This window comes from Cuculus canorus, chromosome 1 (assembly GCF_017976375.1).
Source record: "Cuculus canorus isolate bCucCan1 chromosome 1, bCucCan1.pri, whole genome shotgun sequence".
In the NCBI taxonomy this organism is placed as follows: domain Eukaryota; kingdom Metazoa; phylum Chordata; class Aves; order Cuculiformes; family Cuculidae; genus Cuculus; species Cuculus canorus.
The window spans coordinates 167,441,818-167,502,765 of NC_071401.1; the positions used below are offsets into that span (position 1 = coordinate 167,441,818).

General features: G+C 38.0%; 1 protein-coding gene across 2 annotated transcripts; it reads right to left on the reverse strand.

Moving 5' to 3' along the window:
* Window positions 1-37,914: 37,914 nt before the first annotated feature.
* On the reverse strand, window positions 37,915-60,180 carry EPYC (epiphycan). 2 transcript variants are annotated; one of them, XM_054082457.1, is made up of 8 exons: window positions 60,051-60,069; window positions 59,743-59,848; window positions 57,769-57,949; window positions 45,418-45,571; window positions 42,922-43,080; window positions 41,217-41,419; window positions 39,618-39,713; window positions 37,915-38,269 (listed from the first exon to the last, which is right to left on the reverse strand). In XM_054082457.1, exons 3-8 carry the CDS (start codon window positions 57,934-57,936, stop codon window positions 38,099-38,101), a joined length of 951 nt encoding a protein of 316 aa, XP_053938432.1. In that variant the 5' UTR covers window positions 57,937-57,949; window positions 59,743-59,848; window positions 60,051-60,069; the 3' UTR covers window positions 37,915-38,098. The 2 variants fall into 2 exon arrangements, with proteins under 2 accessions (XP_053938432.1, XP_009558227.1); XM_009559932.2 differs by lacking the exon at window positions 59,743-59,848 and having other exon boundaries at window positions 60,051-60,180.
* Window positions 60,181-60,948: the final 768 nt, after the last annotated feature.

The following is a 60,948-nucleotide window of genomic DNA, read 5'->3' on the forward strand; positions in this document are numbered from 1 at the left end:
GGCTATGCTTCTTTCGATGCAGCCCGAGCCACTTCTTTCAATGCAGCAAAGATTCTTTGGCCTTCTGGGCTGCAAGTGCACCTTGTCAGCTCATGTGGAACTTCTCATCAATCAACACCCTGAAGTCCTTCTCTGCAGGGCAGCTCTCAATCATGTCATCCTGCAACCTGCATTGAAACTGCAGATTGCCCTGACCCAGCTGTAGGACCTTGCACTTGGCCTTGTTGAATCTCATGAGGTTCACACAGGCCCAATTTTCCAGCTTGTCCAGGTCCCTGTAGATGACACTTTGTCCTTCCGGTGTGGCAACTGCACCACTCAGCTTGGTGTCGTCCGCAAACTTGCCGAGATTGCACTCGATCTCGCTGTCTATGTCTTTGATGAAGATATTAAACAGCACTGGTCCCAGTATGGATAGACCCCTGAGGGACACCACTTGTCACTGATCTCCATCTGGACATCGAGCCGTTGACCACTACTCTTTGAACCATCCAACCAATTTCTTATCCACCTAACAGTCCACCCACCAAATCCATATCCTTCCAATTTAGAGAGAAGGATGTTGTGGCGGACCATGTCAAAGGTTTTACAGAAGTCCAGATAGATAACATCTATTGGTTTTCTCATGTCTGCTGCTGTGGTTACCCCATCATAGAAAACCACCAAGTTGGTCAGACAGGACTTGCCCCTGGTGAAGCCATGCTGACTGCCACTAATCACCTCCCCGTCCTCTGTGTGCTTTAGCATAGCATCTAAGAGGATCTGTGCCATGATCTTCCCAAGCACAGAGGTGAGGCTGACAGGTTAGTAGTTCCCAGGGGAACTGTGGAAGCTAAATGAGTTACTGGATCCAGATGTCTGTCTATCCTTTTACTACTGCTTAGAGACTCCATATCACGTCATCTTAAATCAACAAGTTCATTTCATGTTGATCCACCAAACTATGATGTAGAGCAGCTGAGAGAGGATCTTCTTCCCTTTTGCTTCCAGGAAAAGCAGAACAGAAAGCTAGGGATCAGGGAGGAGTGACACTTTCAACTATGTATGAATCTATGGAGGTAGCGACTCAGTCCTCAAACTTTATCTAGTGGGCTTGTTAGTAGGGTTACATAGTGGCAACTTATAATGTTCAAATCCTGCTTCTTCCTTCTTTACATTTCTCTGCTTTACAACATATATTTCTGTTCTTAATACTCTCAGCATTAAAATAAATTTTCTGCAACGTTTCTAAATCTTCCTTAGCATTTTTCCACTTGCATCTCAGTGCTGTTTGTGACCTGAGTGGGCTTCTGAGCATATGATCAGACATGTCTATGATCTAAGAATGAAAGATAACCTTTGATGTCTCGACATTTGCAAACGTGTGCATGCCTATTTCAGACCGAATTTAATGCAGGGATAACATGAAAAATTTCTCCTCATTGAAATTAACTGGAGGGTTGACTATTGATTTCAGTGAACCAGTTTCACCCTGAACTTCTACGTGTAATTTCACTCAGAAATAAAAAAAAAAATCCACATTAATATGGTCTTTCTAACCCCTTATCTATTGCCACTAAGCCTGTTTCCTAAATCAGTTTAATCCAGCTAGCTAATACATAGTTACTTTCTCTAAGGGTTAAATGACTGATCCTTTTTAATGATGGTCAAAGTCTTAACAATGACTCAGTTCTGACGCTGCTTTCTGACCAATACTAGGCGTACTATTATTGCCTTTAAAAGAACTGGCTGAAGGAGGTGAGGTCCTCTGCATCAAAAGTTAGCTTTTCTATGTGCAGCATATAGTGATTTTGAACAACACACCTGATCAATAACAATGTCTTAAGGAACAAACAAGGTCTCTTTGGGCATGTCTATCAACTGGAAACTAGGAAACCACAGGGATCCATGAAACACACATGGAACTTGTGAGAGAGGGGAGGGGAGGGGAGGGGAGGGGAGGGGAGGGGAGGGGAGGGGAGGGGAGGGGAGGGGAGGGGAGGGGAGGGGAGGGGAGGGGAGGGGAGGGGAGGGGAGGGGAGGGGAGGGGAGGGGAGGGGAGGGGAGGGGAGGGGAGGGGAGGGGAGGGGAGGGGAGGGGAGGGGAGGGGAGGGGAGGGGAGGGGAGGGGAGGGGAGGGGAGGGGAGGGGAGGGGAGGGGAGGGGAGGGGAGGGGAGGGGAGGGGAGGGGAGGGGAGGGGAGGGGAGGGGAGGGGAGGGGAGGGGAGGGGAGGGGAGGGGAGGGGAGGGGAGGGGAGGGGAGGGGAGGGGAGGGGAGGGGAGGGGAGGGGAGGGGAGGGGAGGGGAGAGGAGAGGAGAGGAGAGGAGAGGAGAGGAGAGGAGAGGAGAGGAGAGGAGAGGAGAGGAGAGGAGAGGAGAGGAGAGGAGAGGAGAGGAGAGGAGAGGAGAGGAGAGGAGAGGAGAGGAGAGGAGAGGAGAGGAGAGGAGAGGAGAGGAGAGGAGAGGAGAGGAGAGGAGAGGAGAGGAGAGGAGAGGAGAGGAGAGGAGAGGAGAGGAGAGGAGAGGAGAGGAGAGGAGAGGAGAGGAGAGGAGAGGAGAGGAGAGGAGAGGAGAGGAGAGGAGAGGAGAGGAGAGGAGAGGAGAGGAGAGGAGAGGAGAGGAGAGGAGAGGAGAGGAGAGGAGAGGAGAGGAGAGGAGAGGAGAGGAGAGGAGAGGAGAGGAGAGGAGAGGAGAGGAGAGGAGAGGAGAGGAGAGGAGAGGAGAGGAGAGGAGAGGAGAGGAGAGGAGAGGAGAGGAGAGGAGAGGAGAAAACAAGCCAAAACTTGTGTTTATGAAGTTCATATCCAGCTGTGCTTTGGAAATCTATGAAGAGTGACAGTTAATAAACAATTTACTGGAAAATAACACAAAGAATGTCTCTTGTACTGGAAAAAATTCTTCAAAATGGTAAGTCATCTTCCAGCTCACAACAGTACTGAGTCAGCCCCTTGTTGTTCTTCAGATGCAGGTGGGAATACAGAGACTGAAGGTCTAATTGCATAGTTTCTCAAATTATGAATCTACCTTTCTTTTTGTTAAGCAGAAATGTAAATGTATGTCTAAGGAACATCAGACCTAGTTAAAATAAAAATATCTCTACTGTCAAAACTGCTATTTAGATAAGGTCTTCTCATATGTAAAACATTTGGTGTGAAATCTAAGCCTTGGCAAGCCTCTTATTGGTCTCATTTATTTCAGACACTTACACTAAGCAGAATACCAGTTTTCAGTAAGGAAGTGAACTGGAAATGTGACTTTATCAATAAAGCCTTAAATGTTCTTCCTACAAGATTTCCCCTTTGTATTTCAGTTTTTAGACTGAAAACTATATTGTTCCTTCTCCAAAGAGCTTTATTTATTTCATGTGGCACTTTCTTCAAAGCTAGCTTCTGATTTTGGAAAGAATCTTCCTGCAGACATTTTTAATTCACACCTGATTAACTCAGTCCTTTTGATTTCTTTTCTGATTGCCTACAGGTACATGACCCATTCCAATTAAGTACTATAGATGATAAAAATAATCATCTTATTAGCTAGCAGCCACAGCTACCATGGTACCCTCATTTAGTACACTGTAAGAAAGTCATGCAGAAATGAGAAACTTTAGAGAAGTTTTGAACATACACAAATTACTGGAAATAAGAGAGTAACTCCCAGCTTTACAGAAGTCTCTTTTATAGCTAATTTTTATAATTTCTGAGTACCATCATCTTCTAGAAAGGGTATAAGAGTATGGAGAGGAGATGTACTATTTTATGTAATTCATATTTATCAGCAAAAAAAGACTAGAACAAAAAAACCTATATCTAAAAGTAGATAGAGTCAGCCAAGTAATATTGTTTATGTCGAACCATATGTCATCTAGGTGTACTGAAATATACTTCTGTTATTTCTATTATTACTAGAAAAAAATAAAGAAACCTAACTTATTTGTAAATGATAAATTTCTACAAAGCACAACTTTTATTAAAAATTAAATATCTCACACATTAAAGCAATTTACATATTTCCATTCAATTTGTGGAATGATTTGGTAAAAGAGGTACATCCTCTTCCCCTTTTCTCAAGGGGGAAAAAATTCAAAGTCTATGGCAGGCAGAACTTTGCCCTTTCAGACAATGAATCTCAGACAGAACTATTTCAGGATCAGCTAAAAAAAGAAGTAGACTCTGGAAAACTTTGGAAATGCCACAGCCTTTTGTTGTTGTTATCTTTAGAATGAGTCAGTTCTGAGGATTTTTCATTTAGAAACTGCAAATGTGAGAGAAAAGGTGAAAAAAGGCTTAAAAGGTGTCAAGCACTTTGGAAACCAGGAGAAATCTTTTAGATTCACTACACAACATTTAAAAAAAACCAAACATTGTCACTAACTCAAAATATCAACTGTTCCCAAAGCTTTTTGTGCAGCAGAAAAAGGAATGGGTTCGAAAGTCAGGGTAATGCCTCCAAATTGGGAGATAGTGTCTGTCAAAGAGCTCTGCCACTGCTGCTGCAGAATTACTGCCTGTGCACTGGAAGCAGATGCCTGTCTGAAAATACAGGAAGTCATAAAGGAAATGCTTTTCGAAGTTCTTAAGTTATTGAAAGTTTTTTTCCCCTCTGTATCTAAGTTAAAAATGCCTCCTCTGGTTTGGCTGCTGGGAAGTATAAGTCTATGTATATATGCCTATATGTCTATATGCCTAAGTATAAGCAAACTATCAGTTCTGCTTTAACTTTTCTTCTGCTTTCTAATCATAGAATCATAGAATCACTAGGTTGGAAAGGACCCACTGGATCATCAAGTCCAACCATTCCTAACAATCCCTAAACCATGCCCCTCAGCACCTCAAACACCCGTCCCTTAAACATCTCCAGGGAAGGTGACTCAACCACCTCCCTGGGCAGCCTCTGCCAGTGTCCAATGACCTTATAAGGCCAATTCCCTCTTGTCCTCTCCCCTGTCACTTGGGAGAAGAGGCCAGCTCCCTCCTCTCCACAACCTCCTTTCGGGTAGTTGTAGAGAGTAATAAGGTCTCCCCTCAGCCTCCTTTTCTCCAGGCTAAACAACCCCAGCTCTCTCAGCTGTTCCTCATAAGACTTGTTCTCCAGCCCCCTCACCAGCTTTGTTGCTCTTCTCTGGATACGCTCCAGAGCCTCCAACATCCTTCTTGTGGTGAGGGGCCCAGAACTGAACACAGTACTCAAGGTGCGGTCTCACCAGTGCCGAGTACAGAGGGAGAATAACCTCCCTGGACCTGCTGGTCACTCCGTTTCTGATACAAGCCAAGATGCCATTGGCCTTCTTGGCCACCTGGGCACACTGCTGGCTCATGTTCAGTCGGCTGTCAACCAACACCCCCAGGTCCTTCTCCTCCAGGCCACTTTCCAGCCACTCTTCCCCCAGTCTGTAGCACTGCACAGGGTTGTTGTGCCCAAAGTGCAGGACCCGGCCTTTGGCCTTGTTAAACCTCACACCATTGGTCTCAGCCCAGCGGTCCAGCCTGTTCAGATCCCTTTGCAGAGCCTCCCTACCCTCCAGCAGATCCAAGCTTCCATCCAGCTTAGTGTCATCACTAAGAAGACAACAAGCATTCCCTAAAAATGCAGGGATAAAATCCGCTATTCTGTGAGGAAAACTGCTTGATATTTGCGGAATTTAAACTCCATTCTGAAATGTAGTCAAGGGATGTGGTGAGAAGTAATGGCTCTCAGTAAAAGAAAGTAAAAGGTCACAGAAACATTGTTATAAAGGACAGTGCAGGGGTGCTCAATATCTCACACAATGTGTCTTAAATTGCTGAACATCATATTTTTCACTGGTGAAAAAAGATAAAATATTATGCTTTTTTATTTCCTCTTAATCATTAATAGCACAGAACATGGTCACCTAAGGGTGTTCCTCTTTTGCATAAGCTAAGGTCAGTGCTGTTTTTAACTTTTCATAGGTCTTCTGAAGGAACCTGTAATGAAATAACTCAGAATCTGAATGTATACCTGTAGCTGCAGGACTGCAGATTCTACAGCCTTACTTTATACAAACAGTGTGATACTTAAGATAATTTGTTTTTCTAGCTGTTTTATGGAGAGCTAATCTTCCTAAGCTATATGAATACAACAGGAGTCTTTGACAGACATATTTTGTGTCTAAGCAGAGGTTTAGAGCAGTGAATTCTGACCTCTGTGCAAGGAGACAGTGAAGGAGGCAGTTCTGTGACTGAAGTTTGAGAGTGATTATGCTTCTCCTTTAATTATAAAAATGCTACATGGAAGCTTTCAAATCTCTTGGCCAAGAACACTTGCTATGACTGCTGAACGACCTTAGATAAATAGGTGTCTTGTTTGACAGGCTTAGAAGCTTGACTGATTGCTGTGAACTATAGGAGTATCGGAGAGTTATGTGGATCATGGAACAGATCCTCCTTGAAGCTTCACTAAGGCACATGAAGGACAGGGAAGTGATTCCAGACAGCCAGCATGGCTTGACCAAGGGTGAGTCTTGCCTGAACAGTCTAGTAGTCCTCTATGATTGACGGACTTCATGAATGGACAAGGGAAGAGGTATGGATGTCATACAATTGGACTTCTGTAAGGCCTTTGACATGGTACCCCACAACGTTCTTTGCTCTAAATTAGAGAGATATGGATCTGATGGATGGATTGTTTGGTGGGTTAGGAATTGATTGGATGATTGCATCCAGAGAGTAGCAGTCAATGACTCAGTGTCACAGTGGAGGTCAGTGACAAGTGGTTTCCCTCAAGGATCTGTATTGGTACCAGTACTGTTTAATATTTTCATCAACGACAGACAATGGGATTGAGTGAACCTTCAGCAAGTATGCAGATGACACCAAGATAAGTGGCGCAGTTGACACAGCCCAGAAGGCCAGAAGGTCTGGACTTCATCAAAAGAAATGTGACTAGCAGGTCAAGGGATTTTATTCTGCTCCTTTACCCCACACTGGTGAGACCCTCACCTGGAGTAGTGGGTCCAGCTCTGGAATCCTTAGTACAAGAAAGACATGGACGTTTAGGAGTGGGTCCAGAGGACAGCCATAAAAATGATCAGAGAGCAAGAACAATTCCCCTGTGAGGAAGGGCTGAGAAAGTTTGAGTTGTTCAGTATGGAGAAGAGAAGGCACTGGGGAGACCTTACTGGGCATTTTCAGTACTTAAAAGGGACTTACAAGAAAAATGAGGACAAAGTTTTTAGCAGGGTCTGTTGCAATAGGATGAGAGGTAACGGTTTTAACCTAAAAGAGGTGGTTTTAGATTGGACATAAGGAAGACATTTTTCACAACGTGGGTAGTGAAACACAGGAACAAGTTGCCCAGAGGTGGGGTGGATGCCTCATCCCTGGAAATATTCAAGGTCAGGTTGCACATAACTCTAAGCAACCTGATCTAGCTGAAGAAGTCTCTGCTCATTGCAGGAGGGTTGGACTAGGTCGACTTTAAAGGTCCATTCCAATACAAACTATTCTGTGATTCTATGTAGATGCTTTACCTAATTAATTGAATTGAAATACTGCTGATACTTGTCTTCTCTTCATCTGTCTCTTGTTGATGACCATCTTAAACTCCTTTCCTTGGCATTCCTGAAAAATATACTTGTATTTAGCCAGCTCTTCATATCAAAGTGGAGTGTATCTGGTTCTAAGGAAAAAGAATGACATTACAATAGCCCATTGTTCTGACTAAGTTTTATAACATCTGTATTATTTATCACTTTAAGCATTGTCAATAGTAATTCTTTTGATTTGGTAATAAAGGCAGTTTCCATAATATTCTGTGTTAACATTTATTCTTCAGTCTCAGCACTGGCAAACCATCAAGTTTGTATGTGGGGTACACCTCTTCTATAGTATTTTTTTTTATTCCAGCATTATCGAATAACTTTCTTTAATAAAACCATATAAATCTTAATGCTAAAAAAGAGCTATTTGGACAGATGCTTTTACAGTCATTTTGTTGTTAACTGTGCTTTCTAAGCAGACACATGCTTTACGTGGTGTTTGCCAGAATTTGAAAGCATCTTGCCAAAGTTAAAACCAGGTATTTCTCTGACATTATACATGCACAGCTGAAGTCACAATCCTGGCTGTTGTTTTGGTTGATGTTTCAAGCTGCACTAGGTCAAGTTCCAGTGGTAGCTGATATTTTATTCTTTACTGTAGACAGGTGCAGTAAGAAAAAGCTATGGCACGATACCAGAAGAGCTGTTATATCTGTAAACTTTCTTCAGATCTCTCTGAAGACATAGTGGAACTAATGAGCTACTAATATTCACTATTTTTCTAAGGCATGCATTTAAAACCATATCTATCTCATGGATCAATACTTTAGAGTAACAAGAAAAAGGAGGAAAGTATTTTAATGATGAGACCAAAAATCAATTGCTTTTCTGTCAGGCTTGAGCTATACCAAGAAGATCGATTAAGATGCTCCAAGATGCTGACAGAATATCTTTGAAGAGAAATCAAAGCCAAGATAAAATATTAAAGTAACTAGATTTTGAAAAGGGAAGATGACAAAGTCCTAACTGATTGCCGTATTAATGGAAATAAGAGGAAAGACCTTTATTTTTAGCTTTGTTTATGCTTGAGCTTTCATTCATAGATATACATTTTAGTAGCTACTCAGCTGGACTCATTTAGCTATGTTCTTCAGTAAATAAATATGACTATACCCCCATAGTATCAAAGGAAGAAAAACCCTTAAATTAGTTGTAGAACTTATTTTGGATTTGCAATGATACGGGAGAAAAGAGATTCAGTTTGTAAGATATTGCTCCTAGAATCCAGTCTTGTCTATAGCCCTAAACTGGTGAGAAATAGAAGATGCCTAAGATATGGATAACTTTGAACTGGATTTTTTGTTTCAAATACCCACTAATTACTGGATATAAACTTACAATACATTTCACATTGATTATTTTTCTACCCTCCTCATTTGATTATTTTGGATTTCTTTTAAGTCTTCTAATATTTTATTTCCCAAGTTGTACTTAGTTGGAAGGACAACATACTTACCAACGTCTATTTCTGTCCTCCCACACTGGAGCAATTAAAACTTGCTGCACTTTCAATTTGTGTGCAATTAGTAGACATCTGTCAACATTACCTGCCTGGATTTTCTTTTACTCTTGTGCATGTTTTAAGTGTATTGACTTTTTCTATTTACAGCTCTGCATGAATTTGAGCACTCTGAATGTCTGCGAGGGAGAATGGTTTTCACAGAATCAGGAGAACAGAATGGTTGAGGTTGGAAGGGACCTCTGGAGGTCATGTTGTCCACCAGGATCATGTCTAGATCGCTTTTTAATATCTCCAAAGTGGGAGGCTCCACAATCTCCTTGGGCAATCTGTGCCTCTGGTCTGTGATCCTCACAGTAAAAAAGTGTTTCCTGATCTTCAGAGGGAACCTCCTGTGTTTCACTTTGTGCCTACTACATCTGGTCCTGTCACTGGGCACCAATGAAAAAAAGACTGGCTACAACTTTTTGCACCTGCTCTTCAATTTTTATGCACATTGAAAAGATGCCCCCTGGGCCTTCATTTCTCTAGGCTGAACAGTCCCAGCTTTCTTAGTCTTTCCTCTTATATGAAGTGCTCCAGTCCCTTAGTTGTCCTTGTGGACATTCACACATCCAGTGTGCCCATGTCATTCTTGTACTGAGAAGACCAAAACTGGACACAGCAATCCAGGGGTGGCCTCACAAAACTGATTAAAGAGGACCTTGACCTGTTGGCAATACTTTGTCTAATGCCGCTGGGGATATCATTTGCCTTCTTTGCCACAAGCACACAAAGCTCTCTCACACTCAACCCCAGTATTTTTCTGCTAAGCTGCTCTCTTGCTGGGTGGCCCCTGGCACTTACTGGTGAATGAGGTGGTTCTTCTCCAGGTGCATGACTTAACACTTCCCTGTGTTAAACTTCATGACCTTCCTTGCAGCCCATTACTCCATCCTGTAGAGGTCCTTCCAGATGGTGGCATAACCCTTTAGCATATCAGACACCTCCTAATTTGGTAATGTCTGCAAAATTGCTGAAATTAGACTCTCCCCTGTCATCCAGTTCATTAATGATGATATTTAACAGGACTGGGTCCAGTACTCATCTCTAGGGTACACTGTTAGTCATTGGTCTCCAACTAGAATTTGCACCTCTTGCCTCAGACGTTCAGCTGAGTTTTCAATCCACCTCACTGCCTGCTCAGCCATCTGTTACTTCCATTTGGTAAAACCATGCTGAGTGCTTCTTATGATCTTCTTAGTCTTAATTAGCCTGGAAATAGTTTTCAGGATTACGTTCCCAGGGGCTGAGGTGAGGATGACCAACTGTAGTTCCCTAGGTTCTGCTTCTTGCACTTCTTGAAGATGGGTGTGACATTTGCCTTCCTCCAGTCTTCAGTTGCTTCTCTCAACCACCATGATAAATCACAGATCATTGAGAGTGGCCTCACAATCATCAGCCACTGACTAAGTACTTGTGGGTCCATCTCATCAGGGACCATGTATGGGCTTATGCATGCCCAATTTGTTTAAGTATTCCATGACCCATGAAAGGGTCATACCAAGGGTAAGTCTTTCTTGTTCCAGCCTTTTCCTCTGATCTCCAGAGCCTCAGATTCCCGAAACTCTTGCTGGTAAAGACTGAGTCAAAGAAATCATTCAGTACTCCCATCTTTTCCATGTCCTCTGTAACCAGGCACCCATCTCATCGAGCAATGAACCCACACTTCCCTTAGTCTTCTTTTTGTCTTCTGTGTTTTCTCAGTTTCTTAACTCCAAATACCGAAGGCTCCATCTATAAGATCCTGTGCACTACCAAAAATCTCATTTAAAGAAAAGATTACAATGCAGGAACATCACTGGGCATAATGTATTGACTGCTGCCTCTGAATAAGAAGTTAAAAGAGGGAGCAAGCTGCCACCTATAGCACAGCCCTGGAATCTTGTTTTTTTGTTTTGTGACTGCAAGTACCGGATACTGCTACATCAGGATCATTATATCCTGCACAAGAAGAGATTGTCCTGTTGCAAGTGGTTGCATGTCTTGCAATATGAGTGCCAGGGTAACCTGACAGATTTGTGGAAGTTGTGGGGTGATTACTGAAATGAAAAATGGCCTCACCTCAACATACACAGGTCCCACCGTGACTCTCCTGATATCGCTCTACCATGAGTCTTAGCACCATCACAGATAGTGCTAGGCTTAGCAAAGACCCAGACTAACTGGCTTGGGGGTGTTGGGTGACACGTCTTGGACATGTCTGTCACAGAGATGCCTTCTTACACATCTCTCTTATGTTAGGGAAAGCTTCTGGTCTTGGGGCCAGTCAAGACATATAATTGGGAGGGATTACCCATAACTTATTGCTTGTCTTAAATTTCTCCTCTCTTATAGTCCTCCTTTTTCAATGCAAGATGTAAAAGAAGAGCGAAAGAGAAGAAGAAAAAGGAATCTTTCGAAGCATTTTGCTTTGGCAGTATTGGCCTGCACTGAGGCTGGTGATGTCAATATACACGTTCTCATCAACTTGGTGTTGCTGAAAATTTATTTTATTTACGTTCATGACAGAAAAGCAAACAAAAAAATACAGCACAGTTGTGATAGTTCTGGTCAGTGCTGTTTGTTTTCGGTGTGCTTGGTTTGTTAGAGGAATAGTAGTCTGCTAAAACTCTAATAACTAATTAACAATAATAAAACAAAAAATTAACATTGGCAAAACAAAAATAACTAGTAACTATATTACTAATCGGTAACATTACTAATAACTTGAAAGGAGAAACCTCTATGGAATCCTGGTCTTTAGGTGAAGGAAACACTTCTGGCAACACTGCCTTGATTGAATATGTCTTTGTATGAGCTAAGAATATCCCTGATACACATGCTAGTAATGTATACAACAACACTTGGTAGAGTAAGGTGTTATTTTTCACATAATGCATGACACTTTTTTCTTTTTCATGTTATGAAAAGTGAATTAATTTAAACTGCACAGAGTGGAATGGAATGCAGGCTTTAAATTAACAGGAAAATCATTCTTAATAGCTTTATCGACTCTAACAGTAATTCCACTTCACGAAAAGTCCACCACACTAATGCTTCTCATTAATTTAGCCAATGTTTAAAAGGCAAAAAGTTAACATATGCCCCAATAGGGTCTTTTTTTTGTCATTAGATCAAAAAAAAAATAAAAAAATCTATGCATATGTTCCAACTCTTACAAGTAATGGTATTTATTAGGTGAAGATTGCTTCATTCATTTCAGTCCTCTGAGTGTCATTAAAATAGGGTTCATGCAGACTTTCAGTGACTATTACTTTAATTTATTTTAAAATAAATTCTTTATTTAACGATGTGATCTTAAAATTTATGGTCACATAGTTTTAATTTTTTTTTTACCTGGTTCAGCTGACATCTCCGGAAAAAAAACATTGATTTTTCATGAAATTACAAGGTTTTAGTGCTGGAACTTTTTTTTTTTTTTAAAGATTTATCTTGTTTTTAGGAGTATTGTGCACTGAGACAATTATTAGACTCGAGGACATGTTTTAGGAGTTTTGTATCAATAAATGATTTAATATTTTACCTCGTAAGCATCCTGTTCTTAGTTGTTAAAAATGTAGAATTTATATGCTGTTTTCTTTCTAAAGCAGTTGTGAAAAATCATCACAAAAAGGGCTGGAAGGATTGCAAAACTGTGTTAAATTATGGGTCTCTTAAGACTGAACTTCAAGTTACTTGTATTTGCGAGCTTAAAGAGTTTTATTATCGGATTTTAAAAAGTGAAGTTATATTGATACTAAAATTAACAGTTGAATTGCAGGTGATGTTAACTGCATTGTCTGAGAGCTATGAAGTTTCTTTACCTTGAAACATAAATATATATATATGACAATAAAAATGCCTAAGAATTATAATTGTCTTTACATTATGTGTAGTTGTTCCTTATTTCCGTGATGCAGTCTTCAGCCTTTCTGTCATAATACCCTAAAATCTGCATTTCACAATCATATCCTGCTCTGATACAACATTGTCACTGTGGAAAAAAAGGATGAATAAAACTGATCTAGGGAAAAAGTAACTTGTGACACTATTTTTTTAGAAATAGTAATTGTTTCAATGCTACACATCAGGCGACGATTTGATTTAGGTTTTAAAAAGAATGGAGCCAAGTTTGCCAATTAGTGTCTCAGCATTTTCTGAAATCTCTGAGATAGCGCCTCAGAATTCTTTCTAGAAGGTCCTTATTTTCCACATTAGTTACATCTTACCAGTTTTGTGAACAAAGGACAAATTACGTGCTAAGTTTTATCCATAATTGCAGAGAAATACAAGCCACAAATAAACTTTTCTGGGGTTTTTGGTTTGATTTTTTTGTTTTAAAAAGGCAATCAATCATTCTTGTTAACAGTAAATCCACATTTTAAGAATATCTGATGCTTTGGAACAGTTTCAACGTTTGCCTCTAGTGCAGAATGGTTTGTAAGACATACTCTTAGAAGAAGTACATGGAGGTGTGGTTATGAGAATACCTGGCACATCTACACAACAGTCTCAGCTTTACTGTACGTATGCCAGCATGTCCACAAGTGCAGTGCAGATGGGTGCCAGCATGAATTGGCCAGACCTCTAACCATCTGCCCTCAAAGTGATACACCCAGAGCAGTGTCCAACAGGAAATTTTCAGGGGTGAAAGTGGGTAACATTCTTCTTAGAATCTTTTCAAAAAACAGTTTGGATTGTTGAACAGCCTAACTTCAACTGCAAAGAACAATGAGATCAATATAGAAGTGAGGAGCTATGTTTGGGGATGTACCAGGTATTGGTCTGCCTCTTTTTATCTCAAGGATATTATACATACAGCCGTAACTTCTAGTAGTTCAGCATATCTGAGTATTATCCTGAAGGCAAATGTTGATTTCAGAACTTTTTTTATGGGTAGAGATATAGATGACAAACCAGCCGTATGTAGATTTGCATTTACTTTACAAAACATCCTGGTCTGTAGAAAATGCTATCCATCTATATAGTAAATACTCTTAAGACTTTTGACAAATATTTTGCTTTTTATTTTAAATGCACATTTGAATCGTGGCTTGCTGCCGTAACATATTAAGAACAAAATTTTTGTGGCATAGCACTCCATTAATCTTTCTCTACAACATAATGTGTTCTTTTTCACTTTCTCCACAAAAATCTCTCGAAATAGAAATTTCAGCAGTGTTCCAGAAAGCCATCTTTCATCCTAGAACAAGCATATACGAACACCTGCTCGTGCATGTTGGAAAAGTCTAGGAGGGAAGAAAAGAAGCTCTCATGTGAATCCAGGGATTAATCAGCAATGCCTGCTTCTGTCTTGAGCAAACACATTAGTCTGTTGCTTAAAACAGATGCAGGTCATGTTCGCTTGGCCAACAAGTGCAGACAAGACTGTTGAATTGCCATCTGTGCTTAATCTGTCACTGAAGAGCAAACAAGGGTGTTCCAGTCTTTCAAAGGAAATGCTGACTGGTAGGAACATGTACCGTGTTAGAAGGCCCTCCAGTCACAGGGCCGTCTTCAGTTGTGCCTTCTGTTTGATTGCTTTTTTAATTCCTTCTCCAAAGCACTTAGCTTTATTCTGACATGTTACAAAGCTGCTCAACTTATTTGGTATCTTTCTTTCTCTTTTTATTATTTTTAAAGACATTATTATTATTATTATTCCTCCTTCTCCTCCTCCTTATACTCCTCCCCCTCTTAAGGTAAAAAGGTGTCCATAACATAATCTTAATTTTAAAAAGAATTCTTCTTGTTAACGTAGTAATCCAAAGAGAAATATGCACTCCTCCAAAACTCTTATTCTAAGCACAGAATGAATGAATTTTAACTGTTTTTTAAAATAATTAAGAAATTTATATTCAATTAATCTAAAAATTGGATGCTTTTCTGGCTAAGACAGCTATTTTAATCAGTATAGGCATTTATTTAACACATTAAATGCTGAAAAAAGGAAAAATAATTTCCTCGTGAAATTTATTTTTCAGTATATTACAGCAGTTACATAATTTCTGGACATGCCTGTTCTACTTAGCTATCTTCTTCTAAAGAAATTCTGTTTTTTTAAAGCATGATTTAACTACGTACATACTTTGGAATGTAAAATTTCACAGGAAGTACTTTCAACTGTATTATTTTAATATATTATCTCAGAGATTTTTTTAGAGACAATTCACACCGCAGTATGTTTTCAAGAGAAATGTTCTGCCAAAACCATTAGTTTGCCAGTCGGTTTTTCAGTCCTCATTTCTGCATTAGAGATATTTCTGTTGATAAAAAGTAGACTTTACCCTGTTAAAATCCATCTCTTCTCTGAATCTCTCCTACATATACACTAATTGATGCAGCCCCCTCTATCTTATTGCCCATCACCAAAGAAAAGATGTAATTTCACAAACCATGTATTATGACTCAGCTACTGTAGCAACTAGAAAAACATATAAAATTACTTTCTCTCTAGAGGCAAGACATCTCTCTGATAATTAGGCAAGGCTGCAGAGAAAGTTAGTGAAACAAGCTCAAGAAAAATCTCCCTGGATTTTAAACTACGTGGATGAGATGTACGTCCTGTATGAAGTTATAGAGTTCCTCTGATTTAAATGACTTCCCTATAAATACAACCTGAGAATTAAACATGACATGCCTTGGGTTATTGTAATTTATCTAAGAAAATACTTGACTACCTGCTGTCCTGGGCGGTAGGGGCAGGGAGAAAAGATAGAACATAGTCAGGCAGTTTACTTCCCCAGGCACTTAGAGAGCCTCCCAGTGGAGTCACTAAAACAGTAGGAGGAGAACAATTTTGTTGCACCTTCCATTCTGCTGTTAATATGCAGCAAATTGGGCAATTTGCTAGCTTTTAAAAAGTCTGCATGAACTCGATTACCCACAAAAGAAGCAAAATTTTGAAAAAATATTTTTAAGGAGAACATTTACTCTGTCAGTGCATGAAGTCCTCGCAAATGTCCCATAACCTTGCAAGATTTCTGGCCAAGAATGCAGTTTTTCTGAAACTTATATTTCAATGTACCTCTGTCTCCTCAGACAACTGATCATAAGTAGGTTTTCTTCTACATTTAGGAGCAGGGACAACCCTAGCCTGTAGTTGGCTGAGCCTAAAAGAGAGAAGATTCAGTTCTAGAATGGTAACACTTCCTTTCTGTGCAGGTCTGCCAAATTCTGAGGTATATTGCATCAACTATAGACAGCTCTATAAACATACCTCTAACATTTTTTTTTTTTTATTCTATGGACATAAAATCCTGACTCTGCTTCCTATTCAGAATGGTTCTGTGCTCCCAAGCTGTATTCTGTAGGGGCAATGGCATTGACTAATCAATGTATGGAATTTTTGCAAAGTCTCTCAAATATTTCTAAGCAGTTTTTATGTACTCTGTGATATATCTAGAACACATGGCAGTGGAATATAATAGTCATCCTGAACAGTCATTTGAGATGTATGATGGAACTTGATCGTGTTCTTGCCATGTACATATAATTCAGTTTCCCCAAATTCACACTAACAGAAATGAAAGATTATCTGGAAACAAAACCAAAATTTGTTCCTTTTTGCTTGCAGGAGACTCTTCTCTCTGTCACCATTGTTGTCTTTTAAACAATGACAAATTGTGAGTGTGACCCTAAAGTATGTTTCAATTTTGATAAACTGATTTTCCTTTCAAGAAGGAAAATGCTCTGTTGGACTCTCTGATTAGCTTTGCTTGCTAGAGCTGAGCAGATGGAAAGCTTCTTCTACTACTCCCACCAGCAGTGAGATTCAGAGGGCTGATGCTTTTCACTCCCCAGGAATTTTTACTGGCTTAAAATTTTCCTCCTCCCACTCCCAACCCTCAATTCTCTTTGGGACTGAAACCAGCTTTTCTCCTCTTTTTCAGTTCTTACTTCTTAGTAACAGCTAAAAATAGTTCCCACACCAAATAACAGCTGGAGGGACCCCAAGATGCACAAACACTTGCATTTCTTTTGCAAGTGTGCATCCAGAGCTTTCTAAACAGTTCATGAATGGATTAAACCCACTGATATATATAGTAATACCAAGTAAAAGACCATTATTTTACCTGTAGAAAAATCAAAGCTCAAAATAATTTTGCGGCATGCTTACAATCATTCAGCAGTCCAGAACTGGAGTGGAGACAAACCCTCAGGTTTTATAGTGCTGTAGGCGTGTTATGCATGTTTTCCTACAAGAATACGTGACAATGAACTACGTTTGTCTCTTAAGTATCAAAAAACTAAGACTATGAACCTATTTAGGACTTGTCCTAAGAGATATTCCCCAGGTGCCAAAATAACTTAATGCTTTAGTGGCCAATTGTCATTTGCTAAGGAAACTAAAAAGGCATCTCCAAAGTTGTAATATGCTCCTTTAAGACTCCTGTCATTGGGTGCTGTAAGTGCTGCTGGACAGAGTTGGTTTTCAGGCAAGGAATCAAAGCTTGGGTTTGACAAAAAGCTACAATCAAAAATAAAACCTTTTCCTGCAGCAGAAAAATAACTTTCAGAAAAATATCTCTTAAACAAACAATGCTGAAATGCCTCTATTTCCACATTTTGCAGCTTTCTGAATATCTTCCAGTACCTGAAGGGGCTACAAGAATGCTGGGGAGGTACTGTTCACAAAGTCTTGTAGTGATGGGATGAAGGGCAATGGGTATAAACTGGAGAGGGGCAGATCTAGACTAGACATGAGGAAGAATTTCACAGAATCACAGAATCACAGAATCACACAAGGTTGGAAAGGACCCATTGGATCATCGAGTCCAACCGTTCCTAACACTCCCTAAACCATGTCCCTAAGTACTTCATCCACCCGTTCCTTAAACACCTCCAGGGAAGGCGACTCGACCACCTCCCTGGGCAGCCTGTTCCAGTACCCAATGACTCTTACTGTGAAGAATTTTTTTCTGATATCCAACCTGAACCTCCCCTGACGGAGCTTCAGGCCATTCCCTCTAGTCCTGTCCCCTGTCACTTGGGAGAAGAGGCCAGCTCCCTCCTCTCCACAACCTCCTTTCAGGTAGTTGTAGAGAGTAATAAGGTCTCCCCTCAGCCTCCTCTTCTCAAGGCTAAACAACCCCAGCTCTCTCAGCCGCTCCTCATAAGACTTGTTCTCCAGCCCCCTCACCAGCTTCGTTGCTCTTCTCTGGACACGCTCCAGAGCCTCAACATCCTTCTTGTGGTGAGGGGCCCAGAACTGAACACAGTATTCGAGGTGCGGTCTCACCAGTGCCGAGTACAGAGGGAGAATAACCTCCCTGGACCTGCTGGTGACCCCATTTCTGATACAAGCCAAGATGCCATTGGCCTTCTTGGCCACCTGGGCACACTGCTGGCTCATGTTCAGTCGGCTGTCAACCAGCACCCCCAGGTCCTTCTCTTCTGTGCAGCTCTCCAGCCATTCTTCCCCCAGTCTGTAGCGCTGCATAGGGTTGTTGTGCCCCAAGTGCAGGACCCGGCATTTGGTCTTGTTAAACCTCATCCCATTGGTCTCGGCCCAGCAGTCCAGCCTGTTCAGATCCCTTTGCAGAGCCTCCCTACCCTCCAGCAGGTCGACACTTCCTCCCAGCTTAGTGTCATCTGCAAACTTGCTGAGGGTGCACTCAATGCCTTCATCCAGGTCATTGATAAAGACATTGAACAGAGCTGGACCCAGTACTGAGCCCTGAGGAACTCCACTTGTGACTGGCCTCCAGCTGGAGTTAACTCCATTGACCACCACTCTCTGGGCCCGGCCATCCAACCAGTTTTCAACCCAGGAGAGTGTGCGCCTGTCCAGGCCAGAGGCTGACAGTTTCTGAAGCAGAATGCTGTGAGAAACTGTGTCAAAGGCTTTACTGAAGTCCAAGAAGACTACATCCACAGCCTTTCCCCCATCCAGTAGTTGAGTGATTTTGTCGTAGAAGGTGATCAGGTTAGTTTGGCAAGATCTGCCTTTTGTAAACCCATGTTGACTGGGCCTGATCACCCGGTTCTCTTGCGTGTGCTTCATGATAGCACTCAAGATTACCTGTTCCATGACTTTCCCTGGCACTGAGGTGAGACTGACAGGCCTGTAGTTCCCCGGATCCTCTCTGCAACCCTTCTTGTATATGGGCACAACATCAGCCAGCCTCCAGTCTAGTGGAACTTCCCCAGTCAGCCAGGACCTCTGGAAGATGATGGATAGGGGTTTGGAAAGGACATCCGCCAGTTCCTTCAATACTCTTGGGTGGATCCCATCCGGCCCCATAGACTTGTGGACGTCTAGCTGGGCAAGCAAGTCTCTAACCGCCTCCTCTTGGATCACGGGAGCCTCAATCTGCCCCTCTAACTCTTGGATTTGTAAACAGAAGGAACAACTTTCTTTGCTATTAAAGACTGAGGCGAAGAAGGCATTAAGTACCTCAGCCTTGTCCTTATCCCCTGTCACTGTTATTCCTTCTGCATCCACTAGAGACTGGATATTCTCCCTCGTCCTCCTTTTCCTGTTAATGTACTTGTAGAAAGACTTTTTGTTGTCTTTCACAGACTTAGCGAGTTTTAATTCTAGTTGGGCCTTGGCCCTCCTGATTTTTTCCCTGCACGATCTCACTTCGTCCCTGTAGTCCACCCAAGATGCCTGTCCTTTCCTCCAGAGCACATAGAGCTTCTTTTTCTTATTGACGCATCTTGAGATCACCCTGCTCCACCAAGCTGGCTTTTCCCCCCGCCGGCTCCTTTTCCGGAACACAGGGATGGCCTGCTCTTGAGCTGATAGGATTTCATTTTTCAAGAGCGCCCAACCCTCATGGGCTCCCTTGCCCTGAAGGACTGTTTCCCACGGGACTTTGCTAATCAACCTTCTGAACAGGCCAAAGTCTGCCCTCTGGAAGTTTAATGTGACTGCTTTGCTAACCCCCTTCTTAATCCCACCTAGAACTGAAAACCCTATCATCTCATGATCACTTAATCCCAGGCGTCCTCCAACCGTCAAATCCCCAACAAGACCTTCCCTATTCACAAACAGCAGGTCTAGGAAGGCACCCTCCCTTGTTGGTTCGCTAACCAGTTGTGCAAGGAAGTTGTCTTCGATGCACTCCAGGAACCTCCTAGACTGTTTCCTTTCTGCTGTATTGTACTCCCAGCAGACATCCGGAAAGTTAAAGTCTCCCACAAGGACAAGAGGCAGAGATTTAGAGACTGTCCCCAGCTGTTTATAGAAGAGTTCATCAGCAGCTTCTTCTTGGCTGGGTGGTCTGTAACAGACTCCTATCACAAAGTCCCCTTTCTTGTGGGCTCCTCTGATTTTAACCCATAGGCACTCGATCCCGTCCTCACCGTAATCCAGTTCGAGAGTTTCAAAGCACTCTTTGACATAGAGGGCTACCCCGCCTCCTTTCCTACCCTTCCTGTCCCGCCTGAAGAGTTTATATCCCAACATAGCTGTAGTCCAGTTATGTGAGTCATCCCACCACGTTTCTGTGATGGCAATGACATCATAGTCACCTTGCCCTACAACAGCTTCCAGCTCATCCTTCTTATTGCCCATGCTGCGTGCATTGGTGTAAATGCACTTCAGCTGGGCTGATGAACCTTCAGCCCTCATAAAGGGAAGAGAGTTTATTCTCGATTGACTGGTCCTTGGAATAACTAATTCCACAGACCCAGTTTTATCCTTACTGTCCCCACTTATACTCGCCCTCACTTGCCCTATTGTGGTGTACTGGTGGTCCTCTCCAGCACACCATTTCTCAGCCGCTGGTTTCCCACTTCCAGGCTCATTCCCAACTAGCCTGGTCTCTTCCCCTTCCCCCTTCACATCTAGTTTAAAGCTCTATTTAAGAGCCTAACCAGATTTTTAGAGATAACTTTAGTTCCCCTTCGAGACAAGTATGACCCATCCCTAGTAAGAAAACCTGGGGGTGGGTGGGTCACCCCATGATCAAAGAAGCCAAAGCCTCTCTCCTCACACCAGGCTCGGAGCCAGGCATTAATCATCTGTACGTTCCTGACTTCCTGCTCCATATTCCTTAGTATTGGGATGGAGCTAAACACCACTTGCGCTCCAGAGCCCTCAATCATCTTCCCTAAATCCCTGAAGTCTCTTTTGATGGCTTTCAGCTTTCTGCGCTGTAAGTCATCATTACCTATTTGAAATACTAAGAGGGGATAGTAATCCGTTTCCTTCACCATGGAAGGGAGTTTTCTATTGATATCCCTCACTGAAGCCCCCGGCAAGCAGCAGACCTCCCTGTGGAGCGGGTCCGGTCTGCAGATGGGACCCTCCATTCCTTTAAGAAGGGAATCCCCTAAGACGATAAATTTCTTCACTATGAGAGTCACTGCCTCCCAGGAGCGGTGTTCCCGGGCATGCAGTGCTGTCAACAGGGAGCAGGGGGATCCATCAGGCTGCACCAGCCCCTCATCTAGGAATCTGGCACCTCTCTTTTGGGAAAGCAATGGCAAAACTAAGAAGGAAGGGAAAAAGGATGCTTCTTCCTATATAGAAAGAGAATCCATAACTTCTTAAGGATTTCCATCTGGAATTTTGTGTTCAGAACGATTTTAAAAGATAAGTAGATAATTTAAGCCACAGTTTTGATCCCATGATACAAAAAATCGTAAGGTGCTGTATCTCAAATTTATCATAGCCGAGTCACAACCTGGCCAGTCCTCTGACTGAAAACATCATAACTCATGGGTCTGTGCAGCTTGTTCCTACCTAGATGGCCAAAATTTTCCAAGGGCATCTTAAGAAATAGGTATGTAAATACTGTATCCTGCTAATAGTCCCATAATCCCCATGCATTAGTCTGTCAAAATATTGCACAAATTTGAGCTGTGTAACACCTAAAAAAATCACATTTTACTCTCAAGACTAAAGCTAGTCATGCTATGGATGAGGCATGGAGCTGACCTCAGCGTGACCTAGAGAATGTATCTTATACTTGCAGGACTGAAACTCATTTTTCTTTTCCTTTGTGTGTGGACCCTATTCTTAAAGCCCTATCAGGGACGGCTGATATTGTAAACATCTAAAGTTAGGTGAGATGATTCCTGCCTCAGGTTTAGGTATGAAAACTTTGGCACAGACTGAAGTTTGTTTATTCCATCTGGTATATTGTTCTGTTCTTTAGAATATATATGTTTTTATTCAGGTATAATATCATGGGGGAACAATTACTTCTCATGTGTTCATTTTTTTTGGTAGTTCACCAGTTTGTAATTTTAAGCACTGCCCTAATATCATTGGGAATTGTTATTCCAATACCTTATCTTCGGGTATTTGTAATATTGTGAAATTAAGCATGGGACTGAAATTTTCTGTGTTGGATATCTTCTTCAGTTTAACTTTTGGGAATTTTTTAACAAAATTTGTTTAGCTGTTTCTAAGAACAAGACTATGAAAAGTTATCATGCCCTCATTAAAAATTGTTGTGTTCATTCTCTTTCAACATCCTGTACTTTAGAGTAGGAACTTGATACTGAATTTAGGATTATTTTTTTTTATTGTTTTATGGCACAGGATTATTTTTTTTTATTGTTTTATGGCACAGTTGTTATGCATAAAAAATATCATTAATTTGTCTTCCATTTATGGATCTTTAAAGAAAATGCTGTTTAATTATGACTACAGGAGACTTGCAGCTTGTTTAAGGATTCCACCTGCTCTGATCACACATGTGCTATCCATGTGGACACACACTTAACAATAGGCATTCCAGGGTAGGCTTTGAAAGGGTTCAAAACAATTTTAGCAGCTCTGATCTTTTGCAGTCTTAGTTGGAGCTGAGGTCTAAACCCAGAGTAAGAAGCTTGCTTCTGTTCTGTGTAACCTTGTGCTTCTACCAAGTAATGTAGAAGGAGGAAATCTTTACATTTAATCTGTATGGTAGAAAAAATGGACCAAACAAGGAAAGGAAAGAGATACAGGTTGGAAAAAGGCTCTGAATCTGCATCTATATTGGTAGATAAAATGGGCTTATCTGGCCTTGAAACCCAAAACTGTGGTTTATTTCTATATTGCTCAAATCCCTTCCCACACAAAATAGTATGGCAACATCAAGACTGCTGGCTGAGTGGTCTCCAGCTCATGGTAACTCCAGGTATTGCCTAGTAGAGGACTAGTTCACTCAGGCCAAAACGATGCCAGACTGCATGTTAACGGTATGGAGAGTTGCTTAACAGTGCCTTGAGCTTTTCATTTTTCTGGTGCAGATGAAAGCTTGTGGTAGGAGTGATGCAGGAAGAGCAAAACTAATCAGCTGCTCAGTTCAGGAATATTAGATGGGAAGACTGAGGAAGGGATCTAAAAAAGAAATAGGAAACTGGGAGGGAGCTGGCTTTAGAGAAAGTAGTTAACATGACTTAAGATTTCCAGGATGTGAAAGGCTGGGATCAGAAAGTAGTTTAATTGCAGTCTTTGTAAACAATTATATCATTTATGAGTACTGTAGACTCATCTCCCAAGAATCTGTCAAAGCAGGGTGCCTAGATCTCTATTCTGATGTAGGAATAGCAGCAGTCATAGAATGATAACCAGTCTAGCATTTTGCAGTCCAGGTTAGATTTCATGGATTTTGAAGGATGCTACATTTTCGTATTTTTTAAAAGATATCCATACAAAATAAAACATAAATCACATAGATGCCTCATCTGAAAAAAAATTACATTGTTTGTATTTCTTTTAAGCATGTCTTTAACCCTGAAACTTTTTAAATTTATGTGGCTTAATTTGAAAGCAATTACAAGTACTGTTTAATATTTACATTTCAAATGTGTATTCTTAACCACATCTCCCATTCAAACTATAATTCCTGTATGATTTTTTTTTCATTCATGATCACTAGGAATGTAAATGCGAAGGAGCACTATTATGCAATTAATAGATGAAGCTTTTTTTTCAGTAGAATGGGTGTTTATTTAGAGTCGTGATTGACAATTGCTTTGTATTCCTGAAGGAGAGAGAACACAGCCAAATTGAAGTATTTACAGAATCACACAATGGATGAGGTTGGGATGTATATCATAACATCTGTTACAAATACTCTCCTAGAGACAAAGTGCACTAGGAAAGGCTGAATTCAGTCTTTCTCATCCATGACTTCTGGAATGTTTACACTACAAAGATTCAAAGAAGAGATTCTCAAAGTTTCTGAAGGTGAGGATGATATTATTTCCTCACTATTTCATAACTCATTGATTTCAATACTTATTAGAATTCAGGAGAACTGAATGTACATTCTTCAGTGTGATCTTAATCCATTCTATTAGCTCTATGCAGCAATGTAGTACTATAGATTGCACACTGGAGCACAGATAGAAATCTAGATATCTTATCTCTAACACTAGTGTGCTGAGCTAGTGACTGCAAAGTTGTTCTCAACTTATTTTTGGTCGCTGCATATGACACCAAAAACGAAAGACCAATCAGTCAGATCTCTTGTCTCTGGTACATGAGATCAGGGAAGGGAAGAGAGGCCACCTTGCTGTGCTGCTTGTAGAATTCCCTCCCAAGTACAAAGACCAGAAAGTCATAACTAGTTCTGTCAATGTCATAGTCAGTAAATGAAGAACTGGACTTTGCTTCCAGCACCACTATCAGAAAATAAGAAAGAGTAAAAATAGCCTTGCTGCTTCATTATTGTACAATGAAGAGATATTGACAGGTCTGTGGAGTGCCATTAATGGCATTCATAGCAATACACCACTGGCCCCATGTACCAAATTCAGTATATGTTTAATTATGTATAGTAAAAGTATTAGTGATTTATATTTTTATGAATTGAGCATTTTAATGTAAATGTCAAAGCTAAGCTGATCTTTATATACCTTCATATGTCAACAGAAATACTTATACAGACACAGTTAATAATAAATTCATGTTTTAAGAAGGGTGCATTTTGGGAAGTATTGAGACTTGTTTATTCAGGATCAGAAAGTAATTTCATTGCTGTCCCTATATACAACAATATCGTTTTCGAATACTGTATACTCCTCTCCCAAGAATCTGTCAAAACAAGGTGCCCACATCTCTATTCTGATGTAGCAATAGCAGCAGTCATCATGGAATGACAATCAGTCTAGCACTTTGCATCCCAGGTTAGATTTCATGGATTTTGAAGGATGTTACATTTTCATATTTTTTAAAAGATATCAATACAAAATAAAACATAAGTCACGTAGATATTGTTAAGAAATGTTTTCATTATACATAAATAATTCACATTCTCATTCTGTTGACAGGACACATATTTGAAAATATTTACACATATTTGCACATATTTACTCATCAGCTACAAATTATTAGGTACTGGTTTTCTGGAGAATTTATCTTTAATATAAAATGTAGTTTGATTAACAAAACCCAAAATCAATTTAAATTTTTGCCATAAAGTTAAAAAAAAAAGAAAAGAAAAAGGAAAAAAAGAAGCAGCTGATATTTCCTTTCAGCTACTGAGAGTTTCCTATGTTTGGCTCACACTCTATTGGGATTCTATTACAAATAATCCCTTTAGCATTTTCCCAAGTCCTTTACTACTGTAAGAATGTCTTCCACTTTCAAACTTATTTCTCTTTCTCTTGTCCACAGGAATTTATCATTTTTGTTTATATCATAAAACAAAATTTTCCCTATTCTCTTGAGATAAAATAGTGTTCAAGGAGAGCACTCACCTAACAATAGTAGTTTCTTTTGTCAGAAGATGAAACTGTTAAAAATGCAATAAGCTTTTTCCTTCCCTACAAATATTTTAGACAGAAATTCAGTATTTAAACTATGCTCTGCTGTATTGTTGAACAGTGTCACAGAGTTGTTTTACCAGCTGATATGTTCAGAAAAGCAGATATAATAGACAAAACACTAGATATTCGAAATCTAGGCATTAAAAAGTTCTCTTGCTGGATTATAAATATTCTTGGAAGATTATTTTTTTGTATAAATAATGGCAGAAGTAATTCTGAATAAAGGAATTTCAACTTTATAATTGATTCGAGATTCATGATCTTTTAAAATAGTCTTCTGCACGGCAACACCTGAGCGATACAGTATCAGCAGTTCATCCTTGAAGTCGAAGATGACACATAGCTTGTAGAAAAGGGAAAATATGTTATAAATTCCAAATAGTTCCAGCGTGTAGCAAACTTACAAACATTTTGTACTAATGGTGGTGTATTGCATTCTCATCTTTTTTAGTACAACAACAAAAAAGAGAAAAGGACTAAGTAAGTCTAGCTTCAAAGGGCACCATTATTTCAATGACCTAAAAGCTTTTAAGTAAACAAGCAAAAATCTGGTTTTTTTTCTGATTTTTTTAATATTAATTCATATTGCTTGAAATATTAATTCCACTGTTCTGTGGTAAAACTGTGACCTGTTTGCTAAACTGTGATCTTTTAATACTATGGGTCTGTGCAAGGAGAAAAACAATTCAAAAAAACAAGCAAACACACACACAAAAAAGTATAAAATATTGAAGTCTTAACTTTCTGTTAATTTTCAGAATGAAACCAGTGAAGATATAATAAAATCAGCATTGTGCTACATCAGTACTCATTTTTAGCAGAAACCTGTACATAGTACACCTGCCCAAGATCCAAATCAACTATGATACCTTCTTACACACCAAAATCTTAGATTTCTCTTTTCTGTTGTCAGAATGAAGAAATTTCTTCCATCACATTTTATAAACCAAATATTTTTCAGCATATTGAAACTGAAATTTGCATCAAAATAAACATTCAAAAAATACAGTACAGGTTGAGATAATAGAATACTCTGATCAAAATGTCAATTTTTGAGCGATTGCTAGAGTCACGTCATTTGTAATTTTGTCAGAGTCTTTCTCCAAACAGATTCAATCTTACATACAACTAAAAGTTATTTAAGAGGAGAAAGAAGAAAAGAATTGTCCTCTTCCTCTTCAAGAAGTCTTAAAAATCATCTTGATAGGATAAAAAGGACTATTTCACTTGGTAAGGACCTACAATGATCATCTAGTCCAAATGTCTGACCACTAAATTCAGGACTGACCAAATATTAAAGCACGTTATTAAGGGCATTGTCTAAATTCCTTTTAAACACCGACAGCCATGGGACATCAACCACCTCTCTAGGAAGCCTATTCCTGTATGTAACCACTCTCTCAGTAGAAAATGTTTCCTAATATCAAGTCTGAAACTGCTCTGGTGTAGCTTTGAAACATTCCAATTCATTCCATCACTGGATACCACGGAGAAGGGATTGGCACATCCTTCTCCACTTCCCCTCCTCAGGAAGCCATAGAGAGCAGAGGTCACCCTTCAGCCTCCTTTTCTTCAAAAGAGACAAACATAGTCCTTAACCACGACTCTGAGGACATTCCTTTCATCCCTTTCACCAGAATTTTTGCCCTCTTCTGGGTTCAATTAACTACCCTCGTATCTTTCTTAAATAGTGGAGCCCAGAATTGCACACAGTGCTCAAGATGAGGCTGCACCAACGGTGAATACATCAGGATAATCACCATTTTGACCATCTAGTTATACTGGGTTTGATGAATCCCAGGAAGCGGTTTGCCCTCTTGGATGCCAGGGCACCCTGCAGTCTCATACCCAGCCTGCTATCGACCAGCACCCCCAGCTCACTTTCTGAAGGGCTGCTCTCCAGCAACTCTTCTCCTAATTTATACTTGTACCCCAAATAACTCTGTCCCAGGTGCAGAATCCAGCACTTGAACTTGTTAAATATCATGTCATTAATGATAGCCCAATGCTCCAATCTATCTACATCCCATTTAATAAGCCTAAAGGATTTATCAAGTTTCAGAGCCTTTCAAAAGCATAACTGTACCAAAGAGGATACTATAATGAGGCTATAAATCATACACTTATTTGGATTGTTTTCTCCATGAAGCAAATTTTTAAATCATTCTTACAGGCAATACAAAGCTGAAAATTACACTGATTCAGGAATAAATTTACTAGCATGGTTTTCAATTAAGCAAGGGCTTGAGAAGACTAATATGAGGTAGCAGTTTCTGCTAGTTAGTTTATGGAATATCAAACCTTTTGTTCTTGCTTTACTGTCTCTCTCTCTATACTACCCTATCAAATTATAGTCCATGGCATCATGCCATGGGCTATATGGAGATATGAGAGCTAAAAACAAGGATTCCTCCTAAATAAGACACTTGCATACTATTAAATGTTCAAGTTGTAATATTTTGAGAGGGTTTCTATTAACTGGCAGCGAAGCAGAATACAAAGGAGGAAGAGCAAAAAGTATTAAAACACTGTGAGATTCAAAGGTGAACTTCAGTAACAGCATTTGGGATTTTTAAACAATTAGAAAAAAAAACTAAAAAAAAAAAAAATCACAGATCTATATATCCACTTCATTCTACAAAAGTTACTCAAGAAATTTAAATATATATTTTTTTATGTACAACTGTATAGCCATGCATAGATTTTTTACACAGAAAGAATATTGCCATCTATAACAAAATTGTATTTAATATTGATTTTATTTCACTTTTGGGGTTTTAGTGGGTTGTTTCACTAGAAACATGAAAAATTAAATACTTCTATAACTACCTGAGTTTTAGACTTTTTCTCAACTGAAGCCAAAATTAGAAAAGGCTTATGTCACCTTATTCTATTTTTACCCAAAAGTATAAAGGTTAGAGACACAGCCCTTCCCACTAATTCTAGTTTTCCTCTTTAAATCTCTAGACCACATCAGCATCATTCTCTTAAGTAGCCTTGTAAGCCAAGAGTTTCTGACTACTGCTTTTCTCTTGTGATGGCTGGTAGATGTATACGATTCTTTCACCTTTAGATGGAAATATTTTTTTTATGGTGGTTGCCATGCCTATAGTTTCAGTCACCTTAAAAAGTGAAGCTAGGGAATATCACCAAGCCTCTATCTCTTCTTAGAATCAATTACAGAGTCATAGAATCATTAGTTGGAAAAGGCCTTTTAGATCATGGAGTCCAACCATACCTGTCCACTAATAAACTGTATCCTTGAGCACCTCATCTACCCATCTTTTAAATACACAGGGATGATGACTCAACCACCTCCCCAGGCAGCCTGTTCCATTTCCTGATAACCCTTTTGTTGAAGAAAAATTTCCTTATACTTAATCTGAACCTCCCTGTTTGCAACTTGAGGCCATTTTCTCTTGTCCTATCACCAGGACTTGTTGACCAAGACTTGGCCTTGTCTAACCTCATACTGTTGGTTGCAGCCCATCTATCCAGCCTGTTCGCATCTCTCTGTAGAGCCTCCCCACTCTCAAGCAGATTGACATATCCTCCCAGCACAGTGTCATCTGCAGAATTACTGAAGGTGCATTCAATGCCTTCATCCAGATAATTGACAAAGATATTGAACAGAACTGTACCGGACACTGAGCCCTGGGGAACATCACTTGTGACCTGCCTCCAACTGGATTGAACTCCATTTACCACCATTCTTTGGGCCTGGTTATCCAGCCAGTTTTTTACCCAGCAGGAGGTATGCCTGTCCAGACCAACGGCAGTCAGTTTCTCAAGAAGAATACTGTGAAAAATGGTGTCAATGGCTTTACTAAAGTCCAGTTTCACTGCATCTACAGCCTTTCCCTCATCCATTAAGGAGGTAACTTTGTCATAGCAGGAGATCAGGCTAGCTTGGCAAGACCTGCCTTTCATAAACCAAGGCTGACTGAGCCTGATCACCTGGTTGTCCTGTGTGAGCTGTGCGACAACACTCAGGATGATCTGCTCCATTTTGCCACAAGGAAAATGATATGAACATTCATGACAGTTCACAGTGCATGGTCTGTGACTGGGTTGCTGTGTTCCAAATGTGACTTTTTCTTCTTTTTCTCCTGCTTTGGAGCTGCATTTATTTTTCCAGTATTGTGCAGTGTATACTTGTGTATTTGGAAATACACACTTTAGCTATGGATAAGCAGAGTTCAAAAAAAAAGTGTGGCATATCTTCATTCTGACCATACAAAGATAAGAGTGAAGGTGTTATGTGTCTGTCTCTGCGGAAGTTCAAAAGGCTTCTGTAGCTAGGGAGAAGTGAGAATATATTGGTTCAGATTCTTTCTTCACCCACTGATACTGTCAGTCTTGTGGTTTAATAATAAATGATGCAAATCCACAGCTAGACCATAATTTGTTGCTATCTTTTGCTGAGGACTCTGAATTTTCACACTTAATGATTAGAGCATTTGTGTAGTATTATCCCCGGAGACATAAACTGTTCTGATGGGTTTTTGAGTCTATTTATTTAAAGAGAAAATAAGAACAGTTTTTAAAATAAGATATTTATTCACAGTATTCGATAAAGAGAAAAAAAAGTTTTTTTTCCCTTTTTTATTTTCTTGGTTGATTTAAAGCAGAGAAAAAAACAACCAGCCAAGCAAAATTTAATCCACTCATTGTTCTTTTGTTTTGCTGCTGAAAGAGTTTCCCGTTCCTTCAGCTTTTGTTAATGATGGAAGTAAAAAATGTGCATAGGATTAAATTTACCAAACATAATCAGTCACATCTAGCCTTGGTGTTAGGCTTTGATAAGGTATCAACTGTTACTATCTATCAACACACGATGGCAGTAGTAGTCCACGAAATCATTAACTGATGCTGTGCATTAGTAAAACAAAATCTCTTATCCTTTTTTTTTCTGGTGATCGTTACTGAGTCAAAATAAGAACGGAAACGCCAAACCAACCAACCAAACAAAAAAAAAAAAAAAAAAAAGAGAAAAGTTCACAGTCTTTGCTTAATAAATATGGCCTTAATTAAAGGGCCCCTGCCTGTTATTTCAGATACAGTTTATGATCTCAAACTCAATGTATAAAGTGGCAGTCTGATGATATTATTAACCAGAGTGACTTTCTGGTAAACTTTCTCTGGCTTATCATGTTAACTGTAGAAGGATCTGTAGTAATTCTTTACTCCCTGCTCAGATTGCACTTCTGGGGTGTTCCCACATCAAAAGAAAGATTTCTTTATCAGCTAATAATACTCCAACATCTGTGATCAATTCTGAGTGAATTATCAAAGATGTGTGCTGGAGAGACGTACTGACTAAGCAAACACAACTTTTAGCAAAATGCATCATAACTTCATTTTCAATATGTCTTTTAGACATGTAAAAGTAGTATAATTCTCACAATGATCACTTCGGTTGGATTTGATGTTATTACTTATCTTCCTATTGAACACTGGCAGCTTCAATCTTTCTGCAGGATGTGTCTTTGTGGATGTCCTTTAGATGAGATCTTTGATACAAACTAGACATTTGGCATTAACTCCCTGTAAATTAAAGTAATTACACATTGTCAAAAGACTAAGATTCATATGGGTCTGTCTAGCTGATCCAAATCGGTCAAGTGGCTGAAGACACATTTGAACCGATCACTAGACTGTGGTACTGAGACAACCCTGTACCCTCCCAGTGCCAAAAGCTAGCAGCAGAAATAGCTACATCTCCGCGAAAAAGCTCAATTTAACAGGATTTGCTAAGAAGACCATAGGGTAACTTATCTACATTGTTTCAGGCATCTGATGTCCTCTCAGCACAGTTCAGTCCCCCAGGCCAAGCAGCGATTTACACGTTTTTCATCCTTTCTGGTACAGTCCCAGCAGATGTTATCAAAAGATGTCACACAGCTGCTGCAGTGAGCTCTCTGTAAAATGCAACAGCAATCCTTTTCTTTTAAAATCAGCACTTCTTTTACTTTTGTGATTTGCTAACAGAGCTTTTTTAAGAGCACAGACTTCCTAGCAGAGAGGGACTTCCATAACTCACCCCTGAAGAGACAAGATCTGATCCACTTCCTCGACTTTGGTACATGTCCAGACAGGAGTGGTGGAAAAGAGCAGCAGATTGACCCATATAGGACTCAAAAACATAACCTCGGCATTATTACTTCTAACCTCTAAAATATCTTTTAGAGTGGGAAGGACATAAACTCTATTACCTCTGATAATACTCTTATGCTCTAAGTAAGGCTGGGTCAGTCAAGGAATTCAGAGCAGAACAAACGTTTTCACACTGTGGATTCAGGTTACTGTCATGCCATGCTCAGCGATAGGATACGCGGTCTAACTTTGTTGTGTTTTTCTTAATGGAGGTTCCACAGAGATGTAAACAACATGGAGTATGTAAACATATGTGGTTGTGATAACACCAGATGAAAGTGCTTTTATATACACCCTGTTTTCATTCAATACGGCCCCCAGATGACAGCAATCAGCTTGTACAAGTGCTCCTAAGAAGCAGAAGAATGTAATAGACCTGGAAACCAAGGTAAAAGTGATAAAGCAGCATGAAAGAAAAAAAGTGTTATTAAAATTGGCCATGATCTAGGTTTGGTGTGTTTGATGAAAAAAGAAACTTCGCAATGTAATATGGTGCTGTACTGTATTAATGATTTTGAAGGCATTCTTTATTGAGATGGCATTGAGTTGTCTTTTGAAGTGATGCAGAGGATTTGTTTAAGACAAGAGAAGATAGAGAAATTCAACTCCATGTTGCAATTGGTGACTACAGTACATTACAGTATTATTCCAGCATTAATTTTGTTATTTATGTATTATCGTTACTATATTTCAATTATTACTATTAATTTATGTGATGTATGTATTATGGTAGGTTAGGTTAGGTTACCTTAGAACAGGTTGCATCAGGTCAGGTGTACACTTCAACTCGATTAACAATAAAATCATCTAACAATGCTCTGGTAGGAACCGTATACCATTGTTAAGCAAGGCACAATAGTAAGTGGAAATATCATCCTACAACCTGGAAAAAAGGATAAGGCAAGTTTGAAGACTTAATGCTACAGTCACTGTGTCATAGTAATGGACTGAAGAGAGCTGCAGCTCTTTTAGTTGTGTTCCATGGCACTAAGGTCCTGCATCAGACACCTCATTTGGTGTACCACTCTTGAGCCAGCAAGCCAAACATCTCAAGTGTTTTCTGCAGGCACCCAAATTCTGTCTTATAAGAGTAGAATAGTGCACAAAGGATTAAGGGATAGCGATAAGGAACTGAATTCAGTGAAGCATAGCCAATTTCCCCAAATAAGTCTTTGCTACAGAAAGCTACAAATCATTTATTTGGGCTTGATTTTAAAATTAATTATTTTTTTTTAATTCAGGTCTTTATTTTTAATTGACTTTACAGATTCTTGCCCTATATTAAGTATTTTGCAGAAAACTATTTGCAAATCTAACACATTTCATTTGTCACTCAGGTACTTAGACTCTGCATACAAAGGGTATATATGCTTTTCAGTCTGGAGGGGGAAAGAATTTAAAGTATGGCAGCACACCTGTCTTCCTGCATTGCAAATGTAACCCTTTATATCCCATGAATTAATTTTGAAGGAAATATTTGGTGTTAGGGTGGTCTAGGTCTGGGTTTGTTCCTAAATATTTTACCTGATTCAGTTCCTGAGGGAAGTGTTAGCATTTTCAACCTCAGAGAAATAAGATTCTGTCTCTTTATTTTGTCTTTCTGGCTTCCTTATTTTCCAAAACCACCCATCTGGGGACACACCCATTTATCTACTTTTGTTTATATTTATGAGTTCTCTATTTTATTGCCTGAAATTCGAGTCAGCTTCCCTTCTTCGCCTACCCATACCTTTTGAAATTGCAGATACTCATGCAAGCATCATTTTTAAATACACCCAAATACGAGTGAGGATATTGTCCTTGCAGATGTCAAGAACATGAATGGTAAAAGGTAGCAAACTCAGTGGCAGACAACAGAAGAGATGACTATTTTTATATTAACATCCATTAACAATATAAAGGGGAACACAACTGATATTCTGTATGTACAATGAATAGAATTAAGAATATATATTAAGTGTGCTTACACTTGTGAACTTGCATCAGGATATTGTCCTTATCAATGGGTTTGTTTGTTTGTTCCCCTAGGAAGTAGAGACTTATAGTATTAGCACAGCACTGGACTCAGTTTCTAATCTTAAATTTTTCCACTACATAGTGTTTTCAAGGCTTTTAGCTGTGGTGGGTTTATCTATCTTTTGCTAAAATAGATTAGGTTCATGCACATTCACTTTTTGAAAGTAAGAAGAAAACTTCTGTAGAAAACTTCTAAAGACTTTTCTCTCACAAAAGTCAGTGGAAAATGACAGCTATATTACTGCTTACAACTTTGATAATATTCCCCAGGAGTTTTCACAGCCATTGGAAACAGAAATCAGTAAGAATATTTGTCTAATTTCTGCATCTGCGGCGCTTTTTTTGTTTCTGGTGTGTATCATACATGACATTTCTGACTAAAGAGTGCGTAATAGGAGCTTTTGTGTGCTTCTCCTTTGGTGCACTTCTGGTACAACCCCTTCTGGTGAAATTTCACATTGCCTTTTCATCTGTATCACTCATTCAGAGTTGCAGAAATCAGAATATTTCTTTTCCCTTGCACACTTTCCCCTACTGTATTCTTGGTCTATACTTGAATAGGGCAGTTGCAAGACTGCTTGAAAGACATATACAGGCTTAGACTTTATGTTTGGCAGTGCTGTTGCAGGATACTGCACTGCAGAAGGAGAGAAGCTAAGGCTCAGGCAGAGAAAGAAAAGTAACCAAACAGACAGCACATGTACTCTGCATGCTGAGAGCCTTTGAAGAATGGAATTTGGTAGTGGGCTTCAAGAGGTTCACATGTTCACATGGAGTAGCTCTGCACCTAGCTCTGCACCTGCTGAGTTTCATGAGATTTGTTCTGATTTATAACATGGAACAAAGACTGAAGATCAGAGAAACTGCACAAAAAGAAAAAAAAAATGTGTAGAAACTGTGAACTCCCTGGCTAGCTTTCCACAGCTGGATAAGATCTGCATTACGTTAGTATAGCTGACCACTATACAAAGGATGGAGCTCTGCTCTGTGGGTTTGGAGGTTTCTTCCAAGGCAAAGCTTAGAGAGATTATATTCCATTTAGTATTTCTTGACTTCTGGCGCACAATAGTTAATTTCTATCTACCACAGAAACATCTTATTTTGTTTTGTAACATGCCCTTTCCTCACTGTGCTTGATCTGAGTGTAGTTAGTCACTCATTCATACAGGAATTCTTTTGCTTAGTCACTCATTCATACAGGAATTCTTTTGCTTACACCTACAGTTGTTGGAGCTTCACAATCGATGTGAAGTAATCCGTGGAAGCTGGCAGTCATACATACATTTTATAAGTAAAAAAAGACATCTAAGTATTTGAATGTCCCTGGTCTATAAGAAGCTCATATTCATGTTAATTTTTTGCTATAAAATGTTGCAACAGAAAGACTCTCTTTTTTTTTTTTTCCTATTATTTTCTCAGGGTCACTTGCTTTCTGACTTATTCCTTAATCATAGAATCCCTAGGCTGGAAAAGACCTTTGAGATCATTAAGTTCAACAGTACCTTTCTACTAGTAAACCATATCACTAAGCACTTAATCTGCCCATCCTTTAAATGCCTCCAGGGATAATGAGTCAATCACCTCCATGGACAGCCTGTTCTAGTGCTTGATAATCCTTTCATTGAAGAAGTTTTTCCTACTGTCTCTTCTCTGGACATGCTCCAGAGCCTCAACACCCTTCTTGTAGCAAGGGGCGCAAAACTGAACAAGATATTCGAGATGTGGCCTCACCAGTGCCAAGTACGGGGCAGAGTAACTTCCCTGGACCTGCTGGTCACGCTGTTTCTGGTACAAGCCAAGATGCCATTGGCCTTCTTGGCCACCTGGGCACACTGCTGGCTCATGTTCCGTTGGCTGTCAATCAACACCCCCAGGTCCTTCTCCTCCACTTCTAACCACTCTCCCCCAAGCCTGTAGCACTGGGTTGTTGTGTCCCAAGTGCAGGACTCGACATTTGGCATTGTTAAACCTCATCCTCTTGGCATCAGCCTGTTCAGATCCCTCTGTAGAGCCTCCCTACCCTCCAGCAGATTAACACTTCCTCTCAGTTTAGTCTCATCTTCGAACTTACTAAAGCTATATTCAAATCCCTCACAGCCTGAGGGACACTATTTGTGACTGGCCTCCAGCTGGACTTAGGTCTTTTTACCACAACTCTTCAGGCCCAGCCATCCAGTCATTTTTTACCCTAAGAGATCATAATCTTCTGGAGTCAGTGTTCACTGTCAGTGGAACACATCAACAGAGATAGAGATTTCAAAGAAAACATCTCAACAGAACAATGTTTTTCATCCTCAATATTAATTTTCATTTGATTGACAGAACAATATAAAACTAATTATGTACATATTGACTGAACAGGGAAGCTGAGTCCCAAAGGCAGGACAAAATGGCTGAGGAATAAAGTACTGTATATTTTACATATTTAAGGATCTACTGCACGTCATTCCTTTGACCACTAAATCCAGTCCCATAGGTTCAGGTTTTATGCCTGAAATAAAGACTGTAGCTAGGAAGGTTAGCTGTTCCAGGTTTTTGATTTTTTGTTTTTCACTTTACTCATTGAACTTTTCGTTACTATTAGAGAAATATTAGAGAAAAGACAACTGGAATTTAGAAGAAGAAATACTGTCTCAGTTCCAAAGGCATGTATTAAGAACAGCTCATCTTTGGAAGGAAATGCTAAAATGAATACAGTTGATGTTCTACGGTTTGTTCAGTATAATGTCCTGAAAATAAAGAAAAAAATATTTTGAACAGATGTGAAGGGTCCAGCTATTATGTTTTCACTGTTACTTTTTGTTTTGCCAACCTAGATTTCAAGACTGGTCTCTCAATTCTCACTCTTAGTATATTGAACAGAAGTATTTTGACTGTGGAAATACGTTAAAGGAAGTTTTTTCCACTTCCTATGCAGAATAAAGTTCAATATTTCTGTCCTAGTTAAATCTAGAAAAGGGTTAATTTCCTTGTTTCAGCAGAGAAAGAGTTAATTTACATAAGAAGCTGGCAAGGGACACAGCTAGGCAGTTGAGCCAAATTGTCTGAAGAGCGGTATTTGACACCGTGATGTTATGCTCAGTTTGTAAGGGTGTAGCTAGCTGAGGAGGATGCAGAAAATTGGCACTGCAGCTCACGGCGGGTCTGGCGATGTGGTTCTCCATGTGTTTGGCAACAAAATAGTTGCAGTTTGGTTTTATGGCTGGTTCGCATGGCACAGTTTTAGTGGTGCAGCTGTACAGAACAGCACAAGATTCTAGACTGAAAGTAAACCACGAGCTGGTTTTCAGGCAGTGACCTATTTGCATTTTGTATATTTCTTTATTGTCGTAATTCATTTTGCATTTTTTCCTCCCACGCTTCCCAGTTAAACAGCTGCTCTTATATATGTCTATGAGTTTTACTTTTTTTTTCTCAATTCTCTTTCCCACCCTTTCCAAGAGGGGGCAGAGTGTGAGTGAATGACTATGCAGTTCTTTGTTTCTGGATGCAGGGTTAAACTGTGACAGTTTCTCATTTAGGCTATTTTACATGAGAATTTTACTAGCCAGATAATCTAGAAAGGAAGTTTATGAACAGTACAGAAAGCAGCTTTGGGCCTTATCAGTATTACAAAGAATGCAGAGGTATAAATAAATATTTTATGTACTTTTGGGAGGCACATTGATATAAGTTTAATCTCTCTATTTCATTACTGATTCAAGGAAAGATTCTGTTTACCAAAGAAAACAAAGGGATATTTAAGGAAAGAGGTAGAAAAATGGATGTGTCTCTGAGATAAAAATACTCAATTAAATGAAAAGTGGATAAATATTCAATTGTGGACACATATTTTGGTTTTAATTGTTTATTCATTTATTAAATGTTTATTCATTTATTTTATTTTTATAGTTAGATTTTAACATATAAAATCATTTAACTCTAGAATTCATACATTAGATCTGAATAATTCAGAAAAAAATGCATTATTTTTCTTGATAATGCTATAAACCTTACAGTTAGGTAGATAATGGAGTTGTCCTTTAACATTTCATGTTATTCTTTCTATCTCAGCAATCAATTTCATTATTAATAGAAATATCTCCCAGGATAATAAGATTTTTAAAAAAACACGTCTTTCTTAGAGTAGGAGTGAGTTAATAATTTGTCTTTAATATTTCTGTAGTTTATGACTGTATTGGCTTCTATCAAATCTTACATAAGGTTACCGACTGGCAAACGGGGTAGACACATGTATGCATAAGGTGTTTTGCTCAGGTTGATGGGATTGCCATCCAGTCTGATGTCTTCAAGAGCCCTACGTACATAATTAAAATCTTTCATTCTGCAGAAAGTGTCTTCATGCATCTCTTGAATGTTGTTGTTCTAAAAAAAAAATAAAAAAAAGCTATCGGAAGAGTTTTCTCTTTGAAGAATAGTTTACAAATATATATTCAGTACATAGAGAGACACTTGTTCTAACCCAAGGAACCAAATTGTAACTGCAAGTCATTAAGAGAGAAATGTCCCAAGCAGTGGAAAATTTATTGGCCACTGTAAAGCTTGAGGCCAAGTAACTCAGCTAATGGAGACGGACTTTTCAGGAGGGGTCTGATAGAAGTACAGGGCATTTTCATTTCTTGGATCATATTGAAGAGCCTTATTTACAGGAACTGGAACCAGCTTAGGCCAGTCCAAAAATGACAGAATCATAGTTATCATCCTGACAGCTCGATACGCCTCAGCCTGCAAAGGCACAAATCTGTAATTTGAACTGTGATGGATTTCTTTCCCCCAGGCCCTTTCACATTACCTTAACCTCCATCCGTATATATACCAGGAAAGATGAATGCTTTGGGTTTTATTCTTTTGATGTTAATTCCTCTTACATATCTTATCTTCACTGAGCTTTTGTTCTTGAAGTAAACCATTTTCAGCAATGAATTGCTAGAATACAATATTGTCTGAAATTGAGACTAAAAAGGTCATCTCCTGAAATGGAGGCTGTCTGAAAAATCTTTCCTTTGTCATTCCCTTTACCATCAGAAATTGGTATTGGAAAAAATCCATCTTTCTAGCTTTGGACTGTAGCACATAGCACTGAATATTTAAATTACAGGCATGGGCAGGTGAGAAAAGCAGTCAACTAGCAGGCAGAATATTTCTACAGATTTATTTATTGAAGGATAGAAGTCAAATTATGTACAATACACCAGGACATTTATTCAAAGCTTTTTTGTTGTATTTTGTAATAAACAAAAACCCTGAAAAAAAAAACCCCTGATTTGGCTGAAAAAATGTTACCAACTGGGAATGACTTTTATTAAGAGAATGAAGTGCACTGGTACAGATACAACCAATTTATAAAGTAACTTTCTTTTGGCATTTGTAAGCATTCCTGTTGAAAGATTTGTATGAGCAACGTGAGGGATTTCTGTCTTTGAAATCTCTTAGACTGATGTTGCTCATAAGAGCTGTGAACCTGACTTTAATCTGTACAAATAAATCTAGAATTTTACGTTTGAAAAATATTGTATTACAAGTTCTAATAATTAATGTACTGATTTAACTTCTTTCAAACACTGAATTCAGTAGTTAACTATAGTTCCAATAGTTCATTTAGTTAAGTAAGTACACTTTTGGATAAATAGAAGAAAACAAGGCAACAGTTATCCTTTCCAGCTTTACTTAGTAGTTGCCCAAGATATATAGAGTCATTGCTTTTGTAGCCTACCTGAAGATGAAGAGCTTGGAGGCTTTCAGGGAGTGGCAATGGAATGTGATCTAGGTTATTGTCAGTGATGTAAAGATGCTGCAGCTCATGCAGGTCCTAGAGGATGAAGGAAAAAGGGGAAAATGACAAAAAATTTTAAAAATGTCTAGCCAGTGAGTTCAAAATCTCTCACTGCTGTGAGCTCTGCTGGATATCAACATATTTTGTTTCAGCATGGTATGGTTGAAAAAGCAGAAATTCAGACAGTCATGAACTGTCATTTGCACAAGCTGAGAACTGTTATTGTTAAAGATTAATTGTTTGGATTATAAAAATGGATTTTTTTTTAATATCTAGATACTTAATAATTAGATATTAAGTAATAGTTAGAGATTAAGATTTCAATGATGTTGTTCTAAAGTGAAAATACTGCTTTACCCAGTCATTATGCAGAAAGACTTCCTGTTCTGTCTGATTTCTTGCTTTTGTGATGAGCTTACTCAATTTTGCAGAAGTGTTGAAGCAAATTACAACTGCATAAGAAATGCTTGAGCTAAAAATAATTATCGCATTCCACTTGAAAAGGTACATAATATTTTCCCTTGAGTTAGTGGAAGAAGCAACTTCATCCAGTAGTTATAAGAATAGTAAGATATAAACTTGGCTAGGTCAATAAAGCTCAGTAGAATATTCTCATTTTGCCCCCTTTTTGCACATGAAAGTTATGATAGTACCTAATGAATTCTTTGAGTGCGGTGTCCTAATTTAACTCCAATAGAAAGAAATCTGAGATACTAGGACAAAGGTTCTCGGCAAAAATGGAAGATAAAGGCTGAGACTCCTTCACAGCTAAAATCAGGATAGTGTAGAATAAAAGGGTGCTAGACCAGTGTCTCCATCTGGGGGACTAGTTTTTGCCCATCATTCCTATTCTTAACACCTGCCATGTATTGGGGTAGAAGAAAATATCTGATTCTGTAAATGCTGTTGGTTACTTCATTAAGAAGCTGAAGAAATATAGAGACGACTGGTTACAACTGCCTTCTTAAATACAATTGAATAATGCATATAAGCCAGGCCTAACATATGAAGCTAGCCTATACTCTATAATGACTTCAGATTTCACATGCAATTTGGAGCAATACATGGCTGCTTCTCCCCATCAAAATTCTTGAGGGAGAATGATTAATCAGAGGTTACAATTTTGCTGCTTTTCAAGGTGGAAAGGAACTGTATGCATCTAATAAACACCGTCTGAACTCCCAGAGCAAATTTGAAGCAGTGGCCTCCATAGCTTTGCTCCTCCTTCTTGCCTACTTGTAAAGGAATATCAAGAAGCTTTCTGGAGTCTTGCTAGTCATGTGGGTAGCAGTTTCATACAAACATAGTCTGCCATTGCGTGTCTTGTGTGGATCTTTGTAAAAAAAGAATAAAAACAGTTCTGATGTCTATCTGGTAGTGCTCATTATCTCACTTCATCTTTATAGGTTGCCTAGCAGCCAGCATAGGCACGATGCCTATAATATTAACGATTTCCCTGCTGTAGATGGACACTTAGGCAGTTCTTGAGACCACGTCCTTTGCAGAGAGGAAGAAAACGTTTTATCATCCCAGACTTACTTTAAATGCCTCATTACGTATTCCTGTGCGACCAAGCCTGTTCTTACTAACGTCAATGAATGTTAAGGTAGATGGTAACTCAGGGAGTTGCCTTATCTTATTGTCACGGAGCACCAGCTCCTTGAGTTGGGGCAATCTCCAGAAGGCATCTTCATGGATCTCCGATATAAAGTTTGCAGTCATATCAATAGACTTTAAATTGTCTGGCAGGGAAATAAGATACGATAAGCATGTAAAAATGTATTTCCTGAAAGTTTAAAAAAAGACAAATAGGTTATTTAAATTACAAGTGAGGTACCTTGAATTACATCCATTCCTGACCCATTATATAATGATTCTGTCTCTGTAAGTAATTCAATAATCTGTATTTGAACAGTTATCCTGAGGAAAGGAACCAACATCTCCTTCTAATCTTGTTTAGAATTGTGGGTGTCATTCTTTATGCATCTTTCAGTGGAAGATTTCAAAATTAACAGTTTTAAAATGTCTGTGTATTTTCTGAACCTTTTAAATGGGAATCTTTCGGAAAAAATTAAAAGGAAATAAACATATTTTCTGCCACATTGTTCCATGTTTCTTTGGGTTTTTTTATATTTTCCTATATTTGCAATTGCAATTTGATATTTTAACTTTTTTCTAAAATACAAATATTTTTTAAACAAAAAAAAAGAAAATGAAACTTGTTTTTTGCAAAAGACAACAATGTCTAAATATCAGTACAGTGGTATGCATTAATTTTAAATGTCTTACTCTGTAGCTTACTTCTATTTTACAGTTAGAATATTATTCATGGTTATATTATTTTATTATTTTAGTCTTATGTGAGTAGTGTATTTTGGCCTAAATAAATGTTCTCTCTTCTTAGTATTTGTTTCCTTTGATTTTGTTATATACCAATTTTTTTTCTTCCCAACCTTCAACTGCATATGAGCAAGCCAAACCTTTATCATTTTCTTTCATAAAAGGATCTTTGCATTCCCCTAAATTCTTGTAGCAGCATTTATTTGACACTGATTCCATGCTTCTCATCATAAAATCAATAATCATTAGTTATACAAAGTTAGGTCTAAAACAAAACCCCCAAAATTTGGCTTGATATTCAATCTGGTAAAATGGGCTTAATGCTCTTGAAAAATTAGGCAACCTTAGAATAGTAAGTAGGAAATGTGAAAATACAAGGTTCCTAAATCACCAATTTCGATCAGTTTTATGCCACAAATGGTTTTGGATCAGCAGTTTTAATTTACTGAAGATTTTCACAGATAATTCTGGAGGAAACCAATGAACATATAATTTAAAGGTAAAATTTAAAGGTAAAATTTAAAGGTAAAATTCCTTTCACACAAGTGCTTTGCAAATATTTGAAGGTGTGTCTCCCTGAGAACTTGACTTATTTAGGAAATCAGTACTTTCTAATGTGCTACAAATGTTCCATAAGGTTTGAGGTTTTTTCTACCTGTCTAAAGCTGATTACAAGTAATAGCAAAAGACATATGAATGTTGTTCTTTCTAATAATTAAGAAATTAGACAGAAAATATATTTAAAGTATTGATCTTTATGTTCAAAAGTAACAAAAATTTGCATATGTGCATTTATGTATATAATCCCACTGTCATCAAACATTACATAAAACGAATGTCTTAGATTAGCATGAGCCAGAAATAATAAAAATTAAATTAATTGCAAAAATACTACTATCCATACTTAAGTTGATGAAGTCATTTTTGTTGATCTTTCTGATTCTATTGTAGCGTGAGTAGAAATATGTGGTTTTCTTAGGCAAGGGTGGAACAGCATCAAGCTCGCGGTCGTCACAGTAGACTGTGGTCCCTAGGCATGTACACAAAAGGCAAGTAGGAAGACCTATCAAAGAATTTAAAAGAAAATAGTTTGTTGCAAGGGAGTACAAAAATGATATGTAAATTACCACAATGATATGCTTATGTAAGAACATAATAAGATTTTCTTAGTGATAAAATTCACTCCCGTTCTGTTTTGATCACATCAAATAATTGCAAAGACAAAGTGATTAAATTCTGCTTACAACTATTTTTTTCTGCCTCTGTGTATTAGGTCATTTAACTTAATTTTTTAATACAGTGTTTCTCAGAATATAACAACAGAATATTAAGTGACAGCAGCAAACCATAGATCAATTTCCCTCTAAGCTGGCAACCGTGAACTTCCATCTATATGGAGAAATAATTGTTGACGAATTAAACTTGTCATGATTTCCCAAGTTTGGTTCTGTAAATAGTACTTCTAAATAACTTGTAAGGAAATTAGTATTTTCCTACAGAGCTATGGAGAAGAAACTCAATTTCTTTTGCATGTTGTTTAATTAAATTTTCTGATTCAGAAAATTAACATCAAGATTTCTCTGTCAGTCTGAGTTAAGGTAACTTGAAGACCACGTAAACAAAGCATTTGGCTCTCACCAGAAATCCATGAAAGTGAAAAATAAATTCAATGAAAAATCAAGTTGTTTCATCTCAGTCATACAATGGCATGAATACTGAATTCAGAATTTTCTTTTTATGATACTGTTTGGTAAGAATTATGGTGAAAAACTGAGTGGTTTGCCTAAATGCAGTTGTCTGTAGGAAAAGTTGTTAGTTGCTACGTGTGTTGAATTCTCAATAAAGCTTTACTTTGATTGTCAGGATAAATCAGCACATCAGTTTCTCGACCATTACTCCCACAGAAGTGCTTTTCAGTTTCATGTTTTTTCCTCTTTGGTTGGTTTGGTTGTGCTGGTTACTTTATAAAATAGTAACATAATTAATGAGTATGAAAACATTTTTCTTGCAGGCGAGATTTTTCTCCAGATCAGTTATAACTACATGGAACCTTTGCCTTCCTAATCTGTGTGGATTATCAGCAGTTGGCAGAAACTAAGTGAAAGGCAGGTTGTATATATGTGATGCCTTTTCAGGCAAGATTAAAGAGTCAGTGACCAGAGTACTCTTTTATTGAGAATCAGGGTAAATTCCTTGGATGTCCAAGAATAATTTATCTGGAGACATAAGACTGTTTTTATACTTCCCTTAACTTCCTCCACAGGACATTTTAAATCAGCCACAGGGAGCAAGCCTGAAACAGGGAAAAAATAAATTGTCATACCTTGACCCTTTCCAGCAAATCTAGGCCTAAAAGAATGTAGAGTTCAGGATGGCTGACATTTTTTCAAAGTATTTCAATATAATACAGGAAGAAAATTTCCCCTTCTGTCCCTTTTTTGATCTTGGAGGAGTATTTGTCACCTATGGCTGGTGTGCACTGAAAAAGGACAGAGGTATGGGAAGGATTCAAAAAGATGTCAACGAGAAAAATTAACTTGTCTTGATGTTGCTGAGCCTTGTAGTCTTCTATCCAGTACCAAGCCAAGAACAGCAGCAACATCTGACAGGAAAATTGGTTGCTGAAAAAAAAGAAAGATGCAACAAAAAACTGATTTGATATGTTACAGACTTGAGCCTCCCATACATATCTTTATTTGATGTGCTAGTTGATTTGCACTCAACGCTCAAAAATGTTGACAGATACAGAATTCATAATATATGATATATACATGAGAAGTTTTGTAACCTGCAGCTTTCAATATTGAAGAAAAGTGTGTGTTTTTCTCAGAACTCTCTTGGGAAATTTTAATTTCTATTTTTATTTATTTTGATATCAGTTTTTTTTTAATCTGGTCAAGGTTCATTAATAATACATAAAAAAACCCAAGAATAAGAAGGTTTAATTTCTCTTCACTGAACAGAGAAACATGAATTCTTTTTTTTTTTGTCTTCTATGGCACTCAGTTACAGTGTTAGGCATAGTAAAAATAGGCTTTTCCTGCTGTTGTATTTGATCACTGTACAGCACAAAGACCCATCACAGCAGTGGATAAATCTAGTGAGCTTCAACTGCAAGAGTTTAGATTAGCTACTAACAAATATAAATAGTTAGAATCATGCTGTTTGTGTGGGAGAGGGACAGATTGCTTTTTGTAGTTTTAACTCACCTGTGAGATATAGAAAACTCTCTTTTCCCTGTAGCTAGACAGAAAACCAGAAAAAAGTTTCATCTGAGATTTCTAAGTAGTTCCCTTTCTTTAATTGTCATAGCTTCTAGTTAGACATTCACAAGGAAGCAAAGTGGGCTTACGCAAAAGCATAGCTACTCATACAAAACTTATTTCTCTTTCCTACTAACCATCTTGAGTTTGGGGTCCAAGAACCCCGGATCCCTGTGCTGAAGACCCATCTATTAGTTTTGGTGTTGATGCTTCCTCCTCAGGTTCTTCCGTCAATGGTGCAGAAGAATAACTCTCTTGAATTACAGAGGGTAGTGCTGTCCCGATTTCTGTCTAGGAAACAATAAGAGGGAACAAGAAATGTTACTATTTACTTCCACTGGGAGTTGTTTCTCTTTCAGTTATTTGTATTCTCCCACTAGAGGTCATACGTGTCCTGAGTTTTAGTGCTTCAGCTGCTTTTTATCCAGTAGCTATAATGAACTCAGAGGATGTGTAAACAATTCATGAAACTCCAACATGCCCATTCATCTTTTATCTTAACGTTTTACTTTTTTTTTTTTTTTTTTTTTTTGCATGCACACGTGCTTGCACACTGCATCAACCTTATTAGTGAGAATATGTACTAACAAAATACTTTTTCCACATTTATGGCAGACTTGCCAGTTTTGTCTAAGAAAGGCCTAAGGCTGCAAAGAGACGGAATGGTTTACTGTAATCACCCAGACAGAATCCATTCTAATTGTGTGACCTTTGCAAATAACTTTATCACTGTATTGTGAATTCCCCTTGTGTAATAATATCTTTTGACCACTCCAGGGTCTCCTTTGAAAATGTACATTGATTATGTTTTTTTTAAAATCCACAACAATTAATTAGTGTCTTTACAGGGCTCTGCACATCTGAGGTACTGTTTGAAAGTTAAGCAATACATACACCCCCATGAGTGCTGCACCCCTGATGCTGCAGTTAACACTCTTTAGCCTACCTATATCTAAGGTATGACCAAAAGTGGGAATTTTGTCTTTTCTTCCACTGCAGTCTTATAGCACACCACTACTGTGAAGTTATTGAATCCGGAGATTTTCACATCACCAAACATCTCCTGTTTTAAGATCAGCCCCCATCTACTGTTGGCTTTGCTGTCTCCATGGAGAACTCGTTGTTGAAATCACTCATATTAGTGCTCAATAATTCTAGTTGTAAAAGACAGATAAAAGCATATAGCAACTGGGCTGGATAAGTGTTTATTTATTTTTTTTTTTAAATTAGACTCTTTATGCTGGATATAGAAGGTAAAGGAACGAACACATCTGAGATCTATGTTCCAAACATGAGCAAAGATTTTACTGTATTCTAATCTCTGTTTCAATCTCTTAGTTTAACTAAGTAATACTCAGCAAATAGACTTAATTTTGTCCTGGATAGGATAGATTTTAAATATATTTATATAAAATACCTATATACATTCAAATATGTACATATGTTTACCAGAAGTTTGGAAGAAATCAGTCTACATTTCAAAATAGACTTGATGGATCTTGCAGCATAGCTATATATCATTACTATCAGTATTAAATATTACGATCCTGGACTGCCTGAAACAACCTAAATAATCTTCTAAAAAACACTTAGTGCATGGAAATAATTTGGTTTAAGGTATTTAGTAGCCACAGGTTCAAGTATTTTGCATCAGTTGGTTTCACTGAAGACAGTGAAAATGGAAGAAATGAAAAACCAGGAGGCACCTCACAGACAGAGATTTTGACTAAGCACAATTCAAGTTGTCTGTACATTCTTTAGTTGTAGTCCAATAAGCCACTGATACTAGAATTTATGGATAAAAATGACATGATATAATTTCTAGCATCATAGCTTTGCAAAACACATAGTGATCAAGTGTGCAAAATGAACTTAGCTGAACTATGAGAGAGTAACCTCTTGGGATAGGTAAGAGTAAGGCTGTACCTTACAGTTTTGTGCAGATAAGTGTACAGTGTTCCCATCTGCATCACCGACAGTAAAACAGCTTAACCAGGAATGGACTTGGTGACAAATCAAAAGAAGACTTTGGGAACAAAGGAAGTGGGACAGATGTTCTCCAAATGGAGAAAGCCTAGAGGGGGAGATGCATTCCAGACTTTTATTGACCCAGGGTAGTACTGCACTAAAGTGCTTGCATGTGCAGTCTACTTCACCAGTTTTGTGGAAATCAGATAGGAGTCCCTGACCTGAACTTTGGAAAAAAATGCAGAGGCTTTGAGACCTGTTAATGGCTTTGTGCACATCTTTTGTGGCAGTTCTCCTGAAAAGAATATTCTGGAGAAGAACATTTTCAAGATACAGTATGTAAATAGTCTTCAGACCTAAGATAAATTTCCTTTCACTTGTCGTGGGATTTGGGTCATCTACACTGACTGCCACTTCTCTAAATATTTGGGGGCATACTCTATGGAACTTACTAATTCGAGAGTTGTGATTTACTTTATGATTTCTCGTGTGATCTTAGTCGATTAATCACTGCAGTTGATATCAAAGCAGGGGTATTAACTTCTAGTAAGCCTGTTTCGAGACTGTTATCTCTCTCTCTTTTCTTACAGGATATTATCTAGGTTTGGAGAAGCACACTTGAAATTCTCCCCATAGATTCCTTTCTAATGTGTTAAATCTGGGTTCTGGAGAAACTATTCCAAGAAGCCAGCATCAATATCTATTCAGTCTCCTGCACTGGTTGTGACTGTTATGAAAAAATACTAATTGTTATAGTGAATTTAGAGATGTTGCCATACTTACACTGGTAACAGAGCAAGAGTGCAGTGATGCACATTATTACATACCAGAACCAGAGCATGGGCAGTGTTTTCTTGCTGTACATAGGCTGGACTTGAACCAGTAACTTAAAGGTAAATATCTGTTTCCCATTATCGGCCATCTGATCCATGCAGCTTTATATTTCTTACATATTTGATAAATCACGCAAGATTGTAACAAGAAAAAGATGTTTCTTGGACTATGTTCTGCAGAGAATAAGCCTTTATCTTCCAGATGTTTGTTTATTTTTGGCAACATGCATTTTACTGAAAAATTAAAAGAGAAATGATTCTATATCACATAATGGTATTACTCCCCATAGGGATTTTAGGGGTTTGGAAGTGAGGATGTATTTCCTTTGCATCTCTAAGAAATATTCTTCATGAAAAACTGAAAATTAGGAAGAATATTGTAGAGAAATTCAATAAAGCATATTTCTCTTTGCCAGTAGTTGCAGGTCTTCAAATCATAATCAGCATTCCAGGCCAAATTTAATACATGGCATAAGAAAACGCTGGAAGGGAATCACATTACCTACATTTAGTCGTTTAACTCTGTATTTAATATTTACCCTAGTCTTTCTTTGGAATCAATTAAGAGATTTAGAGAATACCAGTGCAGAATATTGGACACAGAACATGCTGTAAGCAGAGTAATATCTTTCCTAAGATTGCCTAGAATGTCTACTTTTTTCCCCTTCGTATGTTTATCCAATATCACTATATTTACTTGTGAAGCTGCTTAGAGGGAATGGCCAATTTAGAGGCACTTTCAAACCAGGAAGTTACAAAACTCAAAAGCACAGAAATCTGAACATATCAATGAGTGATAAAATACAATTGACAGAAATCATATTGTGACTTCACTCATCCATAGGCTAAGGATCTAGTCTATGCTAGTGTCCTTTCACAGTCAGAAAAGAATAAGATGAAACTCCTGAAAAGTAGCTCCAGCAACTGACCATGGATGCCTCTTTAAGGATGGACGCTTTAGGTATCCATCTCTCACCACTGGCTGAAAAGGAGGCAAAAGAAATGAAAATATTTTTAAGATTAGACATGGCTCAGGAGGCTGAGCTGTGAAAAAAAAGAAGTAAGATGAAAGTGTATATGTGGGCTAGGAGTCGATAGATGTGAAACAGAATATAAATGCAGGTAACAGTAACCTATGTGAGGATTATGGACCTGTATAATCTATCTAAGGTAATAAAATACAGAAAACACAGAGATTTAGAAAGGTTAACAGCAAGGTTGGAAATCATCCGTTGCCACATTTTGCTTATGAGCTGGTGTAATTCCAGTAGAAGGTGTTTGGTTTGTAGTTTTATATCTACATCTTTTAGGATCAAAGCTGATGTATTACCTGTAATAAATACAAATCCACAGGACAACTTGCAGTGTGTCCTGTTTCAGCGCTTCTTTTACTGCAAAAAGTATACTTAAAAACACAAATAAAAATTCAAAACATAAAAAGAAGACATTATAAACTTGAAGAGACAGTTGTACCACACATTGACCCATCAAAAGGAACTGTTTTACCCCACAGCTGTTCTGAAACTACCAAAGGCTTACAAGAAAATATCTAATTATGGTAGAGGTTTTTGGTTTGTTTTCTTTTCCAAAAGTGGCTCATACTTGTTTCTTCTTGAATATTCCATTTCAGGTCTTCTTTTCTCCTATTGTTCTATCTTAAAAATAAATACATCTGTGAGCCATTGCATGTTAATGTAATAGTTTTTCAGACTGCACGTTCTACAGCTCAGATAAATTGTCATTTTTATTTACAAAGCTAGATAAATAAGTTGTGTGGAGAAATTAACATAGCAAAACTCAGGGACATCCTGGGGAAGAGAGAAGTGATTAATGTTTACAAGATTTCTAGGTAAACTGATTTTACTGACTCACATTCATTCTCTCAGATTTTAATCACTTGAGCGTTTAAACACATACATTCCCACATAACCAAGCATATATGTGTTTTGACCCAGGTGACCTGTGTTCAGCAAAGATAAGGGAGAGAAGATACAAAGTCCTTTTAGTGCCTCTGGGTTTTTTCTTGAGCATTGAAAACTAACCTTTGGACAGATTTTAATCTCCTCTAAGATTGATAAACTGTTATGGGGCACTCTTCGTCTTCAGAGTCTTGGAGACTCCATCACCCAAGAATCTCACATGAGGTTGTTGCCCATTGCCTCCATTTTCTCATTTGGAATGTGATTTCATGATAGCTAACATGGTAAGGGATGGTGAATATTGTATTCTACAATGTTATTCCCTTTCTTCTGCTGGTAAAATGGAAGGTATTCACCAAGAAGTCATCTGTGCTGTGACATTATCAGGGTGTAGGACCTTTAATTTTGGAATAAACAACATTTTCCTCAGTTTTGCTGCTGGGAACAGCATTCTGGAAGTGTCACAGCTGGGGTCAGTGTCATTCATTATTAATACAAATCATTCTTTTGACCCTTTAAGCCTTCTATTTTTTTAATTTATTTTGTCATTTCTGCTAGGTCTTACACATACATACTTAAATTTCCATTTATACCTCAGTTACACCAGCCTAAATATTTAAGTTACACAGCTCTAGAATTATAATCCAGCTCTCAGAAACTAATACCGGAGGCTTCTGCCTTGGAAAAATATAGGTAGACTCTGAGGTTCTGATCATTAGTCTTAGAAAGAAAAGTAGTCTTTTTAGCACCTTGACTACAGAATATCATAAAGGTTCTTGTCTCAAAATCAAATGTATTGATCCCATGTCTGATTTTAGCTGAGTAAAAATATTAATGCTGCACAGCATTGCTATAGAGATTTTACCTACTAATTCTATTGTCTGAGAATGAAGGAACTCCATGTCAAGGGAGCTAATCTGGCTTTTCATGAGTACAAATGAAGTCAAAGTCTCATTCCAGCACTGTCTTTGAAATTACAGACTTTATTTCTAACATTGTGCTTTGAGGGCTACATAATATCTAAGTTAGCCTACAGCAGATGGTTTTCTTTGAAACAGTGCTGAAGTGTTGCAGGACATAAAATTTCAAAGAGAAATATGACAGTTTTAGAACTCATAACAGAGCTCTTTGCATTTTTATAAAGCACAAAAGGACTGAAAACTAGTCTTAAATGATTAATGAATATTTCCAGAGGAGCTCCTGCTGATCCAAGCCACAGTGTAGGCACACACAACCAGACAAACAAAGCTGGAGATCACTCAGATGACAAGAGTATCTACCAGAAACGTTGTCAACCTGCCCCAGCTGGACTTCCAGAGCTCACTGTAAAGGAGGGTTCAGGAGTTCCTCATGAAGTGCAGACAGACAGAGCACTGCTGAAGCAAAATATGTTTTTTGCCCACTTCACCTGCCTGACTTTTCCTAAATGTGTCATGGTTGGTTTGAATTCAAATTACAGCCAAACAGTGTTAGGAAGACGAACCAAAAGCACCAGATTCATTCCACTTAACTTCAGATGTTGCATGTAAGTGGTTAAAGATTAGAGCTGTTGTAAAGAAAGACAAAACCAAAACCACTCTTGAGAAATAGTATTAAAAGTAAATTTTTAATCCCCAAATGTCTGTGATGTCACAAGAGGGATTGTGCCGATATGAAATATATACAATTACTGCAGTACCATATCTAAACTATTTTTTCTTTTAAACAAATGAACAAAAGTAGTACAAGTCATTAAAAACAATATCCATTCTGATACTAGTGGACGGTCCACCAAGTCTTTAAGCATCTAACAAGATATTAGGTTGCATTGAGGAATCTAAGGAAAGAAATTCAGTGAAGTGTTATGTAGTTAACTCAGGTGCCTGGTACTTACTGTACAGCTAAAGATTCAGGCAGAAATTTCATTAGGATTGTGCCGTTGTGCATGTTCTGAAGAATTTATTGAGCTATCGGTCTCATAACTACTTGTGTAGGGAATGAAGCATTCCTGCATCTAAGTGATTTAAAGAACCCTCCTGCTGAATTTTCATACCCTATTTATTCAATTTCAGTTCAGAGGAAAACAAAGGGACTAGTTCTTTGTTCACTCAAGAAACAAGAGAGCTGAAATGCAAGTTGCTGGCCTGAGGAGGCTGGCACCCCAAAAACCTCTATTCCAGAAAATATCCTAACCACCAAATGGAGGCCAGGGAAGAGTTTGTATGCGATATTAAAACAAAACTAGAATTTATCCAGAGAGGCAAAACTCATGTCAGGAGAACAAGCCAAAATAAACATGATTGTGTAGCCTAACATGAAAGGAACTAAGACCTGGGACCTTTTCAAAGGATTGTTAATGTCCCATGTGTTAGACAGTCACTAAACATGAACAAAGATAGAAATGACTCAAAGCAGACTCAGAGCAGGACTGCAACATCTGAGCTGTGTATCAAACCATGCTTTGGGTCCTGTTTTAAGTAACTCTGAATTTAATCTTATATTAAGTGATTTTTAAATGAAATAGAAATGCACGTGTTATTTAGCTTAAGAGTGTTCAGAAAAAAAAATATATAGCTACTGGTTAAGTTTAGGAATTTGAGGTGATGTTCTGAAATATTCACAACCTTGTTTCATACTCCATGTTGGGAGGGATAACGCACATCAGTTCTTTGGGGAAAAAACCACAAAACTGGGAGTATGGGGGCTAAAAAAAAAGTCAATTTATCAGGGAAACAGGTAGCAAGCTTCTACTGGAAAAGATCTGTGCAATCTCACCATGGAGTTTCAGCTGTCACCTCTCTCACAGGAGTTTCAAACATTGTGGTAGTTGCTTTTAAGCAATGATCACTCTCTGGGCCAATTTAGGTGTTTTCAGACCAGACAACTACTTGGAAAATCTTGCCCCGTCTGAGACAAGAAGGATGCAGTTACTCTGCTCAGCTAATGCAGCTGTAACTGGTGGCATGCCCAGTATCAGTTTTAGGTTCTTAAGAATATCTTAGCCAGTACACTTAGTTTTCATAAGATTTCAGGTAGCTAAATGGATGAGGCAAGCTCTTCTTAAATTGTACAATATTTTCCCAATGACCCTATATTTTCAGTTCTTATTTTTCTAACTTAGTTTTCCTACCTGAAGGGAAATGATCTGGATATACTTAATCAGAACTGCAATCAAAAGTTTGCAATATCAGTTTATTAGACGTGAATAACTGATATATATATAGGAATCTCATGCAATTTGTTTTTCTCTCACGCTGTCCAGAATTTTACTTTCAAACAAGGAAATCCCCCTGAGCCTTCTGTTTCATCAGCAAGAACCTCATACAATAATGCATTTGACAGTCTGTCTTGATTGCATCCTTTTAAAGAAGGAAATCTGCGTTTGTATATGTTTTCAGAGCATGTGGGACAATGAAGACCTGGTCTTGACAGGGGCATCAGGTCCTAATATAAATATTCATTGAAAATAATAATAGAATTTACTGTGAAGAAAAGAGGAGATACAGCAGCTCATGTTTATACTGTTCTAACTGTCAGGTTTAGAATATAAATCCAACACAAAGCTTGTAAACTACCTTACAGTGACATTCCTTTGCAGCTTCTTTCTCCTTTAGGATGTTGAGAATTCTTCCTTGATAATAGGTTTTTCTTTTACCTTGCCCTTTTTGACCTTGTCTATGTAAGGTTTGATACCGTTCTCTCTAAAGTCTCTGTAAACATTTTATTTCTGAGTGATATATCACTGAAAGGGTTTTTTAGGAAACAATTCCCCTTTGGATGCAAAGATTTGGTTATGTCTTCCACATCTCACTGAACCTGGGAACTTGGAAATCACAGATTTTATAGCCCAGATTTGACTCGTCTAATACATGACAATGCATAGCTTTTACAGAGGATTGAATGAAATTGTCCCAAGTGATTCAAAGCTACAAGTATTTTTCCCATGCAAAATATTTGCATTAAAATTTATGATTCAATTTGTACACATGTTGAATGCAATTAAAGAAATGCAATAAATTAAATGGATGTGCTGATGTTAGCTGGCAATATTAGATAACCTCTTATTTCCATTGTTAAGTAATGTTCTCAAACCTTAAAGCTATTCTAAAATCTATGATAAAAATAGACAGATTTCAAGTGGAAAAATATTAATAGTTACCTACTTAAAATGTTCTCAGAGAAAAATTTACAAGCCAATGAAATGTTTGTGCATATATGCATGCAGTTAGTTTTTACAAACCTACTTCACAAAGAAAAATACTTCTAAAGCATGAGAAGTAAAAAGAAGTCACAAATCTTGTCACTCTTGATTAACTGTACTAAGATGAAATTTTGGTGCTAAGCCTGAGACATGTGCCTAGGTTCCATATAAAGATATTTGAGGAAGATAGGTATATAGGGTCTGTCTGGAAAGGAGTTAACTTTCCATCATAGTGCTGCTCTTTGTAGCTAGGATGGTGTTGACGACACACCAGTGTTTTGGCTGCTGCTGGGCAGTGTTCATACAGCATCAAGGCTGTCTCTGCAATCCAACTTCTTCACCCCAAGGCTGGTAGGCTGGGAATGGACAGAAGGCTGAGAGGAGACATAGCTAGAACAACTGATCCAAACTCACTAAAGGGATATTCCATTCCATGTGATGTCATACTCAGCAATAAAAGCAAAGCGAAAAGAGTCGAGGTTGAGGGTGGGGGCACTTTCTTATTAAGGTGCTTTTCTCCTGAATGAATGACTACACCTATTGGAGTCCTACTTCCCAGAAAATGTTTGGCATCACCTGCTGATGGGAAGTAGAGAATAAATCTTTTTCTTTTATTTTCTTCTTTGCACTACCTTTGCTTTTTCTTCCATTAAACTGCCTTTATGTCAAATCATTAATATTTAATCTTAATTTCTCCCTTTGTCCCTCTGAGGATGAAGAGTAAGAAGACAGCTTGATGAACACCTCACAGCCAGCCCAGGTAAGCTGAGCACAGCAGATATTCCAAGAGAATTCACACTTGTCTAGTAGAATGGTCTTGGGATTTAATGCCTAATTTTAGCCAGATAGAATGAGTGGAAGGAATCCCTCCCTAATTACCTCTGGCTCTTTCTTCATCGTGGTGGTTACACGTTGAATGAGCGATTACAGTATCCAATGGGTAGCACTCTGGAAAGGACACACTGACAGAGGTGCATTAGTTTAATGCCTTATGATGCATATGCATAATTCCTATTGAAATCAACAGAAGCAATGCATGAAACACATTTGAAGTCCTAGAACTAGCTAGTCTCCTGGATGTGCTGAAAATCAGTCAGAAGCACAACCATGGAAAAGTTCGCATTTCTCCAATGAGTCTAAAACCATGTTAAGCAGAATGATTTATAACTGCAAATAAATGAATTTTAAAATATTACATTAAAGTCAACAACAATGGAAAAATCTGTTTTATTTTTTCTCCACTATTTCAGAATGCTAAAGACACAATTCAGAGTTGTCTAAAAGGAAATGGAGGCTTTGGGTCCTAAAAAGTTACTGTACACAAGCTAGAACTAATGAAGGCTTGTTGTTTGTCTGAGTCTCTGTGGTATTGCTCATCATTTAAGTTATGCATAATAAAAATTAACCTGTGACCTTGCATAAATACTGGATTTTATTCATAGAACCACTTGTGTAGTTTACATCTTTATGACAACAGGACTGCAGGAAGGGAAGTCATAACCACTATCAAGAAATCAAAGGCTTTCTATTTAAAACTTGAGAGACATTGACAATATTCAGTGCCTAATAGATAACCTGCAAGAATGACTTATATGTCTATAAAAGCTGCTTGATTTCTACAGCATTGGCCACTTTGAGGTCTCCTGGGTTTTGGGAAGTTGTGAATGCTTCAGTTTCTTTTGAATGATAAATGTTAAGAGGAATGCAAACAAAAAAATATTTTGGCTAAACATCTAGGGAAAAAAGCCTCACACTGGGAGGTCCATCCATATGCAAATTAACATTCCTTCCAACTGCTATGACAGATGACCTTCACTTGATGAATTCTAAGAAGACTGACTGAAGAGCTCACTAACGGGAGGCAATCCTGCTCTGGAAAAGAAGTTTACAGCACGAAATGAAAAAAGTCTTTTTTGGACTCTGCCTATTCCATGTTTCCCTAAGGAATGTAACCTATGGTAGGGCTTGTTGTATCTTTTCTTTTTGAGCACAATATTAATCCTCCTGAATTTCCATTCAGCTGGAAATGAACCACAGGAGCCTTGTCTTGTCCAGAAACTTGAAAACGTGACACCCCTTGCTTCAGTGTCACAGAATCTGAGAAAGATAGAATCTAGAAAGGTAGAACCAGAGAACATGAAAGCGCAGCTCAGGAGACTCCCACCTACCGTTTCATGCATTACTAAGAAATCTACTGTTTGAGTGAGAAAATCCCTGTGGTTAGGTACACAGAAGATAGCCTCTCCCACTTCTGGGAAGGAAACCATTTCTGTAGGACTGATAAAGCTTCGTATTCAAGAGCAAAAAAAGGCAAAAAAGGCAAATACTAGTCACTGTGATATAGAGAGAGTACACATATCCAGTCACTAAAAATGAGAGTGACTTTATCAGGGAAGAAAGCTCAAGTACATGGGCACATAAAGAGTTTTGATTCAGCATGGCACAAGGAAGAAGGCAGAAGGCAAAGTAATTGATTTAGGGCAAAGTCCTTCTTACATATGGATTATTTTTCCTCCAAATGGTACAATTCTGGTCTCAGTGCAAACTTTGAGATGATTTTTATCTCTTCAGTTCTCCAGTTTTGGGCTATATTTATTCTTAGATTGTCTCTGTCCTTTGATTTCAAGGCTGCTATCCAACTTTGACCTCACCTTGATGAAAGACTAGTACCTGTCCCTTCCACTGCAATCATGAATCACGCTAAGGAACATATTTTCAAGAATTATATACTATTACCTGAAAAGAGATACTAAAATATTATGTGTAATAGTGAAAAAAATAATATTCTTATTTAAATGTTAAATTTTTCACTCAACTTCTATTACATTCAATCCTGAATCATACAGTGCATATATCACCTTCAGGGAAGTTGTGCCCATGTTTAAGCAGCAGAGTGAGATTAGAATTAATGCAGCCTTTTAGTAATGCAGAGAAATACAGGAATGTAGAAGGGGAAGGAAGCATTTAAGTCAACAAATGGAGTTGTTTACTTTTACAGGCAACATAGTTTACTTTCTTATGCTATAACAGAATTTCAACAGTTATTTTTCAGTATTCTTTCTTGCTTTCTGTTTTTCAGTTCAAGTGCTTTCCCTTTTCTTTTTTTACTTCTTTCTTCTCACTTTCCTATCAGAAACGGAAACCACCAGCATTTATTGCCCAAAATATCTGTATTGAAAGTATATATTACTATAATAAATAACCTCAGGAAACAGCATTTTGCCATCTCATTTAATGGAGAATTTTGGATGCCCTGTCTCAGCTGCCTTCATGCCTCATCCAGACAGATGAATTGCAAGAACATTCTCCAATAGAATTTGTGGAAATGGAAGGACACCAGAGGGAAGCATGGAAGCTTTCACCTGCTCTTGAAGATTACCACCAAAAAAAAACCCCAAAAATGTCAGTAAATATTTTGGCCACATTTGTAGATTAGGGAAAAGATGAATGAACTATGGTGTTGATCAGCCAAGGCAATAACAAACACATGAGCAGATTTGTCTAAATATTTTCAGGGTCAACAAAACCCATCACTAACCACTGCATATAGACACTTTGGAAAGATAAAATAAATGAAGTTCTAATTACCATTAGTTGATCAGATCCTTCGTTTTCATCATAGACAAATGAGTGAGGCAGCTCTCCAAGTGGTAAGTCATAGAACTCAGAATCATAAATTATGGTATCAGTGATAGGTGCAGCTCCAACAGACTCAAAGATAAAAAGTCCCAGAAAAATATTTACAAAGGTCTGCATTCTGCTTTCTTTCCTGAAAGAGAAGGAAATGTACAAAATGTGGGTAATCTGGTATTTGCAAAGAATCTATGAAACTTTAATCTCACAAATACAGTACTTATATGTATGACACAATATTTCTGATGAATAACTAAGATTTATTCATGATAATGATTTATTCTGTTTTGCTTCTTGAAGAGTCTTTGGATCTGAGAATTTCTGCAGACTGCTTTAACCATAATAACATTCAACAAATTTAGGGTTAATTTTGATAAAAGGGTATTTTATGGGTATTAAAAAACATGGCCTCAAAGAGAAAGCACCTGGAAGGAAAGATATATATTCATCTTTCCCCCCTTTAATCCAGCTTCCCCTATGCCCATTGCAACATAAGAAGGGGGCTTTTTAGAAACTAGCCAAAAGCTAAATTATTAAATTATTATATTATTTGTATCTATCACAATAAATAATCTTTTGAAATGTACAACAATGTAGTTTTTTCCTCTGCCATAAAATAAATAAATAAATTAGAAAACACTAGGACTTCTTTCTTTGTTTTTTTCTGGATGAGCAGAGCATAATCAAAACACTTTTCACCCAATAGTTGTTTGACCAGAATATAATTTTGTTTGGTTGAATGGTGTGGCATATTTGGACCATCACTTATGAAAAGGTCTGGGGAGAAAAATAAAAAGTAGTTTATGTCCTCCATAGTCCTGTAAGTGACAGTACTCTGCATTCTCTCATGATTCAATCACCATTAATTTTAAAGTATTGAGAAATGGCAGCATAGTACAGTCACCTGTTCTCCTTGTAAAATCAAATTATCACCCATTTAAAAGTTCCATATTTGAGTAAAATAGTAGAAAATTCATGCTAGGATTGAATATTAGTATTCATGCACTTTCTTTTTAAGTGATATATTCACTATTTTCATACAAGATGCCTGACAGAAAGCTTTATTCAGCGTTCTTTACTTACACCTTGATTTAACTACAGCTCCCACTAATTTGACCGAAAGCACAGACAGTGATGATAAGCAGTGCATAAGTCTAATAAATTGTTCTCCTGATGAGATGCCATAATATGCACATATAAATTTTGTAGCTACTTAAAATAGGTAAAGTATAAAAAATGCATGAGATTTCTTCGAATGTGTGTGCTGAGCAACAAACTGAATTTTTGCCTCATGAAAAGAGGTCTTTATAAAGCTTGTTTAGGCATGAGGATATGAAGTTCCTCTGGGGATGGTCAGCAACACAAGGCATTCATTTTTCTCTCATTTGCTTTATAGAAAAAGATTTTTCAGCTGCTGCTGAGGGAAGCTTGAATCATTTGGGCTTGTCTTTGAGAAGACTTAGTTGAATTACACCTTTCAGTATTAGCTTCCAATATTATTGAAGGTATTCTGCTTCGTTACAAAAAAAAATTAAAATGAAATAAAACAAAATATAAATGCCACGAATCTCTGAAATATATTGAAGTATACTGGTGCCCGGGGGTTTTATACTTTTTTTGCTGCTTATTTGTGGCAGGACTGGTTTTTGTTTTGCTTTTCTTTTGTATGTCATTTATCCAAAATTATTCAGCTAATAAGGGTGTTATCTATTAACCCAAGATGTAATATCATCATACACGGAGTATTTTTTCCTCTAAATAATTCCTAAATAAAAAGTTACTCCCAATTCAAAATTGTTTTCATTTCACATTGCCTAGAAATAAAAGGTTTCAAAAGGTATATGGCTTGATAAATGTTTAATTTGAATTTATATATACAAAACCAGCTAATATAATGACAGTCTCTATGAAAAAAAAAAGATAATTTACCTTTTACTATATTATCTGCACTAACTTGTAGAATTTTCATGTCTCTGTAGTTCCCTTATGTGTAATATATTGGAACATGCTCTAATGATATTGGCATCTGCAGTAGCTGTAAGATCAAATATTTTGATAAAGATTATGTACTCCTCTCACAGGAAGGAACGCATATCCAGCAAAAATAAATAGTCTCCTCAGTTTGCAGCATTTGAGCAATCAGTATTGTACATGATAAAATAAAACAAATATTATAAGAATATTTCCAGGATTAAAAATCCAATTAACTATTCGAAGAGAGAAGTACCAAAGCTTACCTTTAGCTTCCAACCTCTCAAATGGGATGGAGCTACTCAGCATGCAGAGTCACTGGTATTAGACCCCGACCAATGGCAGTGGCATTCAGGGGCTGCAGGAGGTGGTACAGCTTCTACCCTCAATGGGGACCTCAGGCCAGGGAGTTTCTTGAACTTCAAACATGTTTATATGTGATTTCATTGAATCAGATTTTAGCAAGGTCAAGGAAAGATTTCTTGTAAGCAAATTACATCTATTTCACTTTTTTACCCTTTTTCCTTAAACTTCTTACTAGTATATTGATATACCAATAATACTCTCAGTTGCTTTCTGAAAACAATCATTTGGGTGTCCTGATAGTCTAAAAATGCATGTTTTCCAATGTCCAAAATCAAGACTTCAGTAAATTGGATGAGATATGAGTATCTTTTGCTATGTTATATTTCTATTTTGGGGGTCATTGCATGTGCTAAAGTTTAATGCATTTCCATCTGTTGTGGGTATTGTCTGGTATGTATTTAGAGGTATTTTTTTCCCTTACTTTTCTGTAAGTACTTATAAGGAAATACTTATAGGATAGAATCTTTCTAGTGTTTTTCCTTCCAAATGGGGAATACCACTTCCTTAATAGGCTTTAATACGCTGCGAATTATAGGCATACCCATAAAATGGTTTGGAAGGGACCTTAAAATTCATCCAGTTTCAACTCCCCTGCCGTGGGCAGGGATACCATCTGCTAGACTAGGCCACTCAACATTTCATCAAAGTCTCATCCAGCCAGGCTCTGAACACTTCCAGAGATCAACATCCACAGCTTCTCAGGGAAAGTTATTCCGATACCTATCATCACCGTAAAAGAATTCTTCCTAATTTCTAATATAAATCTATTCTCTCTCATCTTGAAACCATTACCTATCA

Bases quoted from the DNA above. Each gene is read 5' to 3' on its own strand.
- EPYC (XM_009559932.2), bottom strand. From the start codon at position 57,936: ATGCAGACCTTTGTAAATATTTTTCTGGGACTTTTTATCTTTGAGTCT. The intron at 45,572-57,768 runs GTAATTAGAACT...ATTGTTTCCTAG, and splicing joins AAGGATCTGATCAACTAATG to ACAGAAATCGGGACAGCACT. The intron at 39,714-41,216 runs GTAAGTCTGGGA...TTCATCCTCTAG, and splicing joins TACGTAATGAGGCATTTAAA to GACCTGCATGAGCTGCAGCA.